We start from the raw sequence: 62,927 nt of genomic DNA, 5'->3' as shown, positions 1-62,927 counted from the left end.
AAAATTCAAATAAAACAGTCATGAGGCACGTCCTGAGGCTAACCCAACCTGTCCGTGTGTTGCCCCCTGCTCCATGTGGCCATAGAGCGCTGCAAGCCACTCGTCATGCGTGCCACTTGGCACCTATGTAGATAAGAGGTGTGTGTGTAAGTGGCAAGAGGGTGGCTTGATGAGTTCGGGGATAGGGATAGAAGATAAATAGATATGTATAAGACGTATGTAAGATAAAATATAAGATGTATAAGAATGAAAATAAAAACATAATACATATATATAACTTGGCTAAATTTAATCGAACTTTTTATATATGAAATCTTATGAAAGTAAAATATTTTTTTTTTTAATATTCTGAAGTGACATGTTATTGAAATAGTTATAAATATAATACTCTATATATGCTCTTGAATTTGAAAGTTTATATGTATATAATAGTGTGAGTCTCTTCTGACTTTTTATGCTAAACATTTGGCTTTTATTATTTATAAATGGAGTCTTGTCTGCTTTATATTGGTAACAGATCAGTATCAATATATTTTAATCAAATTATTTTTCGTTAGGTCTTCAGCTAAGGCAACATTATATCCATATCGGGCCTTTATTCAAACTGCCCTAAATAACTTTGTCATCTGTCATCATTATCAGTATCATGTGCTCATAATTTTAGTACTTTAATTATTATTATCATGCCAATTGCTTAAGCTACCCTCGCTTGCAACTATCTCTATGTGCGAGTCTATTTTGTGCGCCGGCTCGCTGAGGCTACGTGCAGTGCCGGCAACCGGTCACGTTTATTGCTGTTGCTGTTGCTGTTGTCCAAGTCCGAGTCCGAGTCGTAGGCAGTATCTGTGGCTGCGGCCTCAGTGGTGGCCCCATGGAGACCGACTGATTGTGTAGCTGACTAGCTCTGGCTGGCTGGCTGGCTGCTTGACCAGCTGTGCCCGCTGCTCATAACTGTAAAAACACGCTCGCCCCCTTCCTTGGAGCATGGAAAGTGGTGACTGTAAAAGAGGGGCAAGGGGTAGAGGCAGCGGCAGGGGCAGGGGCAGCGCATTGTCCATGTGGCATGTGTTTGATTTTTTTGGTTTCATTTATTGCTTCATTTCTAGCATTGTTGTGCGTGTGTGCCAGAGTGTGTGGGCATGTCATTGGCAGGCCATATGCATGTGTGTATGTCTGTGTGTGTGTGTGTTAATTTTTAATTGTGCTAAATGTGCACATAAATATCAACACAGATAAATACAAAAGCACGATATATATAACTGCAGCAACAACAGCAACAGCAGCAACAATGGAGACAATATTCACAATATACAATTCACAATTTTCAATTTCAACACCACCCATGATTTGGCTTATTTGCGATTGTTGTTGTGGCATGAATGGGAGACTATGTGCTGCCTTTTGTTAGCTGACATTGGCACCAGCAGCTGTCAAATGTATCCATGTGTGGGTGGGTGTGTGTGTGCGCCTGGGTATGACTTAATAGCTGATAAATAATGGCAGACGCCAGCGTGAATGGTCGTCACATGTGCGTCTGTCTTGTGTGGGCAAAATGCATTTCGAATGTGTCAAATGTTCATTGGGGCCCAATCATTGCCGATTCGAGCAGATACAATTCTATCTCAAGGGATAACAAGATACATTCTTGTTGTGTATTGTAAAATAAATAGAAGAAAGCAATCAAAAAAAGATTTTGTTGTTTGTTGTTCAGTTGATGGGGCCATTCCACGAAAATTGGCCACATTTTGGGATAAATAAAATATACAAATAAATAAAGATATATATATATATATATATATATATATATATATATATATATATATATATATATATAAATGTCTGACTGTTTACCTAATACATGTTTATCGATGTTTTAATTTATTGCATTTCGTTTTCGATCAATCAATATTTTTCTGTTCATTTAAGCAAAATTATTTGTGTTTTTATTTATTGTTTCAGCTGATTTGAGGAAAACCTCATTTTTTTTTTTAATTTTAAATAATTCAACAAACATTTGAAATATTCGCATAAACAATTTTGATTGCACTCCGTTGTGCTTCGTAATAAACACATTTGGCCTTTCGTATTATTTCTTTGGCTGCGCGCTTTTTTGACCCACTGCTGCGTGAGGCATGAACTGCGTGAGGCATGTGGCAAGAGCCACAAATTGAAGAAATTTTTATTCAATTGTGGGTTGCATCGAAAGTTGTGGTTGGAAGTTGGGGCAGTTGTTGAATGCTTTCTAACTTCTAGTAGTATTTTGCAATTTTTATTCAAGGGAAACAACTTTTTAACTGCATTTATTAAGATTTTATTTTTTTAAATAATTTCCAATTACTTTAGTTATTAAAAAATTTTGTAAGGCTTGTGAAGTAGCTGAGTTGTGATTTGTATTGAATATAAAAAATAGTTTTTTTTTATAGATATAACTAAATTTAATAAAAAGTGACTATAAATTGAATAGAAAATGGATAGTAGAATTTTATAGAAATCTTGGTAAGATTAGCTTTTGTTAGAAATTTGATTTAAAAGTTTGTGAAAAAATTTAATTTTTTTAAATTTCATATAATATTTTTTAAAGCATTTATTTTTTCATTTATTTCATTATTCATTTTTTTTTTAAGTTTTATTTTCATATTAATTTTGCGCATGACTTGAGCTCTCTTTCTTTTGAACTTGTCTATTTTTAGCTTCGCTTAGGCGCCGACCTTCTTTGAAAATAGTTTGAATTTACTTTCTGTGGCATATCCTTTTGTTACGCAGTCAAAAATGCATGTTTCTTAAACACACCTCGCTCTTTACATATTTGTAAGCGCTATTGTGTGTGCGTGTGTGAGCCTGCTCCCTTTTTTGGGATATGCGTGTGCGTGTTATGGCTCTGCAAATGGCGTGAACTTGTATCGCAGCGCCCGCTGTGATTCTCAGATTGCTCGAGTGTGTAGATGACTTGATTTTTCTAATGGCAGCTGGCCTCCGTTTGCCATTTCCCATTTTCCATTTCACGCTTAACATTTCGAATTACATTGCCTACTTTGGGGCCGTTGTGGTCGGGCCAAAAGCGCGCGCCTAAAAGCAGGCAACGATAAATTTGATATGAGATCGACTTATCGAAGAGCTGCAAATGCGAATAAATAAATAAATATTTTGCTGCTGGTCAGCGAATTGGCGTAATTTAATGTCTTCTATAGGCATTAATATTCATGTGGGACTGAAACAGGTGTACTTAATCTGCTTAATCATCAGCATTAATAATTAAATACAAACAGCTGCTGCATTTAGCACTCGCCTCTCTGAAGATACAATCTAATGACTGCTATAAGCTGTTTATTTGGCTTTTCTGTTGCTGTTGTTGCCTTTGTTGCTGTTGTTGTTTGCGGAATCGGAAGCGAAACAAATCGAATGGCAGACAAACGTGTGCTCACACTAAACTCAATCACTCATTAAGGCGAACAATGAAGCGTCTAGCATCAAAAGCCAGCGATAAGTGTAGACCAGAACGCGGCACAGTGTGGCAATGTTGTGCGCCAAAGTGATTATTATAACAAATTATAGTAATCATCGAGACAAATCTAAAGTATCAAATTAATGCACCGAATAAATTGTGTAGTTTGTTTTTGTGTTTGTGCCACAGTGGGATATATTTTGTTTAATCAAGTGAAATGAATAAATTTAAAAAAATAAAATAAAAAATCGCTATGTTATACCAACTGGTATAAATTATAATAGACATTCAGATATGTATATCTAACTTATTGTCACACTCAATTTTGTGTTCTACTTCTTTCTCTCTGATTTTTTTTCCTACTTTCTCACTCTCGCTTACTTATTCATGTCTCTTTTCTTATACATATATCTCGCTCTTTATTCCAATCTCTCTTTTAATATGTCTCTGTCTCACTCTCTTTGACACTGTCTGACTTTGTCTTCCTCTGTCTCTGTCTCTCACTCTTTTTCTTTATCTGTCTCTTTCCGTGTCTTTTTACCCTCTATCTGTCTCTACTTGTATGTCTCTCTCTTTCTTTATACATCTCTTTTCTTATACATCTCTCTCGCTCTTTATTCCACTCTCTCTTTTAATATGTCTCTGTCTCACTCTCTTTGAATCTGTCTGACTCTGTCTTCCTCTGTCTCTGTCTCTCACTCATTCTTTATCTGTCTCTTCTTATATGTCTCTCTCTCTTTCTTATCTGCCTTTTATTGCTTTTACTTCTCTCTGCTAAATACTAAAATATCTTTGAGACATATTATATACAAAAACATATTTCACAGTCTGTTCAACCAGCTCGAACCACTGTGCAGTGTTTTGTCATACATTTAACTTTGCTTTAGTTCGCACTTCACACAAGTAAACAAAGACCCTAAATACAGCTAAGGTGTTGCTGTTGTTGCAGCTGTTGTTGTTATTGTTGTTGCACTTGTGGTAAATGAGCTGTTGATGCTTTGCATCAGATAACTAATTAGAGCGCTTTCTGCTTGCATAAATTACGAAATAAAGCATCTGAGCTGAGATTTGGGCACAGAAACAAGTTTTGGTTATTTTGGATATGTAACGCCCACACCAACAGCTGCTGATCGAGGCACACACACACAGAGAGAGAGAGCGAAGTATAGCCACTCGAAATGTGGCCATAATAATAAGCACGATAATGACGTTAAGTATACGCCAAATTGGTCAAAACAAAAGTGGAAAAACAGCGCCGAGCGCGAAACGAAATGAAACGAAGTATGAAACCCGACTGCCGCAGAAATTCTAGTGATCCGCGTAATGGCTGAGCCGATTCAGCCAGTTGCTCCGTGGCAGTTGGCTGAGCCAGACCGAACCGAAGACTCGTTCCGCGTCGCGACTTTTTCGCTTGTAGAGTGTAGACTTTGCGCGGGCTGAAACCCCGGCACGAGCTGAAAGTACAATGTCATTTTTTCGCAACATACGCTCCACGCTGGCCTCGTCCAGAAAGAGTTCATCGCGCGATACGACGCCCGTGCGCAGCTGCAGTTCTCGGCCAGCGAGTGTGATTAGCTCGCGAAGGGATTCCACAACGAGCTCAGGCTTACAGCGCGGCGACACCTTCATACTGAATGGCTCCGATGAGGAGGAGCAGCAGCAGCGAGGCAACGAGTCCAACAGCAGCACGCTGGAAAAGAAGTCGAAGAAGTCGAAGGTGTTTAGCAAATTTAGCACGTTCACGAAACGCAAGAAGCAGCCCTCGCCCGAGGAGCTGGCCAGCTATGAGCACCATCCAAGCGACACGGCCACAAATACCTATTACAAATGGCGCAACGACGGCGATCGCATGCTCGACTACGATGCGCATGCAGATCCGTTCAACTTTCTGTACGAGCAGCAGGGCAAGGGCAAGCAGGCGGCGACGTCTGCGGATGCCGCAGCGAGCGGCATGCAACGGCAGCCGAGTCTGGGCTCCAGCTCCAGCGGCAGCTTCGATTCGAGCACCTATCGCAAGAGCAAGACGCCAACGCATCTGCGTGAGCAGTTGGAGCAGCTGAAAACCCACTCGAATGACGATTTGCTCGAGGAGGAGGAGCGCGATAAATACAAAACGGTCACCCTAAACAGCTTCCGCAAATCGTTTCGCGATCGCCTGCTGCAGCAGCAGCAACAGCAGCCACACAATCCCGCCTGGTTCGTCGAGGTGCCCCCGCCGGCCGCTGCGCCGCAGGCCAGTAGCCAACGCAGCGCCTCCAAGGAGAATCGTCCAGACTTTCTGGTCTTCGATAACGATAACTATCGGCCGCAATCGCGTTCGCCGCTGCGCGACCGACCCTCGCGCTCGGCCACCCGTTCGCCCGTCAAGCGCAACGAGACCTTTCGTGTGGCCCAGCCCATGCTGCGTCGTATGTCGCCGTCGCCCACGCCGCCCTCCTCAGCCATACGCATCGAGATCAAGAATTCCATATTGCCACACTCGCCGGGCAGGCTGGTGCCAGTGGGCGTGGCCAAGCCCATGCCCACCACGGAGTATTACGCACAGCGGCTGCTGGCGAGCAGCCTGGCCAGGCAAACGCCGCCGGCGAGCAAATGGCGGCAACAAAGTCAGCAGCAACAACAGCAGCAGCCGCAGCAACAGTCGCCGCAGCAGCGCAGCGGGCGCTATCAAACTCTGGTGCACATTGGCAGCGAGCAGGGCAAACTGTCGCCGGCGCCCGCGCGAGGACGTGCACCCACCCGCGTACAGCTGTACGGCAGCAAGCCGAGCAGCCGACAGCCGCCAACGCCCACCTACTTTGGCGGCCACTATAATGCACCTGTGCCAGTCTCTGTGCGACCCCTGTCCAGCTCTAGGCAAAGTTCTGGGGGCGTGGGTGGCAATTGGGGGCGTCGCGAACAGCAATACCAGCAGCAGTCGTCGCCGCAGCCAATGCCACGAGTCGCCCCCGCACGGCAACGCAATCGCTCGCCAATCAAGATTCCATGGCGTTAGATCGAACACTCGACTGATCCAGCTACAGCTAGAGCTGAGCGCGTGACACGAACACGAAACGAGACGAAGCTCTAAAGCAAACAAAATAAATAAGTCTAAAATAATATAAAATTAACTAATAAATGAATTTTAATTTATGAAAATAACAAAATGAAATTTTACGTTTTTATTAGAAATTTGGTTCGGTTTGATTTGCCTGTGCTTTTCGTGCAGTGTAAGGAGTAAAGAGTGAAGATCTGTGGCATCTGCAAGCTCAGCTGAGTTTGTCATGCGAGCGACACGCGCTCATCCCCAGTTAGGGGCAGATCATGAGCTGCGACGCCAACAATTTGCGTCATTCCAGGCGAATATTATTTATTTTTCTCTATGAATTGTGCTAACAACTGATTCATGTCCAAAGTGTCCAAGTCCAAAAATTTCTTTGCCTAGCCAATTTCAGTTTTTCATTATTTATGGCTGTTGTATGTAAAAAAGTTAAGATCAAGTCAATAAGCGCACAGACAAGGTAAAAATAGATAGAGTAGAGCAGGGGGAGAGTGAGAGAGAGAGAGGAAGGGCGGGGGAGAGAGAAAACAAATATAAAGCTTGTTGTGTAAATTGTTAATTATCATTTATTTCGAAGTCGAAAATCTTTTTGACCCGCGGCAACATTGCCGCCCAGTTGCCTTGAGCAACAACTATATATATATATATATATATATATATATATATATATTGATATTGTAGTATATATATATATTATAGTTGCAGGGCCATTAACAAAAATAAATATGTGGAACGCACATGCAAAAACACATTCATTCAGTTATATATATATATATATATATATATATATATATATATATATATATATATCTATATATATGCACATTCACATGAAATCGACTTGGTTCGCGCAATTTTATTTGATCATTAATTATGGCTGGCTTTAATGCTTTGGCTTTATTAAAACTCTAAATATTTAACATACTTAACTTTGTTATTAAATAATATTTTTTTTTATAAATATTTATCATGCTGAGCTAAGTGACATATTTCCTGTTAACTTTTGGTCAATTTGTTTTTAACTTTTGATTTTGCCAAGCTAAACTTCAGCTTTGGCTTTCTTCAACTTTCTTTTAAGCCTTTTAAATCTAGTTTTTAAGATTATTATATATATATTTTTTTTCATATAAATATTTCATAAATCAATCGATAAAGCTTTAACTTTATAGTAAAATAAATTTGAATACTAATTATATTCTATAGTGTATTTTTTCAGTTTTTTTTAAATTAGAGTTGTATATTTGTTTTTATTTTTAAAAAATATTTAACGTTTTTCGAAATATTTTTATATGGAATTTTAATTGTTTTATTTTCTAGATTTATATAGTAATTTATATTTGAAAGTTATTTTTTTGTTTTATTTTTTTTTTAAATTAATTTTTTAATTAAATATATAAATTTTTTTTATTAACAAAATGGTTTTTTTTAAGTATTTTTTATTGTTTTAATATTTTATTTTAAATTTTAAAATCCTTTTTTATGTAATGGTTTTTAATGTGTTTAATATATTTTTATTTTAAATTTAATAAAAGTTATTTTAATTATAGTTTTTAATGCATTTCTTAAATTTGCCCCAAATTGTTTTATTCATATTTTTCTTAAACTTCTCTTTCAATACTTGCAATATTTTTATGTAAACAATGTTGAAATTTTTGGTCAATATTGAGCGTCGTAAGTGTCGGAGTTATTGGGTCTCTCGGCTGACTAACTGTGCATGACAATGGATGAGCGTTACGTGACGAGCATGCGACTCAATTTGACTGCCCGACCATATTCTGTGGGGGTTGGTTAGAAAGCAGATGCGCTTGTTGTGTGGCCCTATTTGGCTTTCCAGAGTTCTACGCGTAACGGCATATATATTATAGATATAGCATGTATGTCTATATAGATATATGGCATGACGTCAACAGTTGATTTGTTTGTGCGCCTTTTTAAGCTGTGGCATCAAGCGAAATACGGATATCTGTGCTTTTATATACATATGGATGAGGGCATAAATGATTTAAGCCAAATAAGTATGTTTATTGGAGCTAAATGAATCATAGATATTATACGATTATAATATATATATGTATTTTTCTATTAGATTGTTGTTTGATTGCTCGAATAATAAGTTGAGTCGATCGATCGCTCGATTCATTCAAAGTTATTCAATGAATGCATAATCCATAGGCTCATTTACAAGCAATTAACTAGCAGCTACATTGAGGGCATTCCTTTAATTTATTTTTTATTAGTGGTATTCCCTTAAATGACGTTTCTTGCGTAAGACGCCAGACTCAGGCTGTTTGCAATCGATTGGAACTATGTGTTATGCAATTTATGTAGATATATTCTATGTTAGGGGCATTCCCTGAACGAAAACGTTTCTCAATTGACTTTAATTATTCGAAATTCTCAGAAGCGGATTTGTTCATGGGACACAATGCTTAAAGGTAATTGAACTACAACCTTTCGTGGAATTATTATAAATGTATTTTTCGCATTGTTTGCGCTCAAATTCGTTTAATTTCGTAAACCCACATCCGATAATTTTTTTATAAGACACCTTCGTGGCCGCAACTCTTGACGTGTCACTCAAACATAACAAAAACGATTTCCGCTCATCTTTAAAAATATCAAAATGCTCAAGTAATATTTAGATACTAAAACTCTTCTTAAACAATGGAAACTTCAAGTCCAAGATTCAAGATCTTCGAGAAATTAATAATTATATATTGGCCTAAAAGCGGAAACATTTATAAAGTTATTAGTATCTTAGGCGAATGGCATATCTACTGGATAATAAATAAGGCTTGTAAATAATAATAATGATATTACTGATGATCATCTATTATAGCATATCAATATCATTATCATATATTGTTAATGAAGTTGAAAAGGAGAATCTAATGATAAATAAGAATCAAAATGCTGATGACAATGATAATGAGTGTCATAATGATAATGATTATGATAAGGCTAATGAAAATCAGAATGATAATGATAAGGATAATGAGTATCATACTAATAATCATAATTGTGATGGCATAGATAATGATGCTTGATAATAGTAATAATGATGATGCTTATTATAATATTTAGCTAAAATTTGTAGATTTACATTGATAACTTCCGAAATGTCCATTGCATCTTCGCCTATAGATGTTTTCTTTCCATCTCGCTCTTTCACTCTCTCTCCCTCTGTCTCTATCTCAATCTAGCTTTCCTTCGTCATGTCTCTTTCCTGTCATTGATTCTATTTCTCTGTGTCTCTCTTTCTCTCCCTCAATCTTTCTTTCTCTCTCTCTCTCTCTCTCTCTCTCAATTTTTCTCTCTCTCTATGTCTCTTTCACTCTCTTTGATTCTCTCTCTCTCTCTCGCTCTCTCTCAATTTTTCTCTCTCTCTCTCTATGTCTCTTTCACTCTCTTTGATTCTCCCTCTCTCTCTCTTTGATTTTCACTCTCTCTTTCTCTCTCTCTTTCTCTCTCTCTCTCTCTTTCTCTCTCTCTCTCTCTCTCTCTCTCTCTCTCTCTCTCTCTCTATCTCTCACTCTCTTTCTCTCTCTCTCTCCCCCCCCTCTCTCTCTCTCTTTTTCTGTCTCCCTCACTCTCTCCCTTTAATAGTTTGTTGGAAATATTCTTCGCCTCTAGCTGTCTCTTTCCCCACGCTCTCTGTCCCTCTCCCTTCCTCTAAGCTAACTTAGTAGCAAATCTTTGCTCTACTATCATCAGCTTTAAACTTGAGCTTTGACTATGCATATATACGTAGATGTCTATATACACATTTATCTATTTATCTATACCAAATACACTTTCTAATGTGGTCACAACGGGGTCGTTGGCAATTTAGACGTATTCGCTTTGAGCTTAGGCCAGACTTCTCCGACTCAAGTCGCCAGCTAGAAACTTGGCAACAGCAACTAAAGCAACAAACAGCTAAAATGGAGGCAGCCACTAAACGTAGTCAAAGATCTACTGCATTTGATCTTGAACTAGTTGAGTAGATGCCCAAGTTTGTTACCATTTTACATTCAGTTAGGCTTAACACATTTGCTCTGTGGCAAGCTTAACTAGACTGTGAAAAATAAATGTAATGTAAACTTGGCTCAGCTTTGGAGTCGTAGCCTTGCTCTGCGTCTATCTATGTGGATGGGTTGGCCTATTGCGTGGCTCTGCAAACAGGTTAAGTAGTTAAAATCATCAGCCCCAGACTAAATCGTGTTAATTAATGCCAAAATTTGATGAACTTTGTCGAAGAAAACGAGCCAGTGCAGGCTGATAGACTAGGCATTACCCTGTAAACAGAGATCAGCTAACATGGAATTAGTTTTATTTAGCTTCCTTGCTTCTTTCTTTATCTGAATTTATTATTATATTATAATTATGCTTTTTAAATGCTAAGATATGCACATATCGATATTTATCGATTGTTTATGAAGCCTAAAGTATTATAAGAGCTTTACTCTCATGGATCTACACTTCGTAAAGTTCAAGGCAGAGTTGATGCTGAGCGACAAGCTGTCTAATGTCTAGCTGTTTAATGGCTCTCACAGCTCTCTCTGTCTGCTAGACATGCCTTCTCAGTCTATGTCTTACAGGGTATAGCTAAAACAGATCCAACACAAAACTGATTTCTGCGAAATTCGGCGCCTGTGTAAATTGTTAACTTTGTACTTGAAGTAAGCGTTGTTCTTTGTCTCTCGCTCGCTTTCTCTCTATCTCTCTCTCTCTCTCTCAGTGTCTGTCTGTTTGTCTTGCTGTCCCTTTTCTTTTATTATTGCTATGTATTTTGCAATAAGCAAACACTTGCGGGTTCTGTTGTTGATTTTGTTGTTCTGCCAGCTTTTTGACGATATGTGGCTCATACGTAGATTGTTTTCCGAGTAACTTGGAGCCGGTTTTTAAAAACTTGTTGTTGTTGTTGTCGACCTACGGTCTCTTATACACACACATATATATACATATATTTTTTATTATTATTTATTTTGCTAACGCAGTCAAACACTTGCATCGCGTCATAGTTTCTAAGCTGTAGCTCAGAGTTGACTGAGCTGCTTGGCCAGTTACAAATCTTTTCGACAATTTGTTAGCCCAGAACTTTGGCAGCTCAAGTGCGCGGGCGTGACCCACTGTGCGTGTGTGTGTGTGGGTCGAACTAGTTCTCGGTTCGCATTGGAAGTAGCCTCCAATACATATTACGTATACGTCTTACAGCTGACACCTTAAATAGTTTCCCAGCTTTAGTTTGGAAACTGCTTTACATTCGAAATTGGTTTCGTTCTTGCCTTTGTTTTCCTCCATTTCGCACTCGAATTTCGGTTGATGACATCATTCTGCATAGCGCAGCAAATAAATTATAAATCTTGAAGATTTCTTTTAAAAGATATTTTGCTTTGTCATGCGCTGTCTTCTAATTGCTAATGATTATATTTTCGACTTCAATTGGAGTGGAAGCCCCTTGGCTGTGAATCGATAACATTAGAGGTGTTCCTGCTCGACTGTATGGGTGCTATTTTCTTTTTTATGTATTACAAAAAGTCTTCTAGCAGCATTGCAGTTCTGTCTTCTCTTCACAATAACATTAAGGGTATTCCATGAGTCATTTAAAGTATTCGAATGCACAAATAGTCGAAGTCTTGCTTCATTGTTAAATATAGTAAATATATAAAGGAGTATGGCTAAATTTTAAGTCTATAGCATGGAATTTATTGTATATCGATAACATTAAAGGCATTCCCTTTGACTACAATGTATGATAAAAGCAGAGTGTACATTGCTTTATTTTTTAATACTAAGAAATAGCAAACTAAAAAATAGCAATTTTATTTATTTCTTGCTTTATCGATAACATTAATGGCATTCCCTATGACTTCTGGCTTACTCAACCACATTGGAAGTATGCTCTATGTATTTTCTAAATATCAAAAATATTTTTGTATCTCAAACACTCGAGTTTTGCTATTGTTTGAGCTGTCAGAGTAGTTTCTTAAAATACATTAGGGATATTCCTTGAATATATTAAGCAAATATTTGCCTTGTCTTGTATTCTTTTCGGTTTTTATTGTTTCTCGATAAGCATAAACTGTCTAAGCTTAATAATACCCTGTAATATACCCTTTTATTCAGCTAAGAGCGCAAGCAAGGTCTATGAATACCCTGTAATTTATAGCAATGGTTGGCGAAGGTCTTCTTCCCATTTCTGTACAGTTCGTGCTGAAATTTGATCTTTTGTTTGCTCAAAAATTTGAGAAATTATCATTATTTCGCTATTAATATTTGTGCTCAAACACATTTGGGGCCTTCCCTTTATGGCTGGCCCGCATTTCGCAGCCAAATTTGTCAAATGTCAGTTCGTTAATTTGTGGCAAATACATTTGCATATTTGCCTAACTTTGAGATACTTTTTTACATCTTTCAGATACTTTTTTATGCTGTTTATGAAAAGCTTTCGCCGTGTGGCAGCAACAGCAGCTGTTTGTTTGTTGTTTGTTTGTTGTTTTCATATGCATTAGAGATATATTTATAATTGTCAGATCATTAATCTGAAGAGGGCTTAGTGCTGGGGGTGGGGGGCGGGGAGGTGTGCGCTGCTCAGCTGTGGCGCCTCTTAAGTGCCCGTCAAATATTTGCTGCCACTTGCAACTTAATGCCCACATCCGTCAGCCAGAGTTGTCGCCCCGCCGTCTGGCGTGTAGGGTTGCCTCGCGAACTGGGTCAGCATCGATTTTCGTTTGTTGTGGCTGCCAATGAAAACGTTCGACCCGAATGGACAGCGCGCCAAAAAGGACAAACGCAGCCGACAAAGGACTAAGGACACGATATCCTTTGCATATTAATGCCAGCAAAAGTCAACTTTTTGCAGTTGCAATAAAAAAGGAATTGCCAAATGAAATGCCTGCACAGTGGCCATACCCCGCATGAATGCAAAAGCGGGCATATTCGCCTGCCAAAGAGACTTCAACTGGGCAGCAATTGCTCTTAAGTATTAATTGGCATTGCTTGCTCAAATGGCATATCTTATGGAAGACTTTAACAACTCTCACTGATCGATAACTTTAACAGCTGCTGCACTATAGTTCGATAACTAACTATAACGTGGTATCACTGTTGTCTGGTGAGCTAAGGCTTGCCTCATTTAGCAGCTGCATTGCTGTTAAGCTGGGCTGAAGTAGGGCCTTTGCATCCTTTGGGGCGTGGCTAAACAGTATTTATCGATTGCTGAATAAATTTAGCTGTTTTTGGTTTTATGAACGTGTATTGAGCAGTTGGTTATGCCCGTTAGAAGTGGTCTTAGTGGATTCTTTTTTAGCTGCAGTCAAACGCACGCACACACACACACACACACACACACACACACACGCACACACACACACACACACACACAGCATATAGAGCTGTAAACATGGCCAGAATTGGAATGGAAACGTGCCAAGTTGTTGTTTTTTTCCATTATTGTTGTTGTTGTTGGTTTTCTTTTGTTCCACATATATTTGAACGTAATTTTGGAACAAGTGTCGCTTCTGCACCACAACAGCAACAGCAGCAGCCGCATCAGCAGCAGCAGCAGCAGCAGCCAAAGCCTTCGCCTTTCTGACTTTTGACCTCTCGGGCAAATGTTTTATTTTTTTTTTTTGTTTTTGCAGAATTCAAATTTCTGGCTTCTAGCAATGGCAATGGCTGTGCCACGCCCTGTTCTGGGCGCAAATGAGCAAAGTACGAATTTCTGTTGTGTAATCGCAAATTGCATTTTGCTGTTAAAATACCCTGTAATTGGCAATTAATTGGGCGTGCTGGGCTGAACAAGAATCTCGAAGCAAGAATTATAAGCTGAAACAAAAATTGTTAAAAGGCGTATCAGGCTTAGGGCATACCCTGTAATTTATGACTTTACTTACTTACCTGATTACCCTATATAATGTGTAAGCGGCGTTAGAGTAGGACTCTAGGCAACATGGATGTGCAAATAATTCCGATTTTTGCAGCTTTATTAAGCATAAAAACTTCGTTTTACAGTAAGTTTAGTTTTCAGCTTAGAAAATACCCTGTAATATAAAAATAAAGCTGTTCTATTGTTGTGTATTTAGTAGTTGAAAATACCCTGTAATATATGTAATCAATTTTCAATCATGGACAGTTTGTCTAGTTTTATATTCTCTATTTTTTGTCTAGGGTATACCATAGTCGAGTTCAGCTCTAACTGACTAACTGTTTTTGTGTCTAGTTCCCCTTTATGTTGGCTTTGTTGACAGACAAAAACCTTTTGTAATTGCCTATGAAATCAGTGTTATACACATCTATATATACAGGTACATACAGGTATATATAGCTATATATATACACACCTGTGTCTGACGTATCTTAAGTGTTCTTTGTGTAGTTCCATAAGCTTCTTCAAAGTGCAACTAATATCGTCTATAGAGCCGAGTGAACGATTATCTAATTTATTATTCTCAAGCAGCACTTTTATCTAAGACACGCAATTATCTAACAGCCAGAAAAACATTATTGCAAAACATATTTATATATATATACATATTTAGCATTTATTTAATTGTCTAATTGGAAATTTACTTTTTTGCAGGGTGTCATAATTCGAGAAGTGGATGACGGTGTGCGCTGCGAGCAATGCAAAACAGAGTGCCCCGGTTTTGCGGCGCACGATTGGAGGTGAGTGGCACAAGGAAAATTTAGAAAATTTAAATCTAAAGTTGGGCAAGTAATGCTAGCTTAACTGTGAAATGTCAGCTGATATGCTCAAGTAAATAAGTTATATAGGAGTTAAAATATCTTAAAAACTAATTTATAAACTAAATTTACTTTAATTAATGCCAAAAGTACATTTAAATTGAAAATATTTAACATAGTTAAAGACTACGTTACTTAAATCAAGCTGTCTCAATATTTTGAGCTGTACTGTAAAAGCTATACGTAAGCTTTCAGAGCGTTTGCCTGTGCAAACAAACGCTAGATGGCGCTCTATGAAGCATTCGTTTTGTCTATTTTCAAAATTTGCCACAAATCGTTTTAAATAGTGAAATCAATAACATTTTGGCGTATTTCCGCTGTCAATACATGCAAACACGCCCCCAGCTACCAGCCCCATTTCACCTGCCAAGAAAAACACATTTTTGCCATCATTAAAACTGGCTAAGCAAAAAGAAAACATTAAACATTGGCCAAAATACCAAGTTGAAGGCTTAAATAAAATGTGAATATTAAATTCGAATTTGTTTAACAATTGAGCTGCATTTAATTGATGCGCGTAATAATTATGCCCTTGGCCGAGTGAATTATGTGGGAATGCAAATTGGAATCGCAATTGGAAATGTGAATCGGAGTGCGTGTTGCCAATTGGGAAATGCACTTAACGGTCAACGCGACCGCAAATTCGAATCCAAATTGTGCTATTAATTTGTAAAATTAGTTTGTCCGTCGTTTGTGTCTGACTTTTTGTCTAACTGCGGTTTTAGTTTGCAATTTCATTTCGAACGCTGGCTGAAAGCCAATTTGAAGAGAGATATATATATAGAGAGAGAGAGAGAGGGGGAGAGACGCAATCGCAACTTCTGCTTGATGTGCGGGGCGTATGCGCGTTTTGTTCCAATTCGCTGTGGTCGTGTGTGAGTGTATGTGTTTGTGTGTGTTTTGCTATAATTCAGTTGTTTTTTCATTTTATTGTGTTTTGTTTTTATAGCATTCTGTTTGACTTTAATGGCAAAAAACGCTGGGTATAAATTATAATTGAAAAATATATAAATATACAGAGCAGTCGTATATATACATATACATATATATAATCTTCTACGTAATTATACAAATATATTATATTTACATTTTTTTTAGTTTATATTAATTTATTGAAAATGCCCATTTATAACGCCAACAGCTTTATAAATAGTTCAGATCGAGATCGTAAATCTCACTGTCCAGAAAAAGAGCTCAGCATGACAAACAGTTATAATTTCATTGAATTTTTTTGCACATGTTTTTCATGGGGCGTAACATGATAAAGCGCTGCGTGCGATCATTCCAATCCACTCAAGCCAACGCTTGTTCGCACTTGGCGCCAGCCATTGGCTCCTCTTCAGTTGCTGCAACGGTAATTAAATTGCTTGCAAAGACCTTGACTTGCTTTATTTGTTGTCTACTCTGCGCTCTTCTCTCTCTCACACACATGCACAAGCACACACACACACACACAGTGGAAGCTTCGGTTCTAAATTGATGCCGATTGCGCCAATAAAAAGCTTGCGCTTCCATTGAAATGTTGTAATTGCGCTCAGCTGTTGAGGTTCAGCCGAAGTTCAAGCTGTTAAAAAGGCAGCGTTTGCAATTTTTTTTTGGTTCACTCAGGGCTTGAGCAATGAACTGACATTGACTAACTGACTGAGTGGCTGACTGACTGAATGACAGCCGACTTCGTGCTTATACTTGGCCTATTAAGCTTTATATTTTATGCAGCCGACGCTGCCTAACGGCGCTTCGTGTTTTTGCTTTTGAGTTTCGTTGCGACGTTGCTGTTGCCGTTGTTGTTGCCGCTGCTGCTTCTGCCTGCGTCTTCGCGCTTGACTCACGCTCAATTCCAGGCTTAGTTTTTAGCAGTTCGTTTTTTAGTTGCTCTGCAACACTTGTGCGTTGCCCACGCGATCAAGCGGTGAATTTTGTTAGTTAATGAGCTGCAGCTGCATAAAATCAAAACTCAACGAATAGAGAGCGAGAGAGAGCAAGAGCGCATTTCTGAGTGAGAGCAGCTTGTTGCAGTTTATTTATACACTCTCTCTTTCGGGGCTATTTGCGGAGAGCAACCGTGCTTGTGTATGTGTGTGTGTTGGTGTATTTGAGTGTGCTTGGCTTATCGGTATCTGTCACACGCATTAAATATGACCGCTATAGATAGCTGTCAACTGTTGTATTTGTTTACGTTTTAACTTGCGAGCTCAGTTGTGCTCGCATTCGCGCTCAACAACAACTGAACCTTATGTAAGATGCAGTTGAAGATGCGGAACTGCGCGTCGCGTGATGTCTTCGAGGTGCAGCCAGTGTTGGTCAAGAAACAGCCAAAGTTTCCCACACGCGAACGTCACATGGCAATCAGACGTAAGAAGTCTGCCGGACTGACGTTAAACCTGACGCCATCTGGCGGCAGTGATGACAAACAGCACAACGAGCGGTGAGTGCTAAGCGACATTTGTGGTTTCAGAGGAAGATAGAAAACTTTTAATTATAGTTTGAAAAACTGGAAAATTAGCTACAAAAAATATATATTTCGGGACAACTTATTATTCAGTAAAATTAAAAATTTCATCGCATAAGCTGATCAACTGTCTAAAACTGTTTAAATGTTCACATAATTAATTAAAATCTCATAGAAATTAATTGTATATACATGAATTATAGAATAACGATATTCATCGTGCCACAGTATTCATCGTATTAGCTAATAAGTTACCAAACACAATTTGGAAATCGAGAAAATCAACTGAAAACCTCATAAATATATATTTGGGACAAGTTGTTGCTCGCTGTAAAATTGTAAAAATAATTCTCAAGATCGTTAAACGATAATTTGTGCATGTTTTCACGTTTCTAAACACTAATCGAACTATGCCTAATGGGGCAGCGTATAAACGCCCAGAGGCGCAATTTATAAATTATTGTTACGATAATTATGAGCGAAATGAATTCTCGCTGGCAAATCGAAAAACTATTTTAATTGATCGTCAATCTTTCTTTCCATTTTTTGGCAATCGTTGAAATAAATGAAAGATGGAGAGATGGAAAATATATGTTTCTGTGATTTCAAGTTCGCATGCTTTGGATCAATTCGCACTCAATCGAGTTTTCGTTAATTATTATTCATATTGAAGTTTCAAGGATATCGGGAAAGAGCTCTAGCTATTCTGCTAGTGTTGGTAAACGTGCGCAGCTGACGCATGTCAAATAAATCGCATAGCTTCGAGGCATGACCCCCATTAAACTCAATTAGTTTGCTCGTCTCGTGTACCAAATTAATGGCCAGGCGTGAATTAGAACCCGTAAAAACCAAACGCACACAGACGCACACACATTTATCGACGATTTGCCAAAGAAATATTCAAACAAATGATATTTTACTTGGAATAAACACAGTAAAAAAACAATTTCGAGTCTGTTCATGTGATGTTTTCCACAAATCAAGTCTGAGAAATATATAAAAATAAATATGAGTGTAGGGAAATACAATACAAAAAGAAAAACAACAACAACAACAAAGTAGCTACCTGTTAGACGATAAACACAGTACATTATCTAATGTAATGGCCTTAATGGCAGCTAGGCAGAGGCAGCTCCAAATAAATGTATCTGTAAGATACATTTATTTTAATGTATCCACAAGTACGTCTCTGCGTATATGCCACACAGATGTAATTAAAAGAGCAAATGACAGCCACATGTATCATAGCCAGACAGGTAAATAAACATACCCAAATGAACCCACATTGATTCTTTCAAAGGTTCACACTAACAAATGTTTGTGTTGCTTTTGTAGCGGTATTTATGGTCCGTAAGATCTATTGATAGATAGCTTTTGTAATAAACACAGTTCGCCTTTGGCTAAAATCTAGAAAATATATGTATTTCGCTTCGTATGTATGTCTGTCTGTATCTGCGCCAACTTATCTATAGTTGGTCAATTTATAGACCAAGTCAAGTCCAAGGTTTCATCAAACTGAAAAGTTCCAGAAAATAAATACAAATTCGCTTTTATTTACATTTCTTGTGGAATTATATTAAAAAGAAAACGAAAAGAAAATATATTGCTAATTGAGCTATTTATAAGGCGTAATGCTCCACAATTTATCTAACATCTTACTTATTTTTGCCTAAATTTACTTGTTTTTGTTCATTTTTTATTTAACAATTTATTTAACAATTAGATACCCTGTATACCATCTAAGAGTACCACGTGGAGTATCACAGAGGATTAATCTAATATGTATATATATTTGATTATAATGGTAATGACAATGACAATGACAATGACAATGACAATGACAATGACAATGACAATGACAATGACAATGACAATGACAATGACAATGACAATGACAATGACAATGACAATGACAATGACAATGACAATGACAATGACAATGACAATGACAATGACAATGACAATGACAATGACAATGACAATGACAATGACAATGACAATGACAATGACAATGACAATGACAATGACAATGACAATGACAATGACAATGACAATGACAATGACAATGACAATGACAATGACAATGACAATGACAATGACAATGACAATGACAATGACAATGACAATGACAATGACAATGACAATGACAATGACAATGACAATGACAATGACAATGACAATGACAATGACAATGACAATGACAATGACAATGACAATGACAATGACAATGACAATGACAATGACAATGACAATGACAATGACAAGACAATGACAATGACAATGACAATGACAATGACAATGACAATGACAATGACAATGACAATGACAATGACAATGACAATGACAATGACAATGACAATGACAATGACAATGACAATGACAATGACAATGACAATGACAATGACAATGACAATGACAATGACAATGACAATGACAATGACAATGACAATGACAATGACAATGACAATGACAATGACAATGACAATGACAATGACAATGACAATGACAATGACAATGACAATGACAATGACAATGACAATGACAATGACAATGACAATGACATTGACAATGACAATGACAATGACAATGTTCAGACCTGTACATAGGCACCTATATATAATCTCTAGAATCTTGCAATAAATTGGTATTATTTATTAGATGATTTCTTATTCCATGTGCATGAAGCTGAAAATGAAACCTTAAAGAAAAGCTTGAAATTACATTTTAAATCATTCCATATCCGCGTTCGGTCGCTATTTATTACCTCTTGGTATCATCACTTTTTGCTTAGCCACTGCATCAAGCGATATCTGTTTTTTTTGCTTCCATTTTTTTCGCTATGCAGCGCCAACTTTTTCCGGCATTTACCTGTCCGCTCCCTCGGCCCTCGCCACGTCAATTAATCAGCCGTGTTGACGAAGTCACGTTTTGCATTTCGTAATCGAATATGAATACGTACATGCATAGGATTACCTGATACAGGTAGATACATATATACAGATACTTTTAATGGTGCTGCTTATCAAGTTGATGGATAGTTGGCACAGTGGCAGCTGCCACCTTGTGGCACCTACTTGGTCCAGACTCAATAATGCATGCAATTTGCGAGACCTCTAATTAAAAGAGAAGGGAGAACGGGCTGCGGGGACTTCGAGAGGGGGTGTCATCAATCTTGAGTACACCTACGAGTCAGCCTGATAGCTGGCGCGCTGACATGTTTTATATTGTACGAGTGGATACATTTGCCTGTCTCGATGGCCCCTCTTTTTCCAATTGGAAGCCAATTAATCATTTTTGTTTGCATTAAAGCAAAATCTCATAAATTATGAGCAAAAACCAAAAAACCAAGCAATGAATCGCTTGTCGTGCTCTTTGTTGATCCGGGCAAGGGAATCGTATCTTTTTTTTGCTGACGTCACAGCGAAAATGTTTCTGGGAAACTGAGCTAAACGTAGGGGCTACCAGATATATAAATATATAGGTATACACTGATATATATATATATCCATGCGTGCACTGTCCATCACAGTTGTTGAGAGACTCTTGAGGGTCTGTTGACTTTTGGCCGCGTACGCCATGAATGAAAAACACTTGGCCAAAGATGAACCGACGGTCGAGCCATACTGCCACGCCCTCGCCGCTCAAAGTCCCCCGCTTCATTTGTCTATTTGTAGTGCAAATATACAAATCAAAGTGGCGGCAAAGTGAGCTGAGGAAAAACAAAAACAATGCGAGAAGCAAAATACAAGTTGCAGCATAGATACCCTGTACACAAGTATAGATGGGGTATTATATTATGTATTCTATATTCTATATTCTATATTTTTTATTCAGTATTCCCTCTTTTCTCTTCTTTTTGCCCTCTTCATTCTTTTGTCTATCTTCTCTCTTCTGTCATCTCTTTAGTATCTTCCCTCTTCACTCTTCTGCCTTCCCTCTTTTATCTTCTTTCCTCTCTCCTCTATCTCCTCTCCTTACTCTTCTGTATTCCCTTTTCTGTTTCCCCATTCTCTCTCTCTCTCTTCACTCTCCCTTCTTCTCTTATCTCTCTTCTTTCACCTCTACCCTCCCTTAAATCTTCTCTCGTCTTTCTTCTCTACTTCCTTCATTGTTCATTTTCTTCTCTTCTCTATTCTCTGTTATACATCTACCTTCTAACTTTTACAGGGTATACAGTTAGCTGCTCAACAACTTTGTTGCGCATTATCTCACTGGCAACTCGTGCCACATTCAATGGCATCATAATATTTTTACGGGCCATTTGCGTTGTCTTTATGGATTTCGTATAGCTGCTGACAATGTTTGGCCCCCACTTCCCCATTGCCACGCCCCCTCGGTATGCCCCGCCCCTTCCCAACGCTAGTTAAATGAGAAGTAAAACATTTCAATTGGTCTTTCGGATACTTAGTTGCCGCTTTGCCGCTTTGTTTATAAATACGTGTAATTTGTTGCATGTGGCAATCAAAGCGAAGGCACTTTGATAAATGTGGCTGCCACAGTTGGGCGACTCGAGTTGACTCTGACCTTGGCCGCCTTTCTCCACATGCTGCATGCCGCCTGTCGCCTGCCGGCTGCTGCCTGCCACATCCCTGAGCCACATTTGTATAATTTAATGCAGCGCCCGTTGGCCATTAATTAGCCCCGCCCACTTGGCGCCCCCCGTTTCGGAAAACTGCAGCTGCGGCTCCACTCGAAAATTGTTCGACTCCACTTTGGGGCAGCCAAGCGGACAACCTGTTGACTCATTAGCCAATTCTCACACGTGTGTGCAGCATGCGTTGCATTAGTGAAGAAACGAAGCAGAGATAAGTTTATCAACAATGATCGACTAGCAGATAACCTGTAATACGCAGATAGCATTCAGAAAAAGGAAGTAAATTGTATATTATTTATATTAATAATAAGAGAAACAAGTGAGGGTCTTGCCATGGAAGTAGTCGACTACTAGATACCCTATAAATAATTGCGAGCATGTCAAAGTTGAATTATCTTAAAAATGCATGTGACTATATGTGGATTAATATAAAAACAACTAATTTATAAAAATATCCGACTAACAGTTACTCCATTTTAGTCATACATACATACTTTACTACACACATCTCATATGAGCGTAAATTATAATTCCTAATAATTAAAATATTTGTTTTAAGCTCTTTAACCAACTTTACCACAAAACTCGAATCCTCCTTTTCACACATACCCGATGAGTGTACGGTATTTTAAAACCCTAACGCGCTCGCATTGCTAATAAGCGGTTGCGGCTGCAGCACCAGCACCAGCAGCAGCAATAAATGCAGCGCCGCCTGCCGGCAGACGCAGCAGCAAAAGTCACAGAAGAAGAACAACAACAATAACAAGACACGAGCAGGTGCCATGTCATTATCGCTTGCACTCTCGCTCTCTCTCTCACACACTCGCTTACTCTCGCTCGTCAAGCCGAACGTGCTCTTTGGCCCCGTCTCCCACGATGCTCGCTTTGCTTTCTTTCCGTAGTGGAGAGCTTCGTTTATGCTACGCTTCGGCTGCGCCGACGACAACAATAGCAACAACAACAGCCATGACATGACAGCAGGCAGAACAGACCAGACCAGACGACGACGCCGACGCAGAGTTCAGTTGGGATTGAATTGTTCAACGGTGCGGTTGGCAGCGCTCGCAGCGCCCTCCTCATTTCACACTCGCCACGCAAACGCGCGCGTTTTCCACGCGACTTTTGGTTAAGCGTTCGTTGACTTCTTTATTCCTCCGTTTGACTGTTGGCCAAAAAGGTGTAAAGCCCAAACAAAAAAAATTAATTAAATTAAAAGATAATAGTGCGTGTGTGTGTGGGTTATTTTCATGGCTGCTCAAGTTCAAGTGCTCACAGAAATTCGAAAAACCGAAATCATATTTTTTGTTGTTTTCATCTTCTATCTCAACTGCCAATTGCCAGCCATATTTTTGTTTACATTTATCCAATTGCGGTTTCTTCATATTTATAAACAAATCGAAAAGTTGTTTGTATAAAAGACACCCAAAAATTATGTTTGACCAAAGAAATTCTTGCAAAATTTAATTTGCTGTTTTTGTTTTTATTGTTACTGTTGTTGTTGTTGTTTATTAATGCGGCGACAGGCCGAACAGATCAAAAGTAAAATTTTTTGGCACACAAAAAATCATTTAAATGAAAATAACCGAAAATTTGTCTTTGTTTGGAATGTTGTGATTCGCGTGAATTATTTGTAATAAATAACGGAAAATATCATAATAAAAATAATTGAAGTTCTTGAACTTTTAATATAGAAAAAATTCCTTGAGCTTTGTTTATATCACTAATATTTACTTGTTGTTGTTGCTGGAAAATTAGTTTTAGGAATATTTTTATAGGTCTGTTGTTGATATTAAAAGTTGGCCAATTTAAGCTCAATACCTTAGCTGCACGTACTCTATCTTCATATTGCTTTTCCTCTTATTATACTTAGTTTTTGAATTTTTTTTTGTTTTTAATAATTTTTAAAAGGTTTTAAGTCACCAATTAAATCATTTAAATACATTAATATTATTTATACAAATTTTTTTTAAAATGTCTCAACAAGTATTCAATTCTTATAATTGTTTATATAAAATTTATACATTGTTAAACATTTTTATTTATCAATTTTTAAATTTTTGTAAAGCTAATTAAAATCTTAAAAATCTATGAAGCTTTTAGCGCTTTCTCATACAAACATTTATATACATTTTAAAAATTTGTTTTCTTATTTTTATTTGTAAATAATTTATTTAAAAAATATATAATAAAATATTTAAGTATTTTTGCATACAACAACTTTAATGAGACAAAAAGCATAAATGAAATTCGAAGTGGAATTCAGGCTTATTCAGCTTATTATTTTACCTCAAAAAACGATCAAATTGAAGCATTTTGAAATATTTTTATAACAAACATTACCTATTGTAAATAGTGTGATAAGAATTTCTTTTGAAATATGGGGTTGCTTAAAGTTTTGATTCATAATTAAATATAAATTAGAATTAGATATCATTTTGAAAGATTTTTGATAAACTTTGCCGTATGACAAATTAGTTTATATATATATATTTCTTGAGATTTTTTTTTATAAAGTAAAGCTAAGATATCTTGAGGCTTGCTCTTATTACAGAGACTTGGAATTAAAAATACTTTCGAGATTGTATCGGACACGAATAACGGCTTAAAGCAGAGGCTCGTCCAGTCTAAATATAGCACTTTATGGAATTTCAGATATCAACGTCGATCCATTACAGAGAACGTGACGAGGGTAGGCCAACTAAAAGGATCTTAATTGACTTGCCAACATTTGGGCTCATATACGAGACATACAAACATATATATATATATGCAGGCACGCACACACAGACATACACCGATGCCGTTACAGCTAAATTTATCAAAGTGCATCATCCGGCTTTGTCATTTGTTGCGTCTGCTTTGGTTTTTTTTTTTGTAACACATTGTGGCCAGATTTCGCGGAACTGTAAACCCCCACAAAGAAAGCGAGAGAGAGATTGGGAGACAAAAAGAGAGAAAGAGAGAGAGTCAAACAAATGCTAAAGCTAAAGTAATGTGCATGCAAGGCCGTAATAATTCACAAAGCGCAATGCAATTTGGCATTTATATACAAACACAGACACACATAGATAGAAAAAACTAAAGTAACAGTTGCAAAAGAATATAATTCTTTTTTGTATTAGTGTGTGTGCGTGTGTCTGCAAGTCATAAACTAGAAGCTGCTTTCCTGCGCTGTCATGACAACAGCCGCTGCTTAACTTCCAAGCGGGTGGGCACTGCTCGCACGCTCTCCCTGTAACTGTCCCATTCTCCCGCACTCTCTTTGTTTCTGCTTCTTAACGGCATATGTTAATTATCTACCTTATCGCTGGTTGGTTGCTCACTGATTCAATTAGCGGTTGCCATCTACACGCATCATTTATAAACTGACTTTTATTTAGTTCAGCTTATGTGGGACAGTAGCCGCAGTCAAGTGCATAGAATAGAGCAACCATTGTTGTTGCTGCTGCTGTTGTTCTTGTTGTCGTAATCGCATTAAAAGTCATTTAATCGAAAGCGAAAAGCGTGCGAGCAGCGAAGAGTGAGCGTGCCGTGTGAACTGGTGTGTGTGTGTGTGTGTGTGAATGGGAGCGCTGGCGCGCTTGAGCTTTGAACTGCAGTTACTTTATCACGCTCGCCATCTCCCTTCTGCACACGCTCACACTCACTCTCACTCTCATGCTCTCTTTTAATCTAGCCATCTCTCGCTCGCACACCTTGCGCTGTGCTGCTAGCTCATAATTGAGATTTGTTGCACTTCGGCGTTGACTTTTATGCGCGCATTTTTATTGTTTATTGTTTATTGTTTATGGCGCAACATGTTCAATTATAGTGGAAAATTGGATTTCGCTCGGCCAGTGAAAAGGCCAAACGGCCAGCCGAGCTCTGCGGCAGACAGACATTCAGGCCGATAGACGTCTACTCTGCAGTTGGCCCTTAAATGTCGGTTTGTCGCCAAAAACTTTTCCAATTGCTCGCCAGGGCGTATAAGCATATATATATATAGATAAATGAAAGTGACTTTGGTGCTTATCAATTGTAATTGTTTGACTACCCCACGTCTACCTCAGGTCCTCCTCGATGCCCAGCAGCAGAACTGCCAAATGCTGCGGGCAACAACAAACGAACGTCTGTCTATGTGCGTGTGCGTGTGTGTGTAAGTGTGTGCTAGCTTTTAATTACATTTATCTCGCAGCAAAACTTTGGCAGCGACTTCGACGCTTGCCTCTGCTTCCTCTTCTTCCTTTGCCGTGTTCGTTATGTTTTCATACGCTTTTATCCGCATGTCAAAAAATCATGTTTGCGGGCGCACATATTATATTCCATAGAGAAGAAAATGTTTTCTATTGTAAACTTGTCTAAAGTGAAACCAGCAAAAATCATAAAAGTAAATGTTTAAGATTTAAGATATGGCAATCAGAACTATCCAAAGTGAGAATTGTTTTCCAAGAAAAGCTTTTTTAAAGCTAAAATCTCTAAGGTGAAAAAATACATATGAAAAAGTTTTTTAGTGTAGAAGAAATGCAATTAGAACTGTCAAATTTTCCATTATGGTCTTATTTTGTTTAATTATCAATAGAAAACAACATAACCTCATTTCTCAGCGATATGGCGGCACTAAATGTTAAAGCGCAGCCAACTTAATAATTACAATGCATATTAAGTTGGCTGCGCTTAAGAAAGCTATTATCTGGCTATGCATATAGCTAGTTTCTAGCCAAATCTCTTTTTATTGGGTATCTTTGTATTATCTACCCTTCGACAGCAATTCATTATGTATACACACTGCATATTAAGCCCAATTCTCGCTGATTGCTCTGTGCTATCGTTTATTAAATTCGTGTCGCAATTCAATTAAACGAAATCTGTTCGCTTTTTGCGCTCATTTGATATGGGCGTACGACATCTGTTTAATCTGCCATGAACACGTTTTAATGGCATAGTAATTGTTTGCCAAAGAGATAAGGTTGCGCATCTGACAACTTTATGAATACAAAAGAAACGGAATATATTTACATAGTATACGTGGTCTGTCTGACTGGCAATAGGTGCAATGCTACAGTTATCTCTGTCTATATAGTAGGTATACTCTATTATGAGATGGGAGCTAGATGAACCTAAACTTAAATTTTTGCAAATTGTAAATATATATATGTGTACTATATATATGCCTATAAACTATATATATCTATATACTATATATGTAATATGTAAATGTCAGCGCCTTTTGGCTAATTTTAGCGGGTATTAGCATGATGTATTAGCTTGAGGCACAGCGATTAAGCAGGGAATACTATAAAAAGAATTTCGCTTGAGGTCACAAAATGTTTCAATTTTCATTTTGTATTTTTGTAATTTGCTATTATACACATAACATAGATTATATAGACAAATAGAAAAATAATTTGAAAATAGATATTAAAATTTAGAATTTTTAGATCTGTTATATATTATTTAGCACATATAGAAGTTGACGTATAGAAAGTAAAGCACATTTTTGCCCAAAAGAGAAATATTTTCCATAGCTGTAGAGTTCTACGAGTGTGATTCGATCTATGAAGATTGTTAAAGAAGCGAAAAGTGAGATTAATTTTCATATATTAAAATATTCATAAAATAGTTAAAATAAGATTGAAAATAAATATATCCAATTCAAATGAAAATACCTGTGTTGGTATGTTTCTAGCCACCCTCGCAGAACTTCATTATTAATCAGATGTTGTTTATGTCTCGAGTGTTTCGTATAGCTCAAAAGTATTTTGGTAAATATATCTGTATGACGAACAATATCTTTAGACAAGAATTTCATTGTTCACGTCTCAGGCCTCAGATAGCTATATGATATATACTTCTGAAATTAAGAAGAAGAAGACGTAATAGTGATAAGGTTTGTGACAATATCTTTATGATTGAGGGATAGGTTTGACTAGGCAGCATAAACTGATTAAATTATATATAATATATATTTGTATATATTGTATATTATATATATATATATATATATATATATATATATATATATATATATATATATATACATATATGTAATACTTCTTCTACAAAGTTAACTTATCTTTTGTTGTTTATTTTTCTTAAGAGTTCTGTGAATATTTCTACTATAAATCCAGTTATCTTAGCCCCAGCCATATATCTACCCTACTCTTAGTAATTTTGGTTGCTTATCAAATAATTTATGTGTTCTTTGATCAAGTGATTCACAGAAGAAACATAAGTTGATCTCGTTTCTTGATAGCAGAGAGAGACATTGTAAATATGAATCATGCAAATAATTCCATTAAATTGTGCCATGTTTGCACTGAGATACCAGATACCAGGTAACTCCCGCCTCCCCCAGCCACTAGTTATTTGCAAACCTGTTGCATTTTCCGCATTGACGTCGAGTCGTGAGCAATTAGCAACAGCAACAATCGGCGCTTGGCTTGTGTCTATAAAAGGTCAGCTCGGGCTTCAATGCATTTCCTCTGATTGGACTATGTGGTTCTTATTGGACTTATCTCTGCCGGCTGCTTGCTCATCAGCTATTTTTCGACTTTATTACGTACCTGAGCTGTTTTACTTTTCGTGGCAGTTGACAATCTTTTTTGCTGCCTCAGCCATGCCACCACCCGCCCGCGCCCCCTGATGACATCACACTGTCCAATACGAATGCGTGTGTGCGTTCTTTATTTTCGTATTTATTAATCTTATCAGAAAGTTGTGAGCTGCTGTCTCTGTCGCTGCCTTTACCCGTACCTTTACCTTTTTTATTTCTATTTTTATTTTTATTTCATTTTCGAATACCTTTTTGAGTGCTGGTCATTTGGCTCGACTCATGTTTCAGGCGTGGGTCGATGTTGTTGTTTTTTCCTTTATGACATTGATTGTGTTTGTCTAATTGGAAAACAGAGACGATATAGAAGAAAGCAGAAACAATTAATGGCAATTGAAAGAAAACTAAACTAAATAACGTAAACAGAAGACGTCGTAAATGTGTGAGCGCTCGCATAAAGGTTAAAATTAACACCTTCATCAAAATGTCAATGAGCAAATAATCCGAACAGATGTGCCAAATGCAAACTGTTTAACTTATATAAATATCTCTTTCGTTTCTCTGTGGAGGCGCCTCCCAAGTAGCCCGCGTAGCACTCAACCAACTTTGCTTTTGATGAGTCAGGCAAAAGGTGAAACAAAAAGTGAAAAATAAATGTAAAGCAGAACGCAAATTTAATAAGCAATAATATTTTAAGAACAGTTGCCAAAAAATCGTAAAACTAGGCAAGTTCAAAGTACAGTTAATGTTGATGTCCGGAGCATCGTAAAGTGTTAACCGTTAAGTTGTGTGCATAAAATGGTTAAGATGCTCGACCTGGACCGCCACGCTGACTGCCCCCTGTGGGCGGCATTGGCCTCCTCCGACGTGCCCTGGACGGGCATGCACTATGCCTGCCTCAATGTGCTCAGCGTCTACTGCAAGGTGTTCGATAAAAAGGAAATTTACGATCTCATTGTGAGGTAAGCGTGTGAAACGTGGCGAAAGCTGCCGCTAGATGGCGCTGGGCGACGTGTGAAGTGAGCTTGCGGCGTGCGCCGTTTGCGTGCAGCGGCAACAGTTGGAACTACAATGGAAATTAATGTTTGAAATAAACTGAAAAACTGAAAGGGAAAATAACTGAAAAATTTAGATAATTTCTATGTTATGGACATTATTTTCTATAAAGTCAACTTTTTTTTTAAGTTTTCCTATTAGTTATCTCTTGTACTCTTCTCATCTAATCATCATCTTTCATCTCCTCCGCTTTTTCCAGGAAAACCTGCCAATCGTGCAAATGTCCACGTGAGGCGCATGCCATTTACCAGCAACAGACGACGAATGTGCACGAGCGACTCGGCTTCAAGGTAGTTTCGCCGGCAGATTCGGGCGTGGAGCCGCGAGATCTGGGCTATACGTGGGTGCCGGCAGGCGTGCGTGTCTCGTCGCGCGTGAATCGCTACTTTGACCAGCTGCCGGATGAGAAGGTGCCACGGCTGGGCAGCGAGGGAGCGCGACTGCGCGAGCAGCAGATCGCCTATCAGCTGCCCAAGCAGGATCTCTCGCTGGAGCACTGTCGGCATTTGGAGGTGCAGCATGAGGCATCGTTCGAGGACTTTGTGACGGCACGCAATGAAATTGCATTGGATATAGGTGAGTTGTTGCCGAGATAGGTAAATTTCCCAGCCATTGCTCACTTGGCCACATTTGTATGTCCTGCAGCCTACATTAAGGATGCGCCCTATGATGAGCACTGTGCGCAGTGCGAGAACGAGATATCTGCTGGCGACTTGATTGTGGCCGCGCCCAAATTTGTGGAGAGCGTCATGTGGCACCCCAAGTGCTTCACGTGCAGCACCTGCAACGAGCTGCTAGTGGACCTCACCTACTGTGTCCACGACGATAAGGTCTACTGTGAGCGCCATTACGCGGAAATGCTGAAACCCCGCTGCACGGGCTGTGATGAGGTGAGTCCTGCTTTCAATCCATCACCAAATTGTCACCCACGCACACAGTCACACTTACACTGGACTACAGAGACACAAATGCTTAGCACACTTTCAGGCTGTTCTTCTAATTGTTTCACGGTTCTAATTGTCTCCCTCGCTCATCTCAGTTGCTTGGCGTTGTTTTTGCTTTTATGGGCTGTCGCACGCTCAGTCAGCTTTAATGACAGAGGTGTGTCCTCCATAATCCTTAGCCAGCTATATTCTGTTCTTTTTTTTTCATTGAACTTCATATCTGGCCATATCGAAAGGTCAGCCAATGCAGCTTTTGGCCCTTATCGAGGCCAGTTGACAGTTCCTTTGTGACTTTGTCCGTTGACGTGTTGACATCGTTGGGCAGCGGCTCGAATTCGGAAGTAAGTCGAAATATTACCGTTAGGTAATACGGCATATGAAACTTGTGAACTCTTGAAGTAAGCCTGAAGTTTGAACTCTGTTTTCATAAGAAAGAAAACTTTAAGCAACTTTAGCAAGTTAATTTAAATATTGTAAGTGAAAGGACAAACGTATAAAAATACAAGTACAATTAAAATAAAAAATTAAATAAAATAATAAATTATATAAAAAAAAAAAAAAACAAAAAATATATATAATAATAATATATAAAATATATATATATATATAATAATAATATATAAAATATATATATATATATAATAATAATATATAAAATATATATATATATATAATAATAATATATAAAATATATAATAAAATTAAAAAGTAAAACAATAAAATAAATGCCAAAATTTAAATTAAAATCAAATAAAAACTAAATAAAGGAAAATAAAATATAAATTATATTAAATTCATTTAGTATTTAACAATCCATATATATAATAGCTGCATATGTGCATATATTTTATATTATGTGTGACAATATATATTTTCATCATGTAAGCTGTATTGAAAGTTGAAGTAAAATCTTGTTTATTGCATTTTAATAATCAAGAGGACTTTAAAATTCTGTCGTCATTTCCACATTTCTTCGAATACTTGTTTTTTCTCAGTGTAATGATGAACATACCAAATAATACATTTTCTTTAAATGAAAATTGATTTCTAGTTGTTGATTTTTTAACAAATTTAAGCATGAAAACTTGCACTGATGTATCTGTATTTTTCCTCTTATTTTTGATGAATGACTATGTCACTTTAAAGTATTTGAAATTCTTGACCTTCTAACACTTTTTTGAAAAACATATTTGCTTAAGAGCTCAGCAGCTGCGCGCTCGCTGTGCTGTGCCAGCTGTGGGCTTCAATATGATCTCTATATATCATTTTGCGATCTAATTCGTTTGCCATTGAAAACTAACATAAATATATAGCATAAGGCTGCCACGCCCACTTCGGCTGTCGCACACACACTTTCCCTTTCAGCACAAAGAAAAACAAACGCCCAGGCATTCTAAGTTATTTTTGGCACATTAATTCGATATTTATTAGAAGAAAAATGAATAGAAAATAAAAATAGACAATTTTCTGATAGCTAACGTATTTGCTGATAAATAAAGTGTTTGTGCTGTTGTTGTTGCCACCGTTTGTGGCAGCAGCAACTGCAGCGACATTGGCCATGGCAAAAGTATTAAAAAACATAAATAGCCCAAAATGAAAAGCGTGAACGCAACAAATGCGAAAATTAAGAGGAATGGAAAATGTGAAAAAAATAAAGAAAAAAAAGAATATATATATATATATATATCTAGATGTGTGTGCATGTTTATTCATTGGCCTTTTGGTGAATAGATTGTTAAACGAAAAATCATTCGCAATTTACATGGCGCGCTGATTAGGAATCGCGCTCGGCCAAAACGTAGAAGAAGAAGAAGAAGTATAAGAAAAAAAAACAGCCCGTGGGCCAATTTCGTTGCCAAAATACTTAACGAATCGCCGTTCCGCTAGTCACCCTCCCCCACGCCCCCTTGCCAGAAATTTTTGTTGCTTGTGATTCACTCAGTCGCTGTCGGCCCTTTCGCTGCGCGGCATTAATCAGTTGCAAGACGATCGATTAGGTGGCAACAACTGGCGCCAAGTGCAACTGCAACTGCTGCCACGCTGCCTCGCTGCCCCGGAAAAAGTCAAAAGTGAAAAAGTGCGCACAATATATATAAATATATATATTTCAAAATAATTATATATATTTAAAAAATTTTAGAAAATTTAAGCTATTTATTTTCAAGTGAATTTTCATCGATTTTTGCTCGCTTGGCGAAAAGATTTCTAATTGAATTACCTAATCGCTTTTGAGTGCTTCGATTGTCTGTCTGAGTGTTTGTGAGTGCGTGGTGAATACACACACACGCACACACACACACACGCGTGCTATTGCACTGCTGCTGTATACTCTATAAAAAGTCGGCGCATTACGCAAGCGAACGCGAATGGCTGCAGACGACGCGCTCACCGGCATTGGCGAGCTGCTCTTCTCGCTGCTAATTGGCTACCTGGGCGCCTTGGAGTTTGCGTTTGTGGCTCGCCATCTGTATCACTGGAGCTGCCAGCATCCTAGCAGCCACAACGCGGGCATCGATGCGGCTGCCGATGCCGAGGAGCTGCCGCGTCTGCGCGAGCGCCTGGACAAGGAGATAGCAGAGGCGGCCGCAAGGGAAGCGGCAGCAGGCAGCAATGTCATGCAGGATGGTGTGCTCTATAGCAATGGATTCCGGGTCGAGTCGGAGGCGGAGAAGCGCGCGGCGCTGGCTGCGGAGCTCGAGCGGCAGCGACGCATCGAGGAGGAGACGCGCAAACAGCTGGCGGAGGCGGAGCACAGGTTGCAGGAGGATCGCAAACGAGCTGAAGAGCAACGATTGGCGGCCGAGGCGAACGAGAGCGCACGAAGGCTAATCGAGGCGGAAAAAGAACGCGAAGCAGCTGAAAGAAAGCGCGAAGAGCAAGAGCAACTCGAACGCGAACGCGAACGCAAATTGATTGAGGCCGAAAAGCAGCGCGAGGAGAATGAAAGAAAACTGCTAGAAGCCGAACGAGAAAGAGAGGAAAATGAAAGAAAATTGCTAGCAGCTGAAAATGAAAGAATGTTGCAAGAAGCCGAACGCGAAAGAGAGGAAAATGAAAGAAAATTGCAAGAAATCGAACGCGAGTACCAAGAAAATGAAAGAAAATTTCTGCAGGCTGAATTGGAAAGAGAAGAAAAGCAAAGAAAAGCAGATGCAGAGCAGTACGAACTGGAGGAAAATGAAAGAAAACTGCACAAAGCCGAAGCGGAGCGACTCGCTGCTCAGCGTCTGATCGAGGAGGAAGCGGCTGCAGCAGAGATCGAGCGCCAGCTGCTCGACTTGGATGATCGGGAGCAGGAGCAGAGAGATGCGGAAATTGTGCAGCGTCTGTTGGCAGCTGAGCGCGAGCGCAAGCTGAGCGCCACGGAGAGCGAGCTGGAGGAGGAGGCCTTAATACTGGATCAGTCCCGACGAGTGGCAGCTAGCAAATTGGATTTGGAAAAGAAACAAAAGTCAATTGAAGAGAACGCGCGACTCTTCATGGAGGCGGAGGAGGAGATGGTGATGCTGCAGCAGCGCATGCTGCAGGCGGCTCAGCAGCAGGAGGATGAACAATATGCCGGCATGGTGCCTGTTGTTGAGGAGCCCTGCGTCAAGAAGATATTGCCGCCCAGATTCGAGGAGCCGACGATCGAGGAGCCGATGATCGTGCAGCGCGTGAAGACGCAGTTTGGCCAGAAAAGCGGAGGAGGAGCAGCGGAGGAGCCCTACACGCGCTCGAAGACCTTAATGTTTCCGAGTGTCTCTGATGAGGGCTCCTCCGTGGAGCCCAATTCCAGCCAGCAATCCTCGTTTAGCACACAGCCCTCCGAGGAGCGCAGAACAGAGGAGGAGCGCCAGGAGCCGGAGGGCGAGGACAATGTGCCCGATGTCCAATACACCGAGGACTATTTGCGTTCGCTGGACGGCATCAAGAGTCGTTCGCTGATACGAGAGGATGGTTCGGGTCGTCGACGCGCGTTTAAGAAACGAAGATCAAGTGGAAGCTCGAATTCATCGCGCGAGTCACGCGCCTCACGCGACGAAGAGGTGAAAATGTTCACATCGCTGGAGGAGGAGGAACTGCGCCACGGCGATAAGGCGGACTACAATCCCATCAAGTATACAGAGCCCAGCGTGCGCGTCAAATCACATCACAGACGGCACAAGCGCAGTCCTGTCAAGGATGTGAAGCCAGCGTCCGATGTGCCTGGCTCACTGGAAATGCTCGGCGAGGAGAGCTCAAATCCCTGGGGCGAAGTACAGCCGGAACACTATAAGGACACCGAGTTTTGGAAGCGGGAGAAAGCCTTGTCCATTGACGAGGAGGAGTTCGATCTGGAGAAACGCGCCTCCGGCGAAGAGGTGCTGGACGACTCACAGAACTTGCCCAAAGCCTCGTCCTTTGAGCATGCTACCGAGGAACAAAACGAGCTGGCGGCCACTGCGTTGAGCCAGCAGCGCTCCAAGGAGCAACTGGTAAGTGGTGCCTAGCAGCCAGAACAACTGATTATAATTGATCAACTTTTGATCAGGACAAGGACAAGGACAGCTCGGAGTCTACGAAAGCAACGGAATCTGGCAGCAGCGACATTAAATCCAATGTAAGTGCTTTGGCCAACTCTTAACCCTCGCACGCAATGCCCGCCCTGCCTCCAAATGCCCGCCTGGCCTTAACTCTTTCTCTGCCGCAACTGCTTTAACCGCTTTCCATTTGCCTTTCATATCTGTCCGCCTCTGCTTTCTGCCCCTTTGCTGGCTTTCGCTTGTGCAGCTGCAGACCTCTTCAGCGACAGAGGAGCAGCCGAGGCGTGGTTCACCCGGCCTGCGTCGCAGTCCGCGCATCGACGAAATGGATCACTACGAGGAGCGTTGGCGTGAATCGGAGGCGGCTAGCCAGCTGCCCAGCAAGGCAACGCCAACAATAGCCATACATCAGCCGGACACGGCTCCTTGGCGGGATGAATACGGCTTACTCATGGAGGGCATCAGCGATTTCTACGACTTTCAAGCATCCAGCAACCCCTCGAGATCCAGGTCGGCCTCACGCAATCCATCGCCACAGCCCAAGAATGTGGCCAATCGCATGGATGTCGATGAGGCACACACCCTGGAGGTCTACGACGACAGCCAAGCGGGCTTGCTGGCCGGTGAATTGAATTGCGAATTAGTTCTACAGATGCTGGAGGCGAACATAAATGAAAACCAGTCTCAAGGCGAGCAGTTGCAGCTCCAAAATGTCGCCGACGAAGAGCCCCAGAATGGGGGTAATCCAGCTGTGCCCATGGTCTTTGAAACGCAGCCTCAAACTGTCAACGAGCTCGAGCAGCACATGCAGCAGAAGGCGCTGCATAATCGAGGAGAAAACTCTGCGGAAATGGAAACCAATGGCTACGGAGAGGCTCATGCAAGTCACACCGGATCGGACGCCGGACTACCCCAACCTATTATCGAGATCAATGACATGGCCGAGGCGAGAGCAGACGACACTGAGCCTTTGCCCACGCGCGAGGAGATGCGTTTGTTTGTCGAAAATTTGCGTGCCGAGCGCAATTCACGTGAACGTTCACAGTCACGCTCCCGCTCCCGTTCACGCTCGCCTCTGCCGACAGCTGATAACATAGAAAGAAGCTTGGAGACGCGACGACTGAAACGCATCAAGCACAACGACGAGCTCTTCGAGCAGTTGAAGGACGCACACGCTTCAGACGTGGATGTGCCCATAGATATTCCAGTTATTGCGCTCAGTCCACCTCCCTTGCCTACCATCTCCATTGAAGTTGTGGAAGAGCCAAAGGAAGCTCTGGAGGAGCCCGAGGATACGCCGGAGTCGATGGCCAAGCTATTCGAGCAGCTGCGTCTCAATCGCGTTCGTTCGCATTCGCGTTCCCGCTCCCGTTCGCCCTTGCCATCGGCCGCCAATCTGGAGCACAGCTTGCAGCACAGAAGGGAGAAGCTCATCGCTCAGAATGACGCCTTCTTTGAGCGGCTGGAACAGCGAGCCAAGACACCAGAGCCGGACTTTCATTCAATTGAGCAGCGTCCAGGCAGCAGTCGGGATATGCGCTCTCTCTCGCCCTCACGCTCACGCTCCAATTCGCCAAAAGGCGGGGAGCATGAACCGGACTTCCAGCTGATGCTCAACCTTGAAGGCGGCGATCAGCGCAGCTTGCGACAGCACAGCGCAGAGCTGGAGAGTGTGCTGGCCAGCATAGCCAAGCAGCGGGAGCTCGACTTGGAGGCCCTGCATCAGTTAACCAATGCCAGCGAAGAGGTCGAGCTGCGCGTTGGCACGCCCGACGAGTCAGACTGTGCCTACGACTACGAGCGCAGCATCTCAGATGTAGCGCGTGATCTAAAGGATGAGCTGAACATCAGTGGCTTTAAGCGTTCCACCTACGTGGGCGAATCTTTAGATCTGGGCAGCGAGTACGAACAGCAGCGTCAGGAGACTGCGCGCTTTCAACGCTCTCGCACGCCCTCTCCCTCGCTGGATCTGTCGGTGGCTCGCGAGCAGGCGGCATCGCAGCGCGAGATGCAGGAGGCCATACTCAATTCGCTGATCAGCGCCAGTGGGTCAGAGGATGAGAAGCGACTCGGGGCCAAGCCCAAGACGAATGAGTACGATCGCAGAGTCTCGGAGGAGCTAAAGGAGGAGCCACTAGCCGCAGGCATATCTGGACAGTTGGACGATCTGCGTCATCGCACGGCTGATTTTCAGCGTTCCCGCAGTCAGAGTCGCTCGCCCGGGCGTGATGTGGAGGATGCGAAGGCGCTGCAGAACATTGATGCCGAGGCCGCCAAGCGGGAGCTACAGGATCAGCTGCTGGATCAGCTGGCAGCTTCCAGCGTTAACTTCCAGAACTTTTCGCGCTATTTGAATACAGATTTCTTGGATAGCGAAAGACGCGCCTCGGACTCGGCCATTATGCAGCTGGATCCGTTTGCAGACCTAGAGCCGGAGGAGTATCATCATTTCAGGCGCTACTCGCTGGCCCAGGAGCAGCCTGTCGAGGAGTATCCCAGCGATGAGTGTGTGTATATCTCACAAATCGAAGTGCGTTCGCTGACGGGCAAGAGAACCTGGCTCAAAGAGGATTTCTATACACACGATCTGGACAGCCTTGAGCTGCAGCTGGAAGAGGGCAGAAAACTATTGCAAGAGTCGGACAAAGAGACGGAATATGCCACTGAGGAGCGCTCATGGGCACGCGCCGTGCTGGCAGCCGAGGCGGAGGCAGCCGAGTTCGATGAGACGAGCGCAGTTTACAATTTTGATATATGCGGAGAGTATCCGGGCCACGATGATGCCTGCAGCAGCAATGACAGCGACGACGAACGACAAACTGTAGTCGAAATGGACGACGACGACGGTGACGACGATGATGAATTCGAGTTTGAGTTGGACGAGGGCATCTCGGATAACAACGAGCGTACGCAGCCAACGGATGAGTCCCATCACGATACATCCGAGTGCGAGGAGGCGGAGCGCAATGCGGACCGCTATGCGAACCGGGAAGCCAACGACTGGGAGGAAGTGGACAATGTGGAGGACTTTGCAGACTATAGCCTAGACGACGGCGCTGTGGGTGGAGCCTATTCCGACCCAGATTCGTTTATCGAGCAGATTTACAATGATGCTGTAAAGAACCGGAAGCAGAGTGGGATCCTAAGGGATTACGAGACAATGGTGCAGGAGCAGTTGCCTGCGGATAATGTGGACCAAAGCGATTCGGATAAGGAGAAATCCAGCCCGGATAGCGAGCGCTATGCGCTGTGGGCCAAGACCAGAGAGCTAAGCAGATCTGAAGATGGCCATAAGCACAGGGACATCGACATATCCCTTGGCCTGCTTGAGGGCGAGCGTCGCGATACGGAGATGCGCTATCTAGGCGATGCTCAGGTGGCGGCACGGCAGTCGACACGTCTGCGCACCCGCTACGGCTACAGTCCCAAGCTACAAGGAGGCATTGCGGAGGATGATATCGAAGTGGATCTGAACTACAAGCCGAAGAGGGAATACAATTGGCGCAAGAATTTTAAGCTGGACGATAATGAGTCAGAAGGACCCAGCCAGGAGCTTCAGTCTGGCGAGGAGCTGTTGGAACAGGCACAGGAACAGTTGGAGAAGCAGGAACAAGAGGTGACTCTGGACGAGGAACAGCTACAGCAGCTAGAGCTGGAGCAGGATCAGGATCAGGATCTATTCGAGCCGCCACCAAGTGGTGAATTGGATCTACGTCGCATTAGTCTAGGAGGCGAGAGCATTACCCTTTTCAGTCGTAGTCCAGAGCGCGAGCTGTTGTCAGTTGTGCTGGAGGAAACGTTGCCAGAGCAGAAAAATGGAGGCGACTCTATCAATGCCATGGAAGCCGCAAATGCTGAGCTACCGATCAACGAAGAATCCCTGGAGAAACCCAAAAAGAAGAAGAGCAAGAAGAAGACGCGCAAGGGCTCTAAAACAGAGGAGGAACTGCAAGACGACAACGACTCAGACACCAATCAACAAATCAATCGACGTGCCTCGGCGAGCAGGGAAGATGGGGAAAGCCTCACTGAAACAACTAAGCGCAAGGTGCGTTCGCGACGCAGCTCCAAGAGCAGCGCCACCAATGAGGAGGCCAATGGTGGGCTCTTCTCGCCGCGCAGCAGCATTGGCTTTGTCGCCGAGGAAACACTGGAAGGCATAGCGGAGCTGGAGCCAGCGGCAGAGACAACACAGAAAAAGAAGACAAAGAAACGCAAGAAGTCAATCAAGGAGCAAGAGTCGAGCGAAGTCCCAGACCTGTCCAATGGCCCAGACATTGATGCAGCCTTGGCCGAGGCTTTGGCCAAGATTGCGCCCATCACAGTTTCGGCCTCTGCGAATCTAACGCCAGCTTCGACCCAGCAGAATCTCTTGTCCAGCCTAAGTGCCGGGCACAGCTTGTGCCTGACTCCCGCCTCGTCCTTCGAGGAGCCGCCGAGCTCCGATTTGGTTACTAACAATGCAGCAACAGCAACTACGCCCGCTCGCTCTGTTGTTGACACCTTTGACCTGCTCAAAGATGCCAACTTCTATCCGCTCTTCTAGGCAACGAATATTATATACACTTACATTTGATTTCAATCTTTATCTGTTTCTTATAGACATGTTCATAAGCCCCACATCCACATCGCGCACGCTGCATAAAAATCAATCCAAAACAATCAAACTGTTATGCACCCAGTTGCAGTTGCAGTTGCAGTTCCGGTAACAGTTCCAGTTCCGCTAGACTGAGGGATCTTTCACTGTATTATACTAACGACCAGACCCAGAATCGCACGAACGATCTATAAATCGAATTGAGAGCAGGATTATTGTTATTATTATTTATTATGATATCGATTAATTGCTATCTATATCTGTTAGTTTATCGATTACTGCTGACAATAAATATGAATATATGAATTAATGAATATATTTCTGATCGAATCAGTTCATTCAGAAACTGCATCTGACGCAATGTTCGCCCCGGCTCGACTCAGCTAAAAATATTTCTCATCTATTTGTATCTGCATGTTTTCTCGATTCTCGCTTCTTGCTTCTCGTCTCTCGCCTCTCACCTCTCACCAGCAAACGTCGGACCACAGAAATGCCCTAGCATTGAGATCATTTTGTTATCCAAATGCGCCAAGTGCACTGACACTCAGCCAGAGACAATTGGCCATATAATATATATAGTATATATGCAGTCTATATAGTCTGTATAGTATATATCGTATATATACCGTATGCTTGGCCCAATTTGCACTTGGCTCGTTTCGGTCACATGATGTCATCGATTCGAGTAGCGCAAGTCTTGGCTGCTGTACGTTCAGCTCAGTTGATGGCCTTATTCTAATGCTCTTGTCAGCCAAGTCACAAAATACTTAAAATGTCATGTTGGAAAGCATTTTTAAGTAGCCATTATACAAGGCCTTACTACTTTGGTCCATGCCTATAGAATTTCAGTTTATTGTTACCATAAAAATGAAATTTTGTGACACGCTATAAAAATGATTTCGATTGTAGCTTGGCATACGTGAGATAGGTGTGCTCAGTCAACTTCCTGATTGAACTGAAGTTACTAATTAGTGATATGTGTGATTACTATAAATAGTGTACTATAATATATATACTATATATAATATATATACTATATAAAGCCTGTGCATTTATACTGCTTTAGTTTAGATAAGGGACTCGAACTTTTTGTTGCTAAAGTCTATTAGCTGTTTGATCGAGTGACGCACATAAATTGTTTGTATGTTTATTTTAGCTAAAAACTACTTTATTTTTAGAGTAAAGCCTAAGTTCAGATAAATCTCTTTTCATCTCTCACTTGTACATAGAAATCCAATTCTCATCTTTTCACTTTGAATATACTTATGTCTTTATACTTAGCTTTTAAGTTTGGGCTTGGCATTTCAGCTGCGATTCTCTTCAGTGAGTCGTTTGATTATCTTCTACTATTAGATATAAGAAATATTTCAGTTGTGTTGCAAGTTCAGCAGGCATAGCTACAGCTTACCAATGAACATTGGCCAATGATTAGGGTTGCCCTGAGGTGTTGCTTGCTAGAGCAATTCACTCCGGCGATCTATCTATATTTATATATAAAAAATTGATGTATTTTAATTTAGTTTAGAGTATTTCGATCTTTGATCGAATATATATATAATTATATATAATTTATATATATCTGTATATTTATAGCTCTAGTTATATTGACCCTCTCACATCTCTAATTCTTTGAGAATTCCTTACAGTAGTAAATGCTTTCATATTCCTCTATATCTACTCTGCTTTTAGTCATATTTCTTATATTATGAATACTTGTTTAAGTATTTTATATTCATATATACTTATCTATCACTTTACAATGCGCCTAAAAGCATGCAACAACTAGATAAAATAGCTAATATATTATTTTTATTATTTTTAATAGCAAAGATAAATTCGCAAATGATTCAAAGGCAAGGCAAAGACGTTGCTTTCTTGCAAATAATAATATTAATCTTTTGAGAGCGATTCCTTTCAGCTTTGTCGCTGATATAACGCTGTCAACTATCTTATGTCATATCCTCTGTCAAATTAGGCGCTGCGAAGTCATATTTTTCGGTGACAATTCAAAAGCGATCTGCGCCAGTCGAGCAGGTTAAATGTGTCTGCAAATTTACGCGCTAAAATATTTATGACAACAAAACACAGAATCCGTGTCACTCGCATGATTTGTTTACGCAGCTCACTTGGCTGCCACAATTTTTGCTCTGTTTGGGGGGTCTCTGCTCTTCAAACTGTTTGCTGTTTGTTCCTTTGTTTTTTTGTTTTTGTTTCTCGTACAGGGCCTTCGGCATTGCGTAATCTGGATGTACGTAGCACAAATAATATATAGATATATATCTATATCTATGTCGGCGTACATATGGTTCTTGTTGCACTAAGAAAACATGCGAAATACGTTTGCCAAAAAGTCTTATTCAATAGTTTCGTCTTTGACATGAATTCATTTTTCTTGGCGTACTTAAAAATATTTTTCTCTACTCATTTAATATTTTTTGAAAAATAACCACAACTGCAGAAGCCAAAGGGGTAGATTGGGCTCTGCAAAAGACTTTGATTAGTGTAAGAAATCTGTTAGTCTTTAGGGTATTTAGTCGTCTGCTAATTGCTTATTCAGCTGTGGAGCTTAAACAAATTGAATTTCTTGTCTAAAAGGAAACACCTTTGTTGCCAGCATTTCCAATTTTTCATGAATACGTATATATATATATATATCTGTGCCCCTTAGTTGATTTTTATTGATGTGTATTGCGGTTCCAAAGCAAAAGCAAAAAATAATAATATAATTAATGATGTTTTGTGCCGCGTGCAAGAGATGACCGAATGCCATTTTAATGGCCGATCTAATTATAGATCGGCCATTTCGAATGGATTATCCCAATTTGCATTTATTTATAAACAAACTTCAACTTGAACTTTTGGCCCATGCAGAATCAGAGATTCGCGGCAAAAAGTTCAAGTTTTCCATAATCTTTTGCTCTGTTTGCTGCTCATAAATTTGAAACTTTTATGAAAATAAATGAAAAGCTGGAAAATTTATGAATTTATGACCCAATTAACGCTTCGAGTGTTGAACGTGAAACACGCCAAGTTTTTATCAAAGATTCGCGAATTGCATTTATTTATAGACAAGAGGAAGAAGCAGAAGCAGAAGCAGTAGCAGAAGAGCGCAGAAAATATAAATTGTAAAATAAAAAATAAAATAAATTAAAATAAAATCGAGCGAAGATTGCATTTCACTTTGCTCCATTGCTCTTGTCTGCTGCCGCCGCTGCATTAATAGCTGCAATTATTCATATATATATATATAAATATATATATATATATAAGACATATATTTATATATATACACTCATATGCTGCGTCTACATGGACTCAATTATAAATTCGTTATATGCATCAAGTATGCCATAAAAACTTATACTAAATATATTTTTATATATTTTTTTGTCTATAATAAAACTAACTTTTACTAGTTTGGTTAAATGTAAAAATAACATAATAAAATTTAGTTTTAACGCGTGATTAGCTCATATTTTCACCTAACATAAACATGACTAATTTATCACGTTTATGTTGGGATTACTTCAAGCGGCAGTGCTACAGCTCAAAAGCTGTTTATAATTTGCTTGGAAACTGCACTAAAATCAAATTCTATCTATACTTACAATTTCTAATGTATGCTGATGTTTAAGATAACAGAAAATCATTTGATTTACATTTCCATTACATTCAGTAAAAAGCAAAAACACAAGCTTGATCCGTTTATAAGTTCTAAAATTTAGCCACATTTATTTGTTTATATTATATATTGCGTTGAGTTCATAGCTTCATATTCAGCATGATTTAACATGAATTACTATATACTATAAAATAATATATATACAATATATAAAATAATATATATACAATATATATTCTTCATCTTGCTCTTCCAAAGATTTTTATTTTTGTATCGAAAAAGCCCTGCAAGAGGTATTCTGTTTCTCAGCTTTAGAAACTATGTATATGCTTTCTAATTATTGCCAATTTCTAATTAAATTATGGCCACAAACATTTAATTAAATCATTCAACTTGACTATGTGGGCTTTGAACCTCGGACTGCCTGCTAGATGTGCCTACGTTAGAGACGTGGCTAAACGCGCGATGTTTTTTGTTCTCTCTACAGTTCAATGCGATTTCAACGTAATAATTGTGATGTAAATGTAAATGTTGCCATTGTTGTTGCTGTTGCTGTTAGCCTTGTCTGACTTGTCTGCAAATTGGCTGCTTTTAAAATGTCATCGCTACATTGAAGCAAACGAAAAAATATATCTAATAGAGATTTCGACTTGATGGGCAAAGCTATTTACCTTGGCCACTTGCCCTTTGCTTGTCACCGACAGAAACGTTGCGAACAACTAAATATTAAGCGAAATACATATCCAACATGAATTCAAGGAGGGAAATTCGAATTCGTTTTTCCAGTTGGAAATTCTTTTTGCTGCAGCTGTTTGCAATTTTGCATTACAATTTCCAATGGCATTTTAATATGCGCGCTGTCTGTGCCAAAATGCTGTAACAAATACGGGAAGGGAAAAGGGGAGGGGGCGGTATCAAACTGATATTAATCATATAGTATACGGCCCACGCGATATTTACTGATCAATTAAAAAATCTATATGGCTGGATGTTGCATGTGTGGAGGCAAAAGCTGCTGCAGACAGAGTCAGACTGATTCAAAGAATTTATGCTTCAAAAGTGTGGGAGAGTGAGAGAGGGAGAGACAGAGAGAAAGAGAGTGCGTGTAGGTGTGTTGCCGTGCGTGTGTGTGTGTGACTTGTGTGTCGTGTGCACAAGCGCCAACAACAAAGGAAAACTGAATTTTCCGAAAATGCTAAAAACGAATCTTTCTCTTTTCTTGCGCGCGTGTGTGTAAAATGACGTCTATAGCAGCTGCTGCAGGTGTGTGCCACACACACCTACCTACACCTGGCTAACATTTATTGATATATTTATAGATGCGTGTTTGATTTATAACAAACAAAATTGCAAACTGGACTTGATTCCATAAAGCTGCTAATGATCAAATATTGTCTAAGGCAACAAGCAAAAGAGCATAGCTGTTCGCGCTCTCTCTCTCGCTTGCTTACTCTACCTCTGCCGCTCTCTCCCTCTCTGCTGTGCTTGCCTCTCTCTCTTACGCTCAGCGGGCAGCTGCTGCGCTCTGCGGCACTCCCCGAGATTTTATTTATACACTTGCCTCTGGGGGCGAAACTAGATACACGCGAGACTTTTCCTTCTTATTAGACTGTTTCGGTTTCTGTTTTAGTTTTTTTGAAAAGATTTCGAATATTTTGTGAAAGAAACGCGTCAGTTGGCATCACGACTCGGCAAAGTTCAAAACGTTTCGCGAACACTTTTCGGCTAGCATCAAGTTTTAGTCTTTTTTTCTGCATTTGTATAGGGAAAGTTCAGTCGGTCATTAGAGTGCAAATTGGGTTTTTATTGGGGAATTTTCGAGTTAAGATTGGCAGATTTTTGAATTTTGAGTTTTGAGTGCGGCACAAAATGGCGGATGTGGAAATTATGCAAACGATGACGGAAGTCAAGAAAACGAAGAAGGTCAAGAAGTCGTCAAAACGTCGCGAATCCGAAGTGCAAATCAGCGAGGTGGATGCCACCAACGAGGAAAGGGGGTAGGTGGAACGTGTTACGTGTGGTTCAGTACAGAAAGCAGATGAAAATTTCTAAACCAAAAAAAAGAGTATAGAGAAAACTGCCAAATATCCAGCAGTATATTTGGTATTTTTCGATATTTTTCTGGTATTTTTCTGGTATTTTGGATGGGTGTTTCTTTTATTGTCTCGTCTTTGTTTCGTATACCCGTATATCATTCGATCTATTCGAAATTCGTTCAAAAATATATATATATTTCTCATGCACATTCGCTCACAAATATATATACCAAATATATATATCTGAAACGATCACAAATAAAACTATCCAAAGTACTCGCATAATATTAATCGAACGACACGTTTACTACCTTCTTTCCTCGGCAAAACTGTTTACTAAAAGGTACCCAACATAAAGCTGTCGTTGTCTATAAATGTCTATAAATGTCTACACACACCAAAAACCAACAAGAAAACAACAACAACAACAACATACACTGAACAACACACCAAGAAAACAAAACAAATAAACTGAGAAACTGAATAACAAGTGAATACATACATTATATCGAGTATGGCCACATATACATACTATAGCTACCCAGTGAATATACATGATATATACAACAAGCACATTTTACACTGACCCACACGCAATTTGAATACTCCTATATGGACTCTATCCGTTAATACTTATTCTATATGTTTAACTTTGATCGAGATCTTTTTGGTTTGGCTACATCGTCGTGTGTCCTTTTTGCAGTTAATTTTCAGTGGCGAATACACAAAGGCCATGGACAAGGACTGGCACTCGGGTCACTTCTGCTGCTGGCAGTGCGATGAGAGCCTAACTGGACAGCGTTACGTCATCCGGGACGATCATCCCTATTGCATCAAGTGCTACGAGAACGTCTTCGCCAACACGTGCGAGGAGTGCAACAAGATAATTGGCATCGATTCGAAGGTGAGCTTAGCAGCTGGAACTATATTAAATAAGAGATGGAAATTTAACGGAAAATATATCATATAAAAGCTTAAAAATTTAATCATAAAATTAAACAATTAAGAGAATGAATAATAATAATAATAATAATAATTATAATAATAATAATAATAATAATAATAATAATAATAATAATAATAATAATAATAATAATAATAATAATTATCATAAAACAGATCAAAGAAAAATATTGAAAAAAATAATGGATTAAAAAACAGATGCAAAAATAGGTCGAAGCGTTGCTCAAATAATAGATTGAATATTATTTTGAAAAATAGATTCAGTAATAGATGAAATAATTAATCGAAAATACATGCAAAATAGATCGAATAATAGATCATAAAATAATATAGATATAAAAAAAATAGATCATAAATATTAGACTAAAAAATTGATTGCAACATACATGAACAAATAAATATATGAATTAATAGTGTCTAGAATTCCAGAAAACAAAGATAAAGCTTGATAAAGAAATTATAGAAAATGCAAATTAAAACCAAATGAAATTTCCTTTCAATAAATAGATTCTGAAATGGATTTCATTTAAATTAGTTAATACTCATATTGAGATCATCTTTTATATTTACATGCAAATTAGAAACAGAAATAGAATAGATCATCTCAAGTGCAAAGCATTATTTTTTAATATTTCAAAAAAATGTTGAAACCAGATCAACTCATTGTAGAACAAATGGATCTTCCAGAAATTAATTTTAAAATTTATTTAGATATTTGTTTTAGATTTATGTAACATCTATAAAACATATAATTTTGATAGTTATTCAATTGTTGATAGATAGATATACATAGAGAACATTAGTAGGAATCAAATAATAACAAGTTAGTTCAGAGACAGGCACTGCAGAGTATCTAAAATTAGACATATTATTTTGACTAAAATTAAAGATAATTTATTAACAGCTTCAAATATTAAGCTCTGAGTAAATTACAAAGTTAATGTTTTATATATTATAGGTTTCCCATTTTATAGGTTTTCTATTTTGCTAAGATAGCAAAAGACTTTATTTTGAATGTAGTTAAAATGATCTTCATTTTATTTTTATTTCTAAATTCTTCATTAAATCTAAGCTTCTTTCCTTTCATTTCACCATAGGATTTATCGTACAAAGACAAGCACTGGCACGAGGCCTGTTTCCTCTGCTTCAAATGCAATTTGAATCTGGTCGACAAGCAGTTTGGAGCGAAGGCCGATAAGATCTATTGTGGCAACTGCTACGATGCGCAGTTCGCGTCCCGTTGCGACGGCTGCGGCGAGGTATTCCGTGCAGGTGAGTTCAACAACTACAACAGCTGTGCCACCAATTGTGGCATACTTTGTGGCGGCCACTGTAAATAGTATCCATATATTTATATATATAGAGATATATAGCCTAAGTTGAAAATAATGAGCGGCTGCAACCCGTTTTGGTGGGAGACTCGGGAGAGAAATGACATTTTTGTGTGCCAAATTAATTGCATTTGCAGGGCAATTTGTTGCCAACGGGTGACATATTCCATAAATCGCCAATGCGCGCGGCCATTTGAACGTATATAACAGACGCGCATATTGCATGCCCTGCAGTGGAGTTGCTGTGTGGGGTATGCTGTGCTAGCAACAGCAGTTGAATGCTGTAAGCAGCTGAGCTAAGAGAGAGCTTTAGAAAAGCTTTCGTATTGTAAAAGCTCATTTAAGCCTTGAGCGACCATTGAGAGACTCTTGTGCTCATCTGCAAAGCTTAGAATACTTAATAGATAATAAATATGGGAAGAGTGCTGAAAGCTTTTTGAAGTCTATATGAAATATGACTATGATAATGTTAAGAGACATGGAAATATCTGAGTGGAAGTTAGAAATTTATGAATAACGAATCGTATCTCATGAAATTAAAACTTGAGCAGCCTTAAGAAACGTGTAAATATTAATCAGAGCAAAGATAGGAGTCACTTAATGCTCAGTGAAAGCTTTGTAAAGCTCTTTAAATGCTCCCTTAAGTCTACTGTTATGTCATCATAAAGCTCATTTATTATTCTCTCATTTATCATTCTCTACAAGACTATTGTTAAGTTCATATAAGGCTTGCCAAAGCTGCTGAAGGTCAGGCTTACCTTAGCTCTCAAGCTCTGAGTTACTAATGCTCATGACAGGGTATAGCTAGCTAACGATAATACGATACTCAACTAAAACTTCAGTGCTGGAAGTAATTTATGTCTGTTAATATTTGATGAAAGCGCGTCTCGAATAGTAATTGACTTATGTTAATATTTGTGCTGCCTACAGGGTATATTTGTAGTCGTGTTATCTTCACTTGAACGCTCCACTAATGAACCTGCTACAGTTGAGTGCGTGCAGCGTTCGCTGCCAGCGGCCCCGTTGTCGTAAATGTCCGATATCTGTTTTCATTATACGTTGACTTAACTGCAATTTGTGTCCAAGTTTTCGTGCGCGAGATGCTCGAGACATAAGTCGAGTCGAGGCGACTTGAGTCGACTGCAAGTTCATTGCCAGCTGCCCACGCTCCACGACGGAGCTCCACAATCCAAAAGCAGCTGTGCGGCAGGCCCTGAACCCGAACTCGCACAGGTGCATGACATTGTTTTCATTATTATTTGGCAGGCGGAGGGAGAAGGCTAACAGAAAGGTGTTAAATGTGACAAGCGCTCCAGTTGTTTGTGCCCCACTCAAAGTCAAAACAAATACGTTTCAGCTAAGAAAAGGTCTTATTCATATATAACATGTATGGCTGCTGATAAACCTCAATCGAGAAGCAACTGGGAACGTTTCTCATATCAATCAGGTGCTAAGCCAATTGAAGCTGTTACCAAAAATGGCATTTCACTTGAAAGTACATTGTTGACATTGCCAATTACGAGAGCTGGCTGATAAATATCTAGTGAGATCAATGTCAGCAAAGCGGCCCACACGCTCGACTGCCGCTGCCACTGTCAATTGCAATGACATTTAAATACCTCTAGCTGTATACAAATATTTACATCTTTATTCATTTGATTCTCTGCCTTCTGTTTGCCAAAGGTGTCGCGTTTGCTTTGCCTATTCAGGCATTAACTAATTGTCTAATCAAATATATATTAGATATTTGCTCATTTGCCAATTTTAGTTGTGGACATAGCATAACATTAACCCTTTCTTATGCACTGCTACCTGTTGGAAAGGGGTATATTTGCTTTGTTGAAATTAACTGAAGCAAGCAAGAGTGGCAGATGTCTATAGGGAAATTATATACTTTTGATATGGATCAACAAACGTATGGATCTAGACTTTGATGTTTGTATCTCCATCTATTGGTTTGCCCTCTTCTCTCTCTGTCTGCCCGTCGCTTTGTCCGTAAAATTGATCATCTTGGTAATTATAGTTGCTTAGAATACATTGTTCTTCCCTTTTTCCTTCTTCTAGTACTTTTTATAGCTAGTTATTCCATTAATCTGTAGTTCCTCTAGGAAATTTTTGATATTCTTACTATTTTAATGAACTCCGCTATTTGACCATTTCCTATAGAATTAGTCATCAAATACATTATTCATTATTCATTGTTCAGGGTATCTCCGAGTCGTGCACTCCCCACCAGTGCACTCTCAGTTGATAATTGTCAAGTCTGTCTGTCACAAATTGTTTAGATTGCAACGCCCACTCAACATATTCGTATGGTATTGATCGAACAAGACTTTATTGATGTATATATGCATATATATATACATCTGATAAATATATATAAATAATCACCATCGGCCATGTCATCTATGTTAATTCGTGGCAAATTGTGTAGCATATGTTTAATGCGTTGTGTCTGACTCATCAGATATTTGTGTTTATATTTTCTTATAGAATTCATATTTAAATTTTCATCTGTTTTTTTTTGGTAATGAAACTTGTTTTTATTATTATTTTTTTCTGTATGCTTTTGTTGTTGTCTGCGCATGATTTGTGGCTTTTAAATAGCTTTTGCCTCAGCGTGTTGAGGAATTATTATTGAAGATCGTTGATAAGCGTGTGGAATTAAATTAATGTGTTTTATATAGCTATTGTATTTTATTCGAAAATAAAAAAATATAATAAAAACTGTGGCTAGAAGTACTTAGCGCAACTGACAGAAATTTGCTAAATTAAGCCAATTGTGGATTATAAAATATAATGAAAACTTGTTGAGCAGACTTGATTTTAGCAAGCAGAAATCTTTTAAACTAAATATGATATAAGACTTGGGTCTTTCCGTGTCAAGTGTAATTACCTAGTGTCAACTGATTGACTGACAAAGGCACTGTTTATATATACACTTGAGCTGTATATCACATAAGATAATTTGTATATCTAGTCTGCCAGCCTGGGCTGCCTTGCTTTTCTAACTAGTCACTTGAAAAGAGTACAGGGCATAACATATAGCAACATATCGACTCACGAGCAGTATTTACCTAGTAAACTCCACACATCTGCTCTCAGCCTAAACCATTTGAGAATTACAATCATTAGAGTTGACTTTGAGTGACTTTTCTACAGTGATGTCAGCTCTTTCCTCACCTCGCTCTCTCTTCGCTCTTGCAGCCGCACTTGAAGCAGCACTCCAGCTGCTGCCTCTGCTGCACTTGCAGTCATTTACCGTTTGATTGCCTAATTGCTTAATTGATTGGCAGATAAGAAGAATGTGTGTAGTAGAGTCAATTTAACTGCAGCTAAATTGATTTCTATGTAGTAGATCGCATGCTGGTAGCTGATCAGAAACCCACGCATATTGCCACAACATTTCCGTCCAAGCAAAGCAATTAATCAGAGGGGGAAAAACAAACATGAGAAACAAATAATAAATGTCAGCCGTATAAGGAGAAAGGCCTTTAGGGCTCTGTGTGGCTGTCTAACTATAAATGGGAGCATGTTATGCACGCAATTTCCCACTTGGGCGGCATTTGAGAGTGGCAAAGCAGTTGACAATTTCCATATCGCATTACCTGACTGATGCCAGCTTCCCACATGCAGACAACATTGGCTGGCTTCCTCGATCGTGTGGCTAACCTCGATCGCAGAGGCGTGGCGGCATTGTCAGGGGCATTGGCAAGGCACTTGACGAGCATCTGCATAACATTTAAGCTGGTCAGTCGAGACGAGTCGCGTCGAGTGGAGTCGAATCGAGTCGAGTCAGTCAATCAGACTGTCAATCTGCTGCAACCAGTTTCCGCCTGTCAAAATAATTCATAAGTGAGCCTAAATGGCACGTTGCAGTCAGCTGCAGCCTTGTTTTCGTTCGATCTGAATGCAACTCGAACCTAAGCCGAACGCAACTCGAACAGACGCAAACTCACCACAACTCAACGCGAACTCACCACGGCTGGCTGTTTGTTTACGTTGTGGGTTTTTGTTTATGGCGCTCGTGCTCAGTCTCAAAACGGCTTTCAGAACGCCTTGGCCAGTGCCGCGGACGTAACCGAGTGTAAATTGTATTTGAATTGAGGCAACGTGTTGCATGTCCACTATCAATCGACATAAGCAGAGCGGCTATTAAAATTATTTACAACGTGAATTGCAACAACAGAACATCAAACAAAACTAGAAAAAAAGTATTTTTGCACCTTCCTTAATTGTTTAAGGAAATGTTCTTGTAAACATTTCGACTGCAGCTGCCAGCAGAGTCGTAAACTTGCAACTGATATTGAACACGCCGTGGCACGCTGCGTATGCGCAATATTTCCACAACCCACACGCACAGTTGAGACGAGGTTTGACAGGCATTGCATAATATTGTAATATCGCTAGGTGTCGCCAGTCAATTTTCAATATGAAATAAATATGAAACCAGCCAGACTTAGCGGGAATCCAATTGGATTCCACTTAGAAATTGCATACCAAAACCGGAAACGAATTTGAGCTGCTTTTTGGGCTGCATTTAAAAATGCGGCGATAGCATCGACGTGTGCCACATTTAAAGAGCTAAATGGAAAACATGAAAAGCAGCAACACACACACCAGTGCACACACACAGACAGGCACAACAGCAACGGCAACAATCAGCATGAATATGCACGCAAAGAGTCAGGTCGAAGCCCACTTGAGCTGGCATTTCTTTTTTATTTATTGTTGGCACTGCAATTGAATGCCAATTGAAATGAAATCGAAATCAAAATCAAAATCAAAATGAAATCGCATTGAAATTATGAACGAAGCCTGAACTTAATTAATTGAAGAGCAGCCAGCTTGTAGTTGCTGTAAATAAAAGCATTTCAAGCTAGGTAGCTGACCCAATAAGACGTTCGCTCTCAGAGCCCTTGATCAAGTGTTTACATCATTCAAACCGATATGTATATATATATATATATATATATGCATGGCATACGTAAGAGGTGCTTAAGCAAATGAATTGAATGTCATTTGTCTGTTGGGCTTATCAGAGAAGCCGCCGCAACAACAACAATAAATTTCAATTTCGATTTCAATTTAAATTTCTCTTTTTAGCTTTTTGGCTGACAAAAACTAATAAATCTCGTAGTTTTTTCCCTCTTTTGCCCTGCAGCCGTTGACATCTGTGCAGGCGGGTCAAATGGCCAAACAAAGAGACATCTTTGACAGTCTCAAGCGAGATCAGATCGTGATATTGTCATGTTTAGCCGGCTTAAAGACGTTGCCAAAGGTCAGCGGGAAGTGTTTGCTTTATGGCATAAAGCTCAGGTCTAGCCTAGCTCGAATTGAGCTACTTGGCTTCGATTGAGTTTTATTTGCCGTTTGGTATTGATGTTTAGGGAGAGTTGCCAGACTGTTAATGGAAAATCAACTGATCACTTGATTACTACTCAGCTCTGCTTGCGTTACTTAAATTTAAATTCATTTAAAGATCAATGCATTTTCTTATTACTTTTTAATTTACTATATTTGACGAGAGTTGCCAGACTCTTACTGAGTTGTTCGTCTGGCAACATTGCATCTGGCTTACCTCTTCTTAGCCTAATTTTAGTTTGAGCTGCCATTTAATGAATATCAATTTAAATTTCCTCATCATTTAGACTTGAGTAAATTGAATTTGTGTCAGAGTTGCCAGATTGCTATGTGAAATTTATAGGAATTGCTGTACATATGACTTACTGTTTCTCAATTTTAAGTCAAGCAGTAAAGCTATCTCTTATGAAGGTCCTTTTTGCACATCTGTCATCTTTTGAAGCTGAGTAGAGTTGCCAGACTTCTAATTCAGAGCTGGCCACTCTAGTTAAGAATGAGCTTTTGATTCGTTAAAGCCATTAGGTAACAATATTATTATGCTCAATCTATTTCTTATAATTTTTCCTCTAAGCTGGCTAATTCTGTTCAAATAGAGTTGCCAGACTTGAGTTAAAACGCTTTATTTCTCACTTGAAATATAGATTTTTTGATGAATTGACACTTAGTCATAAAACACTTAAGCTGATACTTATTGCTCTACCATTTCGCCACTTTTATTCTAACAGCGTTGCCAGACGTCAGTTTAAGAACTTGAAATTTGCAGTTTCTTTATAGTTTTCAATTAGCCAATGACAGTTAGTAGTAAATTACTTATGTTTGTCATTTTGAATGGCTGCTCTCTCGCTTGACTGCGAATTAGCCAAGAATAATTGAGCAGAGTTGCCAGATCAGCTCATGGCAGTGGCTTGTTCTTTGACACTTATTGCTATAAAGCATTGATTGAGTGTTAACTGCAAGCAAATTGCGAATAAAATCGGAGTAAACGTAATTTGAATGCTCGACCGCCCGCAATGTCAGCTGCACGGCAAAAGCAGAAAAAACCAAATTTTAGCTGAGCTCTGTGAAAAAGTTGTTGCTTATAAATGCAGAACGCGTTTGCGTGCGACACTTTCCATTTCGGTTTGGCCACGTAATCGCCAAGCGTCGTCTCAAGCCGGCAATCAATCAATCAGTCAATCGTTCGCAGCAGCAGCAGCAGCTCCGTCTGTCTAGGCTAAAGCTGAAGCATTTCAATGTCGCCTCCTCCGATCCGCACTTGACCTCAGCGCGGCTATTGGCGGCGTCTCTACATGTTTCAGTGTTGTTGTGGGCGTTCTGTGGCAAGTCGTGGGCGAAATCTTTGGCGACTCGACTTCAATTAGTTATAATTATTTGTGTGTTTGCTGAGGAAACCCAACGAATGCTCGCGCTGTGGTTTAGTAATCCAAGCAATGCCACCTAAATTATTAGCCAGATCTTAATTACCTGCCCATATATATATATATATATATATATATATATATATATATATATATATATATATATATATATATAGATGGATCTATATACTTATATATATTCACTGAGTGGATTTCCTGTAGGCCAAAAACTTCTCTATTTTTTGTCAATTTCCTGCCTCAAGCAATTTATTTGTTATTGTTTTTTGTTTTTACTTTTGTAAAAAGTTAATTATTTAATGATTTATGAAAGGCAGCGTCGTCGTTGCTGCTGCCCGGTTTGTTATTTATAAACATTCTCTAAGTTTTAATGAAACTTGTTGCTCGGTCAGGCAAATTTTTGAATGTGATGTCATTGCCTTGAAGCTGGAGACTCGACGTCGCCAAATTTGCGCGCTGACAGCCGTTGGCTGAAATTTATAGAGTATTGTTAGGGTATCTGTTTAAGCGGCGATCAGCTGACCCAGTTAACGAGCAGTTGATGGCATCTCTCAGCTGGCTTAGACTCGTTGACTCTGTGTTTAAGCCAAGTCGTGACTTATTAGGCCAGTTGCAAGTTTCTGACTCTGGTTGGCTCTGCATTTAAGTAGCTCACTCACACTCGCACTTACGCTCAGTTGGTATAGCTGTCAATCATGACTGACGTTGATGTATTGAGCTCGCGCATGAAGTCGCGTTTGCATTTGCAAACCAAAACAATTGGCGCCGATCGCATTAAGAAGGCCAAGGACAACAACGAGGACATTGCCGTCTTGAGCATGTTCCTGCCCAATGCCAGCGCCGTCGAGGAGAACCGCAGCTTCTACTGCTCCCTGGGTGACTACTGCCGCCTGGGCGATCCCCGTGCCACCAAAGCAGGTAATGATGGACCCAAATGGGCAGCGCCAGCTGCTCATAAACTAACTATGTTAATTAAATCCCCGCGATACATCATAATTTATCAATATTACTGGCCATTAACTAGCCCGAGTGCTGGCCAAATTGGTAAAAGTCACAAAACAGACAGCGAATAGATTCGACGCCCCCATGGATTAGCTGGAGGTGTTGTGGCCCAGCTCTCTATAACGTCATCGCAGCTTTCGAGCTGCGATCTGCGGTCCGCTTGAGTCTGCGATGAGTAAGTGGCAGCCAAAAAAATACACTGAAAGAAAGCGGCTGTCATACAAATGATGCGATTAGACGGGCGTTGATCGCGTTTTATGAATTATTCTAATTGGAAAATTGCTAAATTTGTCTCACATGATGTTGAATGGGTTAATGATAATCTGCTACAATTATGTTTAAATAACCAATTGACTTTTGGGTGTTTAAGTAAGGTTTATGTTTTTTATATATATATTTAGATGGTCTTTTTAGGAAATATATTTTTTTTCGATTCGAACATTTCTCTCAACGCAGTGTTCCAATTAGTAGACTATTGATCAATCTAAACCGAATTCCAACTTAATTTAGCGGAAGAGCAAAAGCATTTAGAAATGTTAACTAAATTCCCATTTAAGGGAAACCCGTGTAACATAGCATAACATCGCTGATGCGCAGCTAATGCAATTCAATTAATTAGGGAAATGTTAAAAAAAATTCCCTTAATTTTTTATGTAAGCTTTATGTAAGCTGTTAGGTCATTATGTTAAGGAGCTGCTCATTAAATTTCCTATTAAAGGAAATTCTATATTTTAACAGATAAGTTATTAATTTAAGGGAAATTCGAAGGCGAATTTCTTGCCAAGAAAATTCCATACGTAAGCTCGAATAACTACCAAGCTAACTTTCTTTACTTTATCACATATGATGTCTTCAGACACTTAACTTTTATGTCATAAATTTGTCATGCAATTTGGCCAACTTTTGTGCTGCCATAATTTGCCAACATATGAAATGGCTTTTCTCCATATAGCCCAAAATTAAAGCAGAACAATAGAATTGCTGCCCTGACATTATTCGAGTCAATTAGGCTGCGCTGTCGCAGTCAGTGAACCCAGATTTTGGTAAAACTTTTCGGCTCAGTCTTTATATTTGGCAACAAATTTCGAGCACGCAATAAATAAACGAAACAGATTTTTATGCACACCATCAGGGCTGAAAGCCACTATATAAAGACTAGATATATATTTATATGTCTCGTGAGGTTCATATTTCGCTCTTGTCTCTTGAAACTCGCAAAATTTGAATAATTTTTGCATTAATTGTTATGAAAAAGTGAGGGGGTTAGGGCAGGGGTAGGGGTAGGTTGTAGGGGTAGGGGCTTAGGGGTTGCCTCTTCGACAGTTGCATGTCAGCTGCTCATAACGCTAGTTCCCATTTATATATTTATTATTTTCTACAGTTATTATTGAAACCAAATTCTGATTGGGTTTTCTGGTTTGATGGCTTCGGCCTGAATGTGTCTGGTTGGAATTTGGGTCTATTTACCGATAAGCCGAAAAGTTCAAGGTTGCAATGAGTGAAAATTGATTTGGTCTGTTGCAGGCACCAAGAAAATGGAATACAAAACCCGGCAGTGGCACGAGAACTGCTTCTGCTGCTGCGTCTGCAAGATGGCCATTGGCACGAAGTCGTTCATACCGCGTGAGCAGGAGATCTACTGCGCCGGCTGCTACGAGGAGAAGTTTGCCACGCGCTGCATCAAGTGCAACAATGTGAGCCAGCGACGAGTGCACTGAGCCTAGTTGAACAGCTACTAATTGATCTTCTCTTGATTGGCTTGATAGGTCATCACCTCTGGGGGCGTGACCTATAAGAATGAACCGTGGCATCGCGAGTGCTTCACGTGCACCCACTGCAACATCACGTTGGCCGGGCAGCGGTTCACTAGCCGCGACGAGAAGCCCTACTGTGCCGAGTGCTTTGGCGAGCTGTTCGCTAAACGTTGCACCTCGTGTGTGAAGCCCATTACAGGTGAGTCGAAGAAACTGAGCAGCTCTATAGACTAGTTGGCTAACTCTCCCTCTCTCTCTCTCTCTTTTTGCACAGGCATTGGCGGCACTCGCTTCATTTCGTTCGAGGATCGGCACTGGCATCACGATTGCTTTGTCTGTGCCAGCTGCAAGGCCAGCTTGGTGGGACGCGGCTTCATCACCGACGGCCCCCGACATCCTGTGCCCCGACTGTGCCAAGCAGAAGCTGATGTAAAGCGCGAACGCCCCCCCGCCCCTCCCACTCCAATCAAATCAAATCAAAATGGATCAAAAACTGGGGCCAAGTGCCAGCGATAATTAGCCATAAAAAATCGAGAAAAAAATGGATCAAAAATCAGAATATGTATTAAACGATATATATATCTATATATATATATATATATGCAAACAAAATAATGCCTTACACATATATTAGATATCGAGAATTAGCTAAAACAAAAAAACAAACAGCAAAGGAAATCCTAAAACAAAGCAAAACTTTTATGTAAAATTTGAGAAACGCTCGAAACGTTATGGAGCGATAGCAGCAACACTTGATATTTGATATTATTTTTGTGCTTTATTTGTCGAATTGTATAAAATTATAAAATATATAATTATTTATTATTTGTAATTGCATTTGAGCGCGCGATAAACCGAAAAACGGAGCAGGAGAAAACTAAAACAAAAGCAAACAATGGAAAAACTTGTAACTATTGTATGTAAATGTTTATTTATTTATTTTAAGTTCTTTTAACACACACAAACACACACACAGAGACAGAGATGGAAGGAGAGTAAGAGAAAGTGGAAGAGTGAGCCAGAGAGAGAGAGAGAAATGCGTGCAAAAGTTTCCTAACAGCGGGTTATTTTCTTCAGTTAAATATTTAACTTTTTCGAACAACTTTTATCTATGTTATTAAACAAAAACCATATTTAAACACACAATAGCAATTGAATTGTTTAGTTTTATTATTTTATTTTTGTGATGTTTGTATTTTATTGGAGCACAAAGCGCAAACTAAATAAATTCCCACACACACACATAATTATTTTACAAATGCCAACAAAATGTCAATGTCCTTAACTATTTAAAGCTAAATAAATTAATAATATTATATGTGGTGTTTTCTTAATTCATTTTTATAATGGTTTTATGTTGCAGTTACTCTAAATTAAGTTAGAATTTTAAATGATATACATTTTGTCAGCCGTTAATAAGAAATCTGCCAAATGATTGGAATTTCAATTCAAATTCAAAAATGAAAAGCCGTTGAAGCTCTTACGTTACGTATGTCATCGGCGCAATAAAGAGCAACGCAAACGCACGCTGAGCAAAACAGCGTAAAAATGAGTTCACAAAACTGTTAACGAAATGTTATAAATTCAACATTCACTGTGAATGACAAATAAGCAAAACAATAACAGCTTGATGATGAGCAACCAAAACAAGCCGGATTTAAAAATTATTCTAGAATTCAGGTAACATTAAATGCTATAAATATTTAGCAATATTCAAGCAAACTGTGCTTTTAGTGCTGGCGCGGAGCTGCTGTTCGGCAATATCAAACGACGTGAAATCTCCTTGGATGGCACGCAAAAATGTGAGCACTATAAGTTCTCGTCTCCAATTTATTGCAGCTGTTTAATGGTTTATTGCAGGGACAATTGCGAATTTGCTAAAGTGGATGCACGTAAACATTCTTACCGAACGGCCGGAACTATTCATACAAGGAGACACAGTGTAAGAAGGAGAGACAGCGTAACACGTGCGGCTCATATAATGATTCTTCTGTTTCAGACGGCCTGGAATATTGGTGCTGATCAACGATACGGACTGGGAGCTTCTGGTAAGTAATGTTGGGCTTCAGATTTATATACATTTTATCTATTGTGCTTAACTAGGGTGAGCTGGAGTACGAGCTGCAGCCGAACGATAATGTGTTATTCATCTCAACACTGCACGGCGGATAATAGTGGCAGCTGCTCAATAACAGCGACTGCTATGTTAACTAGTATAAGTAAAAAGTTTTGTATTTAAAAAAATAAAAATAAAATCAAATTTTATACAGATCAGAATTACGTCCCTCTACCATAAATGGCAAAGGCCCACACGATGGTTCGGGCAGTAAAGATTTTCTTCATATTGAAGTAAGGTATGGGAATTCTGCTGGTATATAAAGCAGTGATGTTCAGAATAAGCAGTTGAGAATTACAAGCGCAACATGCTGAGTAGAAGTTCTAATTGAGCGCATTCTTATAAGATTAACGATCTCCTGCTGACAGCTTAACGACGACGCCTCTTTTTGTATATTCGAAGCAACATTTATTCAATTCTCTGCTTATGTGTATACATTATTCAAATATTAAAAGATATGCAATTATTTATGTATATTTTGTTTTCTTTTACGATAATTTAAAGATAGGCACTTAATTTACATATATTAACTAACTGTACGTTATGAATTTCGATTTCGATAAATGTTTCGTTTTTATATTTTCTATTTTCCTTTTCGGCTGGCACTTTGTCTGTGCCATTCGATTTGTGTGTGTGTGTGTGTGTTTCGTGTGTGGGTTGAAGGCGTAGATTAAGGTTGATTAAGAGCTATGAAATATATTTTGACATTGACACATTGAATTCAATAATTTCAAATTTTCTATATGAAGAAAAAAACAAAGAGAAAAACTGCATCCAGGGCAAATAATAATACAATAGGATGAAAATTGATGACAAAAAGTTAACGCAACTAAAATCAAATAAATAATAAATAACAAAAATTATAATAAGTATGCATGCATATATATGTATATGTATATGATAATTTGAATCTGATGAAACCGTTTCGCTAAAGCTATGTATACTCTCTTCTAGTCCTCCTCCTCCTCCTCCTCCTCTTGCTCCTCGTCCGCATTTCCCTTTCCTCTCTCTCGCTGGTATTCGAGATTGCTTCACTTATTGCTCTCGGGTGGACTCGCTGCCTCAGCTGCGTGGGCGTACGATTTGTAGCGACGCAGTATAACGGTCGAGCTGCTCGTGTTCGTGCTCGTGCTGGTGCTGGCCAGGGTCGTGGACCAGCTGCCTCTGTTGCCAGACAGCTGCTCGGCGGCTAAGTGGGCATGCTCCTGATCCGGCGTTATGGACATATCGGACAGTATGCCGCTCTCTAGATATAGAGTATAGGAAGAGTGTGGGTTATGCAGGTATATCATTTGAAAACTCTCTCCAGCAATAGACATAGAGCATGCAGCACAACAACTAGTTAGGTGGGCGGAAGGTGTTGAGGTGGGGTCTATATACATATATACAGCAGAGTAATACTGGGGATTGGTGTGTGTGTGTGTGTTTATATACATGGGATTTGGAAACATTAAACAAACATAAACAACAACTAAAAGGAACCCTTGGCAGCTAGAAGAAGTAGCACAATTCAAGCTCTATACCCATGGACAGCTGGCTGACAATTGTCGTCGAACGCTTGTGTTGTCGCTTGTTGCTTCGGTTGGAGCCGCTGCTCGTGAGCGTGGGCGTGGCCTGCCCTCTGGCAGCTGCCGAGTTCTCCTGCTGCTCGCTGCTGCTGTTTCAGCTTCAGCGCCTGCGTCTCATTGATCAGCTCCAAGGTAGCGGGCTGCTGCTGTTGTTGATGTTGCTCGAGAGTTTGCTGAAGCTCAGATTGAGGGCTATGTCGGCCAGTCTCGTGTGAAGCATGGCTGGAGGAGCAGCCGCCGCCTCATGGAGCTGCTGCTCGTGGTGCTGGTGCCGCTGGAGAGCGAGCTCTCCGAGATTAGCGAGTTGGGACGTCGCATGCTGCCCTTGCCAGGCTAGCGTGGCGCAGCTGGGTGCTGTAAAGGAATTGGTTAAGCGCTGCATCTCCAGCTTAGCCAGCGACTTACTCTTGTTTAGTTGTGTTAGTGGTATGGAACGATCGCTGATCTGATTGTTGCTGGGACGTATGTCCAGGCAGGGCTTGCTGCCAATGCCCATGGAGGACATCTCCGCTAGGCGAATGTCCTGCGAAGACATAGTTAAGATATCAGGAGCTCAGCGCGCTGCTAGTTCAGCTCACTCACCTCGATTTCGTTTCGCCTGCTTCCAGAGCAGCTTGGATATCTCTTCGGTCCAGGCGTTTCTTAATGTCCTCCGACATGCACTGCAGCATCCAAGTGTCGTCCGGCTTGCGTTTCCTGAACCAAATCTCAAACTTGGTCGTCGAGTCGCCCGTGTGCGCTGTCAGCCCAATGTCCGAGGTCTTGATGCTGTTCTTGTATATGTAAATGTCCAAGTTCTGCGAGTGGAGAGTGAGCTTCAGGTATGTCCTGGACTGTAGCGGATCAAACCTACCTTGTGGTCGGGGAGGAAACGTCGTGCCTTGCTGAACAGCACCAGCTCCTCGAAGAGGAACACCTGTCGCAGCGTCTTCTTGCCGCCGCGCCCCTGCCACACGAGGAACTCGTTCTGTCGCAGCAGTCGTCCCTGCTCCTTCACATTAACATCGCAGTCCCGCAGCGAGTCCATGGCCAGCAGGTCGTTGCGTTGTCGCAAGTTGAAACTTGACCATCTCCTCGGCACGCTGCAGCTCCTCCAATCGGCGGCAATCTCTTGCAGTGCTGCGCCCTCCACACTCTTGACCGCCTTGACCAGCTGCTGCAGCAGCAGCGCATACTTGCCCATGCGCTGGACGGGCTTCAGCAAGTAGGAGGCCAGGTCCATCTTGTCCTGCAGCTGCAGCTGCTTGGGCTTGAAGAAGGAGCTGCCATATTCGCTCAGCAGCGTGTCGCTCTTGGGCTTATTCTTGTTGTACAGCGCATACAAATAGAACTTGGATTCCATTTCCAGGAAGGCGGCGCCCACCTTGAGCGGATTGCGCTCATAGCGCTCCAGTTCGCCAAGGAAGTGCGAATTGTGAAACTCGAAGATCTTCTCAATGTTGCCAAAGATCACGTTCCGCTGACCTCGCAAAGGCTGCGGAATGTCCTCTCGCAACAGCTCATCGATATAGTTCTCGATTACGTAGTACAAGGAGCGCACATAGTCGCGTTCGGTACCAATCATTTCGCGCATGATCAATAGAAGCGTTCTGTACAGGTGGGAGATGGCGGGGCAGGTGAGCAGATCTGATGGAGGAATAGGGGGTTCACTTACTTTTGTATTTTTGGTTCCAAACAGCTGAGCTCCTCTAGTGTGGTCAGCTCCAGATTGGAGGCATGGCACTGTAGGTGGGCATTGGCCTCCATGGGCGAATGCATGTCTATGTAGCGCTTTGTCGACCGGTCGAAGCACTCGTCCTCGAGTAGCTCGTCGTGACTGCAAAGGAATTGCGGCTTCAACTCTGATCTTGGCTCGGCTGCAACACCTCAATCACCTCTTCTCGTTTAGACTCTGACAGCTGCAAATCCTCGC

The 62,927-nt window shown here is 40.0% G+C and overlaps 5 protein-coding genes across 6 annotated transcripts; 4 read left to right on the top strand and 1 right to left on the bottom strand.

Moving 5' to 3' along the window:
• Nucleotides 1-4,800: 4,800 nt before the first annotated feature.
• On the top strand, nucleotides 4,801-6,558 carry LOC111594869 (peptidyl-prolyl cis-trans isomerase CYP95). The gene has a single exon (XM_023308349.2). It carries the CDS (start codon nucleotides 4,908-4,910, stop codon nucleotides 6,435-6,437), a length of 1,530 nt encoding a protein of 509 aa, XP_023164117.1. The 5' UTR covers nucleotides 4,801-4,907; the 3' UTR covers nucleotides 6,438-6,558.
• Nucleotides 6,559-29,350: 22,792 nt separating this feature from the next.
• LOC111593204 (prickle planar cell polarity protein 3) lies at nucleotides 29,351-57,764 on the top strand. The gene is given in 9 exon segments (XM_023305846.2): nucleotides 29,351-29,743; nucleotides 30,037-30,413; nucleotides 30,483-30,727; nucleotides 46,245-46,445; nucleotides 47,602-47,776; nucleotides 57,102-57,271; nucleotides 57,344-57,530; nucleotides 57,606-57,718; nucleotides 57,720-57,764. Coding segments are annotated over 9 exon segments (1,677 nt in total). The 5' UTR covers nucleotides 29,351-29,579.
• Nucleotides 32,922-40,116, top strand: LOC115482727 (trichohyalin-like). Of its 2 annotated transcripts, none has more exons than XM_023305844.2 (3): nucleotides 32,922-35,238; nucleotides 35,295-35,363; nucleotides 39,889-40,116. In XM_023305844.2, the coding sequence occupies exons 1-3, from the start codon at nucleotides 33,148-33,150 to the stop codon at nucleotides 39,898-39,900; spliced, it is 2,172 nt and encodes a 723-aa protein (XP_023161612.2). In that variant the 5' UTR covers nucleotides 32,922-33,147; the 3' UTR covers nucleotides 39,901-40,116. The 2 variants fall into 2 exon arrangements, with proteins under 2 accessions (XP_023161612.2, XP_023161609.2); XM_023305841.2 differs by having other exon boundaries at nucleotides 35,534-40,116.
• Nucleotides 57,765-58,951: 1,187 nt separating the features above from the next.
• Nucleotides 58,952-59,602, top strand: LOC111593217 (ubiquitin-related modifier 1 homolog). The gene is made up of 5 exons (XM_023305868.2): nucleotides 58,952-59,011; nucleotides 59,066-59,133; nucleotides 59,192-59,273; nucleotides 59,331-59,379; nucleotides 59,435-59,602. Exons 1-5 carry the CDS (start codon nucleotides 58,962-58,964, stop codon nucleotides 59,501-59,503), a joined length of 318 nt encoding a protein of 105 aa, XP_023161636.2. The 5' UTR covers nucleotides 58,952-58,961; the 3' UTR covers nucleotides 59,504-59,602.
• A 720-nt stretch (nucleotides 59,603-60,322) lies between these two features.
• Nucleotides 60,323-62,924, bottom strand: LOC115482952 (puratrophin-1-like; the record flags this gene model as incomplete). Its single annotated transcript, XM_030223420.1, is given in 10 exon segments — nucleotides 60,323-60,693; nucleotides 60,971-61,104; nucleotides 61,144-61,537; nucleotides 61,598-61,655; nucleotides 61,657-61,812; nucleotides 61,869-62,069; nucleotides 62,071-62,111; nucleotides 62,114-62,604; nucleotides 62,670-62,831; nucleotides 62,890-62,924. Coding segments are annotated over 10 exon segments (1,887 nt in total), but the record flags the coding sequence as incomplete, so codon positions are not given.
• Nucleotides 62,925-62,927: the final 3 nt, after the last annotated feature.

The sequence above is a fragment of the Drosophila hydei genome, unplaced genomic scaffold, assembly GCF_003285905.1.
Source record: "Drosophila hydei strain 15085-1641.00,03,60 unplaced genomic scaffold, DhydRS2 tig00000181-arrow-arrow-pilon, whole genome shotgun sequence".
NCBI lineage: Eukaryota > Metazoa > Arthropoda > Insecta > Diptera > Drosophilidae > Drosophila > Drosophila hydei.
The sequence above is the reverse complement of the archived record's forward strand: the minus strand, read 5'-3'. Positions and strand labels throughout refer to the sequence as shown.

What these genes read in the sequence shown, in the direction of transcription:
- LOC115482727 (XM_023305841.2), top strand. Translation starts at nt 33,148, where the DNA reads ATGGCTGCAGACGACGCGCTCACCGGCATTGGCGAGCTGCTCTTCTCG. An exon ending in AGCGCTCCAAGGAGCAACTG is followed by an intron (nt 35,239 to 35,294) that starts GTAAGTGGTGCC and finishes ACTTTTGATCAG; the next exon opens with GACAAGGACAAGGACAGCTC. An exon ending in GCAGCGACATTAAATCCAAT is followed by an intron (nt 35,364 to 35,533) that starts GTAAGTGCTTTG and finishes TCGCTTGTGCAG; the next exon opens with CTGCAGACCTCTTCAGCGAC.
- LOC111593217 (XM_023305868.2), top strand. Translation starts at nt 58,962, where the DNA reads ATGATGAGCAACCAAAACAAGCCGGATTTAAAAATTATTCTAGAATTC. An exon ending in AAAATTATTCTAGAATTCAG is followed by an intron (nt 59,012 to 59,065) that starts GTAACATTAAAT and finishes CTGTGCTTTTAG; the next exon opens with TGCTGGCGCGGAGCTGCTGT. An exon ending in CTTGGATGGCACGCAAAAAT is followed by an intron (nt 59,134 to 59,191) that starts GTGAGCACTATA and finishes GGTTTATTGCAG; the next exon opens with GGACAATTGCGAATTTGCTA.
- LOC111594869 (XM_023308349.2), top strand. Translation starts at nt 4,908, where the DNA reads ATGTCATTTTTTCGCAACATACGCTCCACGCTGGCCTCGTCCAGAAAG.